The sequence below is a fragment of the Osmerus mordax genome, chromosome 6, assembly GCF_038355195.1.
Source record: "Osmerus mordax isolate fOsmMor3 chromosome 6, fOsmMor3.pri, whole genome shotgun sequence".
In the NCBI taxonomy this organism is placed as follows: Eukaryota; Metazoa; Chordata; class Actinopteri; order Osmeriformes; family Osmeridae; genus Osmerus; species Osmerus mordax.
In genome coordinates, this window is record NC_090055.1 from 287,934 (window position 1) to 348,004 (window position 60,071).

General features: G+C 46.9%; 2 protein-coding genes across 6 annotated transcripts; both read left to right on the forward strand.

Annotated features, from left to right (window-relative positions):
* The first annotated feature begins 15,918 nt into the window (after nucleotides 1–15,918).
* On the forward strand, nucleotides 15,919–41,773 carry nr4a3 (nuclear receptor subfamily 4, group A, member 3). Of its 2 annotated transcripts, XM_067237603.1 has the most exons (9): nucleotides 15,919–16,206; nucleotides 19,085–19,255; nucleotides 20,155–20,236; nucleotides 23,324–24,153; nucleotides 30,046–30,175; nucleotides 31,022–31,185; nucleotides 31,939–32,138; nucleotides 37,845–38,023; nucleotides 40,483–41,773. In XM_067237603.1, the coding sequence occupies exons 3-9, from the start codon at nucleotides 20,173–20,175 to the stop codon at nucleotides 40,740–40,742; spliced, it is 1,827 nt and encodes a 608-aa protein (XP_067093704.1). In that variant the 5' UTR covers nucleotides 15,919–16,206; nucleotides 19,085–19,255; nucleotides 20,155–20,172; the 3' UTR covers nucleotides 40,743–41,773. The 2 variants fall into 2 exon arrangements, with proteins under 2 accessions (XP_067093704.1, XP_067093705.1); XM_067237604.1 differs by lacking the exon at nucleotides 20,155–20,236.
* Nucleotides 41,774–47,715: 5,942 nt separating this feature from the next.
* Nucleotides 47,716–56,964, forward strand: stx17 (syntaxin 17). Of its 4 annotated transcripts, none has more exons than XM_067238820.1 (7): nucleotides 47,716–47,844; nucleotides 48,408–48,712; nucleotides 48,797–48,862; nucleotides 51,561–51,878; nucleotides 52,169–52,219; nucleotides 53,475–53,561; nucleotides 56,503–56,964. In XM_067238820.1, the coding sequence occupies exons 2-7, from the start codon at nucleotides 48,590–48,592 to the stop codon at nucleotides 56,782–56,784; spliced, it is 927 nt and encodes a 308-aa protein (XP_067094921.1). In that variant the 5' UTR covers nucleotides 47,716–47,844; nucleotides 48,408–48,589; the 3' UTR covers nucleotides 56,785–56,964. The 4 variants fall into 4 exon arrangements, with proteins under 4 accessions (XP_067094921.1, XP_067094923.1, XP_067094922.1 ...); XM_067238822.1 differs by having other exon boundaries at nucleotides 52,178–52,219; XM_067238821.1 differs by having other exon boundaries at nucleotides 51,564–51,878.
* The last annotated feature ends 3,107 nt before the right edge of the window (nucleotides 56,965–60,071 follow it).

The window sequence follows — 60,071 nt, forward strand, 5'->3', positions numbered from 1 at the left end:
CCAGGCACCAGGGCCGGCTGTGTGTCCAGGCACCAGGGCCGGCTGTGTGTCCAGGCACCAGGGCCTGCTGTGTGTCCAGGCACCAGGGCCGGCTGTGTGTCCAGGCACCAGGGCCGGCTGTGTGTCCAGGCACCAGGGCCGGTTGTGTGTCCAGGCACCAGGGCCGGTTGTGTGTCCAGGCACCAGGGCCTGCTGGGTGTCCAGGCACCAGGGCCTGCTGTGTGTCCAGGCACCAGGGCCGGCTGTGTGTACACAGGACTGGAGAGGACAGGCAGAGCAGGGGAAAGTGGCTCTTACATAAATACACTCATATCAACTCCTGACTTTGCACACCTATTTTGAATCATTAACTTTTAAACTATCTATTTTAATGCATCCTTCCTTCTTCTGTTTCTTTGTGGTGTGTGTGAGTGGTGTTGATGCGTGGGAGAGAGTTACGTGTTTTGGCTTTCAACGTAGCTGTTGATGGTTTGAGTTGTTATGACGATGATAGGATGACTCCACCAGCATGAAGACCATGACTGGACAAACGCACACACACAGACAAACACACGCACGCACACACACAAACACACAAACAAACACAAGCATGCACTCACAAACACAAACACTTATGAATGTGTAAATTGGGAAGGGAAGATACATGTTTTGTCCAAATCTCCAAAAAACTAATGATCTTCCCTTGTCACACAAATCCAAGAACTCTTTCCTACAAGGTCAAGTTAAAAACAAACTGCCTACACAGAGGTCAGCAGAAACCAGCTTTCACCTTTCCCTTCAGACAGAACAGCTGCCTGTGGCCCCTCCCACACACCTCGAAAGCTAAGAAGCACCCTCGGCCAATTACATACACGCCACGCCTGTGACATCACGACTGACATCACAGCTAAGCAGGAACAGCTGTCCAGCTATGGTCCGCACCACCGTGGAGTTAAGCAACAACTGAGCTTGTGTCTGCAGAGGCAGGCTGGGCTAGTGTGGTCAGAGTGGGAGGGATGAGTCACAGGGTCATTCTGAAGTTACATTCCTCCCCGGAGAGAGAGAGAGAGAGAGAGAGAGAGAGAGAGAGAGAGAGAGAGAGAGAGAGAGAGAGAGAGGCAGGAGGCAGACAGAGAGGGAGGGTGTAGGGAAAAAGAGTGGGGGAAGAGAGGAGGAAGAAAGTCAGAGGAAAAAATAAAAAAAGAGGGATAAGAAACCGAGGGAGAGGGAGGGAGATAACGTCCTGTTTCTTATGTTCTGAGATTCTGTTTCAGTTTTGTGGAAGTTAGAGAACAAGATTGCGTTTAGAGAGACAGATAGAGGCTGCGACATATGGAACAAGACGTGTAGAGCAACACTTGATACAGCTCTGGAGTGGTCTGTTGAGAGGAGCGAGTCTGCCTCTCTCCCAGCATGCATGGAAACCCTTCTCAGGCCAGGGACTTCCCACAATGCAAATGATTTGTAGCCCCTCCCCCTTTACGCCAGGCCCATCTTCTCCAACCCCCCACCCCCACCCCCACCTGCAGGGCACGTTTCCCAGAGTGCAGTGGGGTAGTGGAGCATTTCCATGGCTTTGGCCAGGAGAGAACTTCCACAACGTCATAGATACGCATAGCTCCACACACACACACAGCCTCAAAAGCCAATAGTTATGATGATTATGTAACTCATAAGCCATTCGGGTTAAGTGGAGAATGACATTGAACAATTCTTTCTCTTTCACACATACACACACACAGACACGTACAACCCCCCCTACACACACACACACACTCACACACACTTACACTCACACACACTTACACAAAGGGTCATGCAGCAGTCATGAACAGTGCTGATGTGTTGAACAGTGCTGATGTGATGAACAGTGCTGATGTCATGAACAGTGCTGATGTGATGAACAGTGCTGATGTCATGAACAGTGCTGATGTCATGAACAGTGCTGATGTCATGAACAGTGCTGATGTGTTGAACAGTGCTGATGTCATGAACAGTGCTGATGTCATGAACAGTGCTGATGTGATGTGGCTGCTGCTTACCTTAGCCAGTCTGTTTCTGTTGTGAAACTGGTGACTGTAGAATGGTAAATCCTGAACACTGTAGATACATCCTGAACACTGTAGGTATATACTGAACACTGTAGGTACATCCTGAACACTGAAGGTACATCCTAAACACTGTAGGTACATCCTAAACACTGTAGGTATATCCTAAACACTGTAGGTACATCCTGAACACTGTAGGTACATCCTAAACACTGTAGGTACATCCTAAACACCGTAACCCTCACCTGACGATGGGAGAAGACACTTTGGGGTTGCAACCTGTGTGTTTCTAGATGAAGTTAAGACTTCCTGCCTCAGTGTGTCTTAATAAAAGGGTTTCTTCTTTTACATAATTGTCTTAGGTTAGCATAGGTTTATAAGGTTAGTATAGGTTATTTCAGCTACTAGTTGCACTGTCAGCAATATTGCACTATTGTACTTCACTTGTCTTAGGTTAGTATAGATTTATAAGGTTAGTATAGGATATTATGTGTATTATGTGTATTTAGAGGTTTAGTATATTGTATTGAATATTGTATATTATTGTATATTAGGAGGTTTACTATATGTTAGCTTATCATAGATGTAATTTATGTTCTGTGTACTTATATGTTATGGTATGCCAGGTTGCTTTGCGTTGTCTTGTCTTAAGAATTTCAGTGCCCAGTCTGACCTTGTGTTGTTCCGTGCATCTGACAAAATAAGACTTAAGAACTTAAACTAATTCAAGCAGCTGCACTTCCAGTAATTTGCCTGTCTGAAGAAAAACAATGAAGAAAGTGCAATGGTAGAAAATGCAAACCCCACCCCCCTACAGACAAGCCCAAGCTAGCTTCTCAGTTCTGGGATTGGCATTAAATGTCAAACTCATTCATGTCTGAATTTGGCACAATTTAGCTGTGTAATCTTTGTTTTCACACTTAATGTTCATGGACACATAGGTAAATTACTTAACCTAACCCTGCTCACCCCAACCATGACCCTGCTCACCCCAACCATGACCCTGCTCACCCCAACCATGACCCTGCTCACCCCAACCATGACCCTGCTCACCCCAACCATGACCCTGCTCACCCCAACCATGACCCTGCTCACCCCAACCATGACCCTGCTCACCCCAACCATGACCCTGCTCACCCCAACCATGACCCTGCTCACCCCAACCTAACCCTGCTCACCCCAACCATGACCCTGCTCACCCCAACCATGACCCTGCTCACCCCAACCATGACCCTGCTCACCCCAACCTAACCCTGCTCACCCCAACCATGACCCTGCTCACCCCAACCATGACCCTGCTCACCCCAACCTAACCCTGCTCACCCCAACCATGACCCTGCTCACCCCAACCATGACCCTGCTCACCCCAACCATGACCCTGCTCACCCCAACCATGACCCTGCTCACCCAAACCATGACCCTGCTCACCCCAACCATGACCCTGCTCACCCCAACCATGACCCTGCTCACCCCAACCATGACCCTGCTCACCCCAACCATGACCCTGCTCACCCCAACCATGACCCTGCTCACCCCAACCATGACCCTGCTCACCCCAACCATGACCCTGCTCACCCCAACCATGACCCTGCTCACCCCAACCATGACCCTGCTCACCCCAACCATGACCCTGCTCACCCCAACCATGACCCTGCTCACCCCAACCATGACCCTGCTCACCCCAACCATGACCCTGCTCACCCCAACCATGACCCTGCTCACCCCAACCTAACCCTGCTCACCCCAACCATGACCCTGCTCACCCCAACCATGACCCTGCTCACCCCAACCTAACCCTGCTCACCCCAACCATGACCCTGCTCACCCCAACCATGACCCTGCTCACCCCAACCATGACCCTGCTCACCCCAACCTAACCCTGCTCACCCCAACCATGACCCTGCTCACCCCAACCATGACCCTGCTCACCCCAACCTAACCCTGCTCACCCCAACCATGACCCTGCTCACCCCAACCATGACCCTGCTCACCCCAACCATGACCCTGCTCACCCAAACCATGACCCTGCTCACCCCAACCATGACCCTGCTCACCCCAACCATGACCCTGCTCACCCCAACCATGACCCTGCTCACCCCAACCATGACCCTGCTCACCCCAACCATGACCCTGCTCACCCCAACCATGACCCTGCTCACCCCAACCATGACCCTGCTCACCCCAACCATGACCCTGCTCACCCCAACCATGACCCTGCTCACCCCAACCATGACCCTGCTCACCCCAACCATGACCCTGCTCACCCCAACCATGACCCTGCTCACCCCAACCATGACCCTGCTCACCCCAACCATGACCCTGCTCACCCCAACCATGACCCTGCTCACCCCAACCATGACCCTGCTCACCCCAACCATGACCCTGCTCACCCCAACCATGACCCTGCTCACCCCAACCATGACCCTGCTCACCCCAACCATGACCCTGCTCACCTTTATTTCCGAATCCACGCTGGGTCTGCTAGCTCTTAGCCCCTAATGAAGGTTTCTATCACACCAGCCAACGAAAAGTCCAAACATTCAGAAACATTACTGACCAAACATTTAGATAACAGAGCCATGCCTGGCCTGATGCTGCATGTGCCTCACATCCGGTGAGTAAGAAGATTATTCAACACAGGGTCGGAGGGAGGGTCTAGGGTTAGGGTCGGAGGGAGGGTCTGCACACTAATGCTTTCACTGCCCAATGTGCGTCTCCCTCTTACTCGCTCTCTCTCTCTCTGCTCCACAACAGGGATCTCCCTGTTCTGCATGCTTTTGTGTTCTGATTCTTTTTTCAGAGGAAGCCCATGTGAGCACAGAGAGAGAACATGCAAACTCCACACAGACAGGCGCTGGCGATAACTTACCAAAGCACAGAATATGAGGGAATCGAACCCATGGCCTTCTTGATGTGAGGCGTGCAAGGCACCATAGTTTCCATCACCATTACATCAAATACTCATTGCATAAGAGATATGACACCCAAGCCAGACACCCACATAGTTGAATGAGCACACCTGCCACTCAGGTATGCAGTTAGGCAGCTACTCATCAGGACAACCCTGTTTAAATCTCTTTTATTAATCTGGCTTTTGTATCTCGTCAAAGGGAATCTCTCCGGCACATTCTGACTCACCACATGCTGTGGGGCTTCGGGGAAGAGGTTACAGGTCTGAGAACCCATGTTCCCACCTGGGCACCGACTGGAGCCTTGGTATCGAGCGTGAGAATGCCCTTGTGGTAAATGTCAGTTTTGATAGAGCATGCATCACACTGTTGATACGATGAGTCAGAGACATGCTGTAGGTCAACTTGTTGGTGAGACAGCGACATCCACCAGGCAGAGACCATAGTGGCTCGTGGACGTTTGAAGGCCAGTAGGGTGAGTTGCTAGTGTGACTCTGAGCAGACCTGGTCTACTCCACACACCACAGAAGAAGAGCAGACAAAAAGCTTGTACACTAGGCCTCCCCTGAACACACACCACAGAAGAAGAAGCTTGTCCACTAGGCCTCCCCTGCACACACACCACAGAAGAAGAGCTGTGCTAGCTTGTCCACTAGGCCTCCCCTGCACACACACCACAGAAGAAGAGCTGTGCTAGCTTGTCCACTAGGCCTCCCCTGCACACACACCACAGAAGAAGAGCTGTGCTAGCTTGTCCACTAGGCCTCCCCTGCACACACACCACAGAAGAAGAGCTGTGCTAGCTTGTCCACTAGGCCTCCCCTGCACACACACCACAGAAGAAGAGCTGTGCTAGCTTGTCCACTAGGCCTCCCCTGCACACACACCACAGAAGAAGAGCTGTGCTAGCTTGTCCACTAGGCCTCCCCTGCACACACACCACAGCAACGTGCGATCCTGACACGTGTCCACCTGCTCTTTTCCCACTCAATCAGGGTGCAAGTAAGGTTGTGTGTTTTCGTGAATGCAGCATCACATGTTATCAGGTTGACCTGCCTTAAGATCAGTCTTGCATACACTACAGATTCCTTTCATGATCACATATCCAAACACCTACACAGTTACACACACACATGCACAGACACACCTAAAACAACTTGCCGTACAAGTTCATGTTTTTCCGGCTGCAAGTGTGAAGTTGAATGAAATCACTCAACACTGATATATAAAAGGCAACATAAAATGAAAGACTTGACAAGGAATAATGAATCTGTCCTGACGAGACACGCAACCACCTATCAATCTTTCTATCTTTCTCTTTGCATATATATCTAGCTCTCTACTGAACACTCCTTTATAAAGCAGTTTCATAGGATGGTCTTTCATAGGGGATGATACATCTGCCACGCATAAACACACACACACACACACACACACATGAACTCTCTTTCATACCCAAACACAAACCCAATTGCTTATTCTCTCCCTCTCTCCCTCTCTCTCTCTCTCTCTCTCTCTATCTCTCTCTCTCTCACAGACACACACACACACACACACACATATACCAGAGAGTACATTAGGCATGTAACCCAATTCATATATCAATTTACACCGCCACTAAGTAGCAGCTCATTCAGTGTCGTCACATGAGGACAGACCAGCGAGAGCCTATCCTCGTCGTGCTGCATCATTAGCCAACACCAGTCTATTACAATTAAAAACAAAACAAAACACTGAGTTTTGGTTTTTGAAAAGCCTCAAAAGAAAAGACTTGATGTATGACATGGTACAGCATACAGTGCTGTTACGGTACGAAAGCTATGCGCTGTTTGTGCCCCAGTAGAGGTAAGATTTTGGCGTTTTAAAGTACATGGTAGGCTTTAAGATGATAGCTTATAATTAATATTATATGCCATAACACACAATAAAAAGCATTACAACAACAACAAAAAACTACAGGAAGTACGGACCGACCCTGCAAGTCTCCCCAGTCTCCAGAGAGAACACGAGAAAACTTGATCACACCAGGCTACATTGATGATTATGCAAATAACTCCTCTGCTTAGTTTGCTGTCTCTGACATGACAGAACACATAACCTCATTGAAACTGTCCTTTAGACAAGTGCGGAAGGGGATGGTTAATCCTTAATTCCACATTCTTATGACAGTGTACATTACTGGTACCAATGAGCAAGACGTTTGCATATTTGCTACTCTGAGCACCAACGTCAGAATGAGACAGGTTTGCTTTAGGATCCCTGAGCCAGAGTAAACTAGAGAGGGGCCCATAGAGTAAACTAGAGAGGGTACCATACAGTAAACTAGAGAGGCTACCATAGAGTAAACTAGAGAGGGTACCATAGAGTAAACTAGAGAGGGCACCATAGAGTAAACTAGAGAGGGCACCATAGAGTAAACTAGAGAGGGTACCATACAGTAAACTAGAGAGGGTACCATACAGTAAACTAGAGAGGCTACCATAGAGTAAACTAGAGAGGGGCCCATAGAGTAAACTAGAGAGGCTACCATAGAGTAAACTAGAGAGGGCCCATAGAGTAAACTAGAGAGGGGCCCATAGAGTAAACTAGAGAGGGCACCATAGAGTAAACTAGAGAGGGGCCCATAGAGTAAACTAGAGAGGGAACCATAGAGTAAACTAGAGAGGGGCCCATAGTGTAAACTAGAGAGGGTACCATAGAGCAAACTAGAGAGGGCCCATAGAGTAAACTAGAGAGGGTACCATAGAGTAAACTAGAAAGTGCCCATAGAGTAAACTAGAGAGGGTACCATAGAGTAAACTAGAGAGGCTACCATAGAGTAAACTAGAGAGGGTACCATAGAGTAAACTAGAGAGGGGCCATTTCTGGGGAAATTGTTAGGTGTGCTTGCATCGGTTGCAGATAGGTCCATTTTTTTACTGAGATTTCTGTACATTTTAAATAAGTATGCTTTTTTATGAAGATTGCATAGATTCAAAACCTAACCTATATTATGACTTAAACTTCCCTTCAAATGTTTTTCCTTCTAGTGATATTGTTAAAGGAGACATGACATGCTGTTTTGGATGCTTTTATATAGGCCTTAGTGGTCCCCTAATACTGTATCAGAAGTCTCTTTCCCGAAATTCAGCCTTGGTGCAGAATTACAGACACTATAGCAGTCCCACAAGGAGCTTTCCTCAGAACGCGCTGTTTTGGTGTCTGTAGCTTTAAATGCTAACGAGGAGTGGAGGGGCGGCACCATGCGCTAATGTTTACAATGAATGTATCGCAATGGCTGGAGCCCCGTTGCTGTAAGATGCCTCGAATTTGCCAATTCTCATCTGATAACCCTGGTTTGCAGAGGTACACACTCAGTCATTTCAATGAGGGGAAAGGCAGATATCGCACGCGCCATAACACCAACAGCAGAACGGTTATCCAAATAACAAAGTGTACAACACTCACTTTACAGCATGTGTATTCACACACATACTTGATGCTATCTACCTTTCCATTAGCGACAGTAACTCAGCTTTTAGCTGCAGAGCTAATGTTACAGCCACATTCTAAGGGTAGCAAGCTAGGTAACCATATACAGTAAAGCTACAAAATGATATAGCGTTAGTTAACTTAGGTTAGTAGCTGGACAAAGGAGAGTTAGTACTGATCCAGAATTTTATTTCAGCACGGCCAGTTTTGTATTAGCTCAAGTTGAGGAAACAGTAGTGGCTGAAGTGTTTGGCACAGACATACAAAACAAATGCTCCTACAACAGAAGTTGTGTAGGCGCATTTCCAGAGAAAATAAAATTAAGATACTGGGTCTTCAGTGGCTCGGATGAAGGAACTGTAAAAAGATTTTTGTTTTCCTTTGTACATCCAAACTGAGCAAATGTAATGCTTCGTTCGTTTGCAAGCCATGATGTCTCTCGAGGATAAAAACACTTGCACGGTCGAAGCTCAGTTTCTTATGGGCGGGCCAGATTTTCTGGGCGGGCAAAGCAGAGAGAGGGGAGGTAACCTTCGTGATTTTCAAACAGAGCAATTGAGCCTTAATTTTCTCAAAGGCGGAGAAGAACACCTGGGCTTGGTTTACTCCTATCGAAAATTCTAGCCACTGGGGGACCAAAGGCAGGCTAGGGGAACTCATATTAATGTTAAATAACCTCCTAAAGTGAAGTTTTCATGTCATGTCACCTTTAAGCATTTACTCGTATTGCATTCATTAACTAGAGAGGGTACAATTTCTGGGGAAATTGTAGGGTGTGCTTGCTTGCGTCGGTTGCACAGGGGTCCGTTTTTGAATGACATTTTTACAACTGATATTTCTGTATATTTTATATAAAAATGAATACTTATTATTTATAAAGATTACATAGATTTAAAAGCATTTGTTTTTTCTGCTCATTTACAACTGAAAATACGAGTGAAGTGTAGAATGAAATAGATGTCTTCTCATTTCCCCTGCAAGAGGCAGCCTCAACGTTGAATCAAAACGAATAAATTTAGCAGACCGGTGTAAAAATGTACCTAATCTCTATGACTTAAACGTCATCTTAAGTTTTTCCCTTCTCATGATATTTTCAGGCATTTAGCCTACTCATTGCATTCATTCATTAATAAAGAACCCCCTTTGGAGATTATTCTACGACGTTACCCGGCAGTAGAAGATGGAATCGCGATTCAAACAGTACCATGTGCTAACTGAAAATATGCCCCCCAAAACGTAAATAAGCTTGACATTTATTTAGTGGAAAATCGCTCATTCATAAAAAGCTCACTGGTAGCGATCATTGTCAGTAACAATGCAAAATGCGATATAGCCCTGTGTGGAGAAGCTGCCCCGGTAAATTGTACTACTACGGTACAGTACTAGACTACTGCTGTGTTCGTCTTGGTAGCGATTGGATTTAACTTTCCGTTGTACGGTTTAAGCTGAAATTAATTTACATTTAGTCATTTTTTTTAGCAGACGCTCTTATCCAGAGCGACTTACAGTGAATACAGGGACATTCCCCCGAGGCAAGCAGGGTGAAGTGCCTTGCCCAAGGACACAACGTCATTTGGCATGACCGGGAATCGAACTGGCAACCTTCGGATTACTAGCCCGATTCCCTCACCGCTCAGCCACCTGACTCCCCTAATTATTTTCATGAACAGATTGACAACGTTTAGGCTGTGGCAATGAAGTTCAGGTTAGTAGTTAGACTTTTGATTTAAGTAAGGGGAGTGCCGAACATGTTCTGTCGCCGTTTGACTTCCTAAACAGATGTTTTTGTAGTGTGTCTCACGTAAGCTACAGTGTTGCAGTGAGCTACACTGGTTTGAAACCACAGGTAATGGTAATTTCACCAACAAATCGTTTACTAATGTCAGAATAAACCCTACAACGAAAATGTATATGTGAGGAATGTTTATTTTAACGATTGAAAACAGATAACGCTACATCATAGACCACTGTAGTATGTGTTGCCTGGGCAACACAGGCTAATGTCATGATGCTAATACTTCAGTGAAATAGTAGACTACTGTTTCCGAAAGTAGATGTACTTCCTTAATAATATCAGCTTATACTGTACATTACACATGACAATTGTGTGTCATATCACAAAGTAAAATGAGTAAATAGTTATCACCCTGGCCTCTTTGCTTGTGGCGTTCCTGCAGCTGCCTTGCAGTAAAGCTATAGTTAGCCTAGCTATCCCCCAAGTTAACAGATGCGAAACGAATGTTCTGCTACAGGTAGTCACGCGTGTTTTCGTGACGTTAGTGACGTAGTGACGTTAGTAACGTCAGTGACTGTGGCTAGCAAATTAGCCACCGTTAGCTTCACTTTTCACCACAAAAACGCAATTTCTACTTAAACCATGCAACGGAACGTAAATAAAAATACAACCAACGCAATCGCTACCAAGACGAACCTTTTGACACCGCCGTTGTGTATGTAGTCCAAATATTGACTGATCCTTAGGGGGGCGAAAATAAATAATAATAATAAATAAATAAATATATATGTGAGAGAACAAAGGTTGTGCTCTCGCAGAAGGCTTGAGCACACCCAATAAAGAACCCCCTTTGAAACAAGTTGATTCTAACTACATTGTCACTGGCAGTATCTTAGCTGGAATCACAATTCAAAAAGTACCATCTGCAAACTGTAAATAAGCTTGAAATGTATTTCTGGAAAACTGGCTAATATAACACGTTTACTAAAGGTGATCATTATGTGTCAATAACAACGTACCTGTCTGAAGACTAGGGGGTCATGTGACCGGCTATCCACGCTGTAAGTAGGGAAAACCGCCTTGCGCTTATCTACTCCAATCGTTCGGATATAGGGTTAGGGTTATGACTAAATGTAAATGTAATATATATAAGAGAAAATATAGGTTGTGCCTTGCGACAAGCAAGCAAACCCAATAAACAAAACTGCTCTGATACACAATAACAAACATTCAAAACATTTTTAAACTCTTGCAGAGATCATTCTTCATCACAGTTTTAACTGGCTGTGCTATTCAAACTATATTTCAGTTGTTACCTGCAACATCACTGTTTCTACAGAAACAGGAATCATGTCAGTAGTGATGGACAGCATCACAAAGTTTAAGGGAATATGATTTGATGGATGGTTAAGTCAAAAAGTAACAGCTCTTGCCAGTTCACATGCACTCATTGTATGCAAATTCTTCAGAGAGAGAGAGAGAGAGAGAGAGAGAGAGAGAGAGAGAGAGAGAGCACAGACAGAGAGGGAGCAGAGTCCCGCAGGGATGATAGAAGTGGGACACTGCACCCACCTGTCAATTTCATAAACCTGTACATAATAACACTTAATTACAGTGCAGGCCACACCTAAACATCTCTTCCACAGCTGTAGTAAATATGTAATGCAGACACACACACACAGAAGTTAGCCAGATCATGAAGGGTGTAATCCCTGTGGTGAGAGAAATACGTACATCTGTAATAGAGACAAGCAAGTAAAGATCTCTCACCCACACACACATATGTACCCATATTCGGTGTGTGTGTTTGTGTGTGTGCCTGTCCTGTCTGTGAGCAGTGGTGTGATAAGGCCTGGGATGGCTTGTGTTACTTCAGAAGGGCAGTCCCTGAAGGGACCCCCTGGTGTGGCTTACTCTCTCTCTGTGTGTACTGTATGTGTAGGTGTGTGTGTGTGTACTGTGTGTGTGTGTGTACTGTATGTGTAGGTGTGTGTGTGTGTACTGTGTGTGTGTGTGTACTGTATGTGTAGGTGTGTGTGTGTGTACTGTATGTGTGTGTGTACTGTATGTGTGTGTGTGAGAGAGAGAGAAGGAGAAGAGGAGAATCCAACCATTCAGCGTTCTGCCCTCACTCCAGTGACCCCAGTGACCCCCCCCCTCTTGCTCTGACGTACAGTTAGAGCAGATCTAGTGACACAGAGATAAAAGCCTTCCTGTGTCTCTCTTGTACTCTCTGGTTCTCCCCTCTCTAATGTCACCAGAGCACAGAGAGCTAGAGGTTTGTCTGTAGCTTTCAAACTGACGATCCTTCTGAACTTCCTGTCCATGGTTAGCTGATATGTAGAAAAACCCTCAGCACTTTCTAGACTGCTACTCCACGTGCCCTGTCATACACACACACACACACACACCAAAGACTTTGACCATAAACTGGTACAACACCCACAGCCTCTCAGTCTGCCTACAAAACTTCCTTTGAAGCAAAACTGTGTTTGTGTTTGATCGATGGTAAGCAGCCTCTGGCTATATAACATATAGAAGCTATATAACATATGTGACAAACACAAACCTGCTGCTGAGTAGTTACACCTCAAATACCTCCTGACTACTTTCATGTAGTCATTATACAGTAATACTGTACACACACCAACCTCTAACACACTTTTTCCCACTCTCACAAAACTGCCCACGCAGAACTGGTGTTTCAGACAGTGTTAGATGTGGGAATACCTTGCTCTTCAAGGGTTGGGCATTCACTGTAAATGTTCCATAAAAATGTGGGCGGCTTACTTTTCAGGTGAATGTATGTGTGTGTGTGTGTGTGTGTTGCTTGAGTGTGTGTGTTTGCCTGAGTGTGTGTTTGCCTGTGTATGTGCATATGGAGGCAGACTCACACACCTGTGTCTCACTGGTGTACACACAGGGAGACAGGGATTACATCTCACACTCACAGCCCTGTCATCACACCTGAAATGTAATCCCTAATCTCTTCCGTTTGTCTGTTGAAATAAGAGAGCAGGTTAATCTGGCCTGTATTATACCGAGAGACCCTGTCACGTCACTATAGGTAGGTCAGAGCAGGGTATATGGTCACACTGACACACACACAGTAATCAGATGGATTCATGGTGTTTGTGTGTGTATGTGTGTGGGGGGGGGTGCATTTGTTATATGTCTGATCAAGTAGAAGCAACTTTGGAAGTTTGTATTTTTCCTAAACCATATAAGGAAGGAAGGAAGGAAACGGAGGATGCATATCAGGAGGCTAGATTGGAGTGGGGGGGGAGGGGGAATTCTTTGATAGAACAGAGCCAGTAGCAGTTAGATGCAGTGGTGTATTGGAACCTTAATCTAAGTCTAACATTCTACCTTTCGGTATGATCGTAAGAGTTTCCCACAATCCAAAATAAAACATGCAAAAGTGATCTTCCAGATCAACTGTCAACTGTCACTTTAAAACGAAACCCGCAACCTTTTAAATGATTTAGACAGGCACAGTGACATACTGTGAGATGTTCTGAGCATTTCAGGATCAGTTCACTGGTCACACTTGTCATATCTTTGACTAGGTTTCCAGAAACTCGACACCTCTCAGTATTATTTACCATGGGTGATCTATAGACTTAGGTGTGTCTAGAGGGAAACATACAGAGTGGCCAGGTGGCTGTGGTCCCTGGTAACCCTGGTAACCCTAACCCTAAATCTCATACAGGGAGACGGTGTGGAGTCCCACGTGCACTTATGGGACGTTTCTTGGACTTCACTGTGGTCACAAATCACCACATCATGTGTGCAAAAAGTGCGTAAGAAAACATCATGCTCATTCGGCATGTATATGTCAGCATGCGGGTGGGCAAAAGTAGGACTTGTCATGTAGCATCAGTAGCTACTGTGACCAATCACAGTAGCTACCTGTCTACACAGGTAGACCCTAACCCAATCACGAACGGCGATAAAAAACGTCATCGTGTAGGACCTACTCTGACACCAGGTGGCACCGATAGGGCTTTTCCCGCTTGCACACCGAGACTCAGAGAGCAGGAATGCAGGTGCCTACAAGAGGGATTCCCCGTCCGTGGGAGCCCCGATGCTGTTTAGTAGTCACTCTGTCCCGCACGTCAAACCGTAAGCACAGTGATGAAAGCAGGTGATTTCGCAACACTAAATTCGATCCCAGTGATTGACAGTAGGCTGTTTACAAAACGCTAAATAGGTGTCCTTGCTAATGCGTATGTAAACTTGCATGCGCACTGGTGTGAAACCGGGCTACCAAATGGAGAGCTATCACGTTTACAAACCTGATTTGATCTTTCTGATGCTGCTTCGGTTCTAGTGTTATATTCCCCTTTCTTCCAAACGTGTTGCTGGTTGAAAATAGACCTTCTAACTGGACTGTAGTCGAGTGCTCACTGTGGACGTCTGAGTCTCCATAGCGCGCGACATGACTCTTAGTGACAATAATCCTCTACTAAAGCAAGCCAGACAACATCAGCTGACTGTAAAACGATCTCATGAACAGTTTACTTTACATTTAATTTCGTTAGCAGACTTTGTAGCAGATTTTCCAGCTACAAATCGTAGTAGCCTGTTCAGGGATATCGTTTGGTTGTCCTTTGCCAAGTGAATACGATGAGACGCTTTACGCTAAAAATACCTGTCTACGACTATATTTGGCTTGGCTAGATCACAATCGCCTCTCTAAAATAGTCAGGCCCGCCCCGGTACAATGAATGGGACCTCGGCAATCTCACACAGCCGCGTCTCCCTGTGCTAAAATTAGAAACACCGCCTGCGTCAATCACGAGCCTCAGTGCGTCAAGTCCTGGGCCCGCCTCTGGGAGCAGATCATTGGCTACAATTAGAACGTGGCTGAGATGTACACGTCTCGGGATTGGTTGTCGTTGATTTACAAGTTCTCAGTGGCTCGTGCTCTGCCTTTTTATTTTTGAGGTTTCTGTCAACGCCGCATCGTTTCTTGAAAGGCTGTCCTCGTAGCGGGCTGGGTTAGGGGGCTCCTTTAATTTTCAGTACTTGCTCAGATGAGGCGTAATCTACTGTGGCCAACAAACCACCAAGCTGCATTTCAAATGATTGACATTTAATAATGTAATATTTTGTAGAATTCAAGCTTGTGTGTTGGATACGATTTGAGAAGTAAAAATAAAAAAGACCATAGGAAAGTGTGTCTATTAATAGCCTACTTAGCCTATGTCAATTTGCTTTCTTAAATATACACAGGTTCTTATGGAGAGAAGTATTCAGGATTTTGAGACGTGCACCTGTTGATAAAGCATGCTCGTTGTTGTTGTTGTTTTTGCATTTATTTCGCAATGACTACTGGTAAAACACTATTGTGATAACATGTATTTTAGAAATACACAGATATAACAAATCTGTATACATGTCGAGGCCGTTTTCATCCATCTATGGAACCTCAACTTTCAATAGCCTGTCTGTTATACAGTGAGCTTGCCTATGGAGTCATTTTGTCCAACAATCGTAAAATCAACTTGCTTTCAGCCGCCCCCTCCTCTCCCCCCCCCCCCCCCCCCCCCCCCCCTCTCTCTCTCTCTCTCTGTCCCTCCCTCTCTGTTTCTGGCACTGTGTGTGGGGCTTATGTGTCCGGTAGCCTACTGTACGGCGAGAGGGAGCTACAGTTGGTGACGTCACCTCTCCCATTACGTCACATTGACGTAGCGCATACCAGGCGCTCTATGTGGAGGCAGACTCACATAAATGCTCTATTAGACTTTCTCCCTCAGACCGCGCACATAAACAAACCCGCGTTACAACTTAGACAAGCATCATTACTGACACAGTCACGGACGGACGGAACACAATTCTAGCACACAGGACTTTATTTTACCCAACTTTAGATTAGTTTAGATTACTTAAAAGAAAAAGAAAACAACATAGTTTCCTTCCGCGGCATACTCCTTTGTTATTATAATAAGTGATATGTTTTATATTAGTCGTTTTTGATAACAATACTGGGACCCTTCACATGTGACTTTATATGCGAGGTTATTATCATATGTAAAGACGGAACCGCTACAGCAAACAAGTAAGTACAAGCCTTTGCTTCTGAGAATGAATGGGTTTTCTTTTATACTCTAAGGAGAACATTATGCCAACAGAAAAACGTCAATTCCTGTGATTTGTTTGTGAATGTGTCCTTACGTTTTTTGAATTGTTGTTTGTTTGTTTGTTTAAATCGTTGTTCCTAACTTCCTCGTGCATGGTAACCTGTTGCTTCTGCGAGCCCGGCTCAGGGGAGTGTGTGTCGGTGTAGGCTGGTCTGTGTGTGGCTTTAGTGTCTCCGGGGGTAGATGGAGCCGAATTTGAATTTAATTTGCCCAAGGAAAGGTGTCATATTCTTTCTGGTTGTCATGGTAATGTTATGCGTTTCACCCATACAAAGAAGAGGGGTCAGAACAGCGAGAAATCCTTCAAGCCCGCGACTGAGAACAGAGAAGCTTTTTGGGATGTTACTTTTTCTGCAGGCGTTTTATTAGCAAAGGTTTTATATCATTTAAATGAATGGAATAGTGTATGTGTGTTCACGTGTGTGTGTGTGTGTGTGAGAGAGAGAGAGAGAGAGAGAGAGAGAGAGAGAGAGAGAGAGTGAGAGGGAGAGAGAGAGAGAGGTACAGTGATGTAGCCTGACACAAAAATAAACAAAACATTGTCTGAAATGCTTGCTGAAATGTTTGAATTGTAGTGTTGAGACTACCCTCTATTGACCCTCTATTAGTTTCATAACTTTTAGAGGTTATCCTAAGAGTTTAATTTCCCAAACAAGTAGATTTTCCCAGAATTATTTGTTTTAATATATCTACCACAACCTGCATCTTTTCAGGTAATATTTGGGCACGAATTGTGGTTGTAAAAACGTTGGTCATTGTTTTATAAACAGGCGACACATGTATAGATCAATGGAGGGCAAGATGCATGTCCCGAGACCAACTGTAAATGTCAGCTGTCATCCTGGCAAACCCACAAGGACTAAGAACTGGACTTCCCAGTCTGCTGAAAAATAAATCAGTTTTTCACTGATTTAAACCAAACCCCTACTGTTTAGCACTCAACTTGCCCGAGGTTAAGTTTTGTGCAAATTGTCTTAAAAGGGTGTATTTTATCAGCCCAAACATGCCTTGGCTAGCCTAACATACAGGCCTACCTAGGACTGAGTCAAATGACATTACAAGTTTTAAAGACCTTATCCTGCCTGATCGTTTCTCATTCTCTCTCTCTTTCTCGTTTCTGTCCCTTTCTCTGTGTGTGGGGGTTTGCGTGTGTGATGACAGTTCTTACTCTGACAGTCTCGCTCTCAAGGCTAATTTACTGTACTTATATATTTCTCTCGCTCTTTTTATCTCTCTTCTTTTCTTTTTCTGTTTGCTGGAAGCCTCGCGCTGTCTGGCTTATTGGCGCGGGGGGCTACCGGCGCTCCAGGGCGCGTGCTTTACCGCTCCCTCACCGTTCTCTAGGTTACCGGTGTGCGAGACCCCAATGTACCGGCACCCACCGGTCGGCAGGAAAGAGACAGATACAGAGAAATAAAGAGTAGACCATGGACCCCTGTGTTTTGACATGAACATAAACGGGTTCTATAATATGTCACGATAAACAGACACATCGGGTAACCTTCAGTGCATGCTATGTAGGTCCTGGACAACGTCGAAATAGCCAAGAAAAACATGAACATGTTAAGAATGAGCTCCAAGGCAAATGTATAATCGACATTTCCTCTAGTACTTGATGCGCTTGCTGTCGAAGACGAGTGAGTCAAAAGAGAAGACGCCACGGTCAAGTCAGGCAATAATTGATTTTCAAAGTAAACGTCTTCCAACATGAAGTCAGATGACTAGTTGTTATTTAGTTTTACTCTGATCTTCCGGCGACAGTCTGAAAGCAGTTGGCAGAAGTAGCCTATCAATTGTAGTAATTGTGTCTTAAACTCGGATTTGAAAACAGATCAACCATCCAAGACAAGTTGGGGACAGAGTCAGGCGACTGATTTCATCTGGGGTGAAACAGGGTCCTAGGGAAGAGAATCCTGGTGACGGTGGAGGTAAGCAATAGAGCTGTGAGGAGGGCAGGGAGACGGAGATCCCGTCTTGTCTTTTGGGGTCATGAGCAGCAGAAAGGGGGCGCTCGGAGCTTTGAAATTCCCTTATGCGCTGCAGCAGCGAGGTGCGCGAGACCCAAACTGTGCTTTGTGGCTTTATGGCGCTTTGGGAAATCGGATGGGTGTCATTCTGGATATTCAGTACCGGACTCGAATGCCTGATATAAAGTACCACAAGGTTAAATCAAGAACATTTTAAATGTTTCTGAATATTTATTTATGACCACAAAATTACTGCCCAATAAACCAATTGATTCGTTTGGTTGTCAATCGTTCCCCAAAGAGCGCCTTTCCAAAAGTCTAAATTATATTAAGCCTATTTTGTTGCGCATAACAACGCTGTAACGCTATAACAATAGCTTTCCACTCAATAGGCTAGACTATTTAATTCCATGATATTTTTTGATGTAATCTTATGGGGAAGGCCTATGTAGCCTATTTGAATTTAATGTAGAATTGTGCATTATTATTGTAGGTTAGTGCCGTTAAAAAGGTCGGCGTGGGGCATTTGCTACATGTGCTGCTATATTTTAGTCAGTTTAACTAGTTTTTCCTTTCATTTTCTGTTCCAGAAACTGAGAACATACAAGTTTGATCCTCGGCTTAATTACAACGCCTCTCCTCTGTGCAATATCTCTTTATTAAAATAAGTTTGATCGTGTAAGATTGTGGTATAGATCGTGTAAACTGGTGGTATAATCTATAATATTTTAGGTTTATTTACAATACTCCACTTTGTTTCCGTCTGAGTCATTCCGGGACTCCGCATGCCTGTGGTTTGATGTCCGTGACCCGTTTGTCTTTTCCCTAGACCGTGGTTCGGAAGAGCGCGCGCTGCCGAGCTCAGAGCCCCAGCGACCGGACAGTTCCTCCATCGATCCAGCTGAGACCTGCTCTCTCCAGGAGCGCTGTCCACGCCATAGCCGTGCAAGCCCCCATCACCGGATACCCAGCACCATTCAGCGCGAAGCTTTCTCACCAGGTATGCTCGTGCCCCGCAGCCCATCTCCTCTTCTGATATCAGTCTCTTGGTGCTCTGACTCTTTAGCTCGCGCCCTCCTTATCCACACTTTTTTTTATCCAGCAGACTATAAATACATTTTAATATCACCGTTATATGCTATATTTCTTAAATAAGATAAACTTAACAAACAAATATTTTTGTCTCTGATTTGAAATACCATTATAGCGTTTGTGTCTGTGTGCTCGTGTGTGCGCCTGTTTCTGTCAACAGGCGCCGATATAGGCCTGTAGTAGCGACTTTAAATGTCTATCTAGATGTGGCCTCTGTTAACTGAAATAGATAAAAGTCACATTGAGTAGCCTACAAAAGCAGGACAAGAAATCAAATAAATGCAATCTGTAGCCTAGATATCGATCCGCCAAATTACTCAATGAGATTAAATGTCTTCAAACCATTGAGACAAAAATAAATTACCCAAATGAAGCATGTGGTTGTTTTTCTCCGATTTTCAAAGAGGTTAAATGTGATGTATTGACACGTGGCAGTCTCTAACTTGCGGTGAGACGTGACCACAGTTATATTAAATATATTATATATATATATATATATATATACCTATATATATGCGTTCACCTGCATTTTGTATCTCTAACTAACCCTTCTCTTGAAACCACCAAATGGTGTGTTAAATGGCGCATTGTCCAAAAGCCACAGTCATAGAGTGAATGATTCTCCCTCTGTCACTGCACTTTGTGTGTGTGTGTGTGAGAGAGAGAGACAGAAAGATTGAATTTAACATATATGATTTTGTTTTTGGAGTCCATTGAATAAAAAAGAAATTATTTACTATTCATTGATAAGAGCTTGATTAGCAGAATGTTTGTTCTTATGTCTGCACATCATGTTTTGTTTGCTAGATCTATGGCATTCTGACAATGAACAAACGCGCTCAGTTATTGGAACAGCTGCAGTTTGTCCAGTTGAAATGTTCATCTCGAGGTTAGAGACTGTCCCTTCCTGTCTGTCCACCATAGTCTCTGATTCTGCCTGCTGTCCTCTGTCCTCCCACCAACTTTCAATCTCTTTCACACACACACACACGCACAGACACACACACACACACACACATACACACACACGTACACATGCACACAAACACACACACACATACACACGCACGCACACACACACACACGTGCACACACACACACGTACAGACACACCCAAAAACACATACACACACGTACACTTCCATACATTTAGATACAGCATGAACACTTAGTCTTCACTGGTGTGCTGCTGGATGGTCAATAGAACCTACCTGTCTGTGCTAGAGAAAGCCCTGCTCTGTAGATGGGTGTCTGTGTGCATGTACACAGAATGCCCAAGTTCAGCTATGTTTGTATGTACACTTACAGTTCAAGCTGACCTACGTCAAAGGAGGAGTGTTTGGGTATATATATATATATATCAGCCAGATTGGGTTTACATTATAACATGCAGTATCTATCTTTCAGTCAAATACTATACCCAGGTGAGATCAATACAAACACACACTTGTGTTAAAACACACGCAAACACACCTTGTTCATCACACACTGAGATTAAGTTCCTTCACACTTTGGTTATGACTCAGGATGAATGAGTGTCATTATTAAATAACGTTGTCCTTGTTCAGTCACATGTCAGAGAAGAGTTTCTGAATTTAGTGCAGGTTTTTTAAATCCTGGTTGGGAGCAATTTAAAGAGAGAAAAGTTAGACATTTGAAGTTCAGTGTTATTGGCCAATGAGCTGCTGCTCTGGAGCCCACGTGCATCACGCTCACCTTTCTGTCTTGGGTTTTCTGTCACCCTGTCTGTGTGCTGCTCGGATGCCTCTGAAGTGGCGAAATGACGTCCTGTGACGCGCGTGCATGTGTGTTTTCCGCGTAGGTGGTAGAAGAGCTGCCTGGTCATTCGCAAGGCCGTCATAGAAATAAAACCGAGATGATGACGTTATAAAACCAAGCCGATGACGTTAAAGTGCGTCCGGCTTTACTCGCCCACCAGAGTTCCAGATTCGGTGGATGAATAGAACGCCCGCGACCCATTTCCTGATTTTTTAAACTTAACTGTCGCTTGACCCCGTGTCCGGCAAACACGGGGCGAACTTGGCAAATCACCGTGACATGTAGGTTAGTGTCCTTGATAAAGATCTTTCTGCAGTCTTTGAATAACTGTAGAGACCTTGCCCTTAGGTAGACATAGTCATCAGATATGATTTGATTGTCTTTGGAACTACTTTTAATGAACGCCTCACTCCCCTTACTCAGTCTTTATCATGGGATAATTATATATTTTCTGTGACCAAGACATGCATGTCGCACAATTTTAATGGATTAAGTTGATTTGAGAAAGTAAGCACGCATATTTAATGACAAGTCCTGTAAAACAAATACCTTTGCTATTATGAAGTAGGCCTAACTATAGTATTTAATGTGTACACTTGCTTTCTCGTATTATTGTTTTTTGTTTATTATTGACCATGGACATCTTACAGAAACGCGAACTATAGCTGACGCGGCCTGTTGAGGACTGTTGCGTGAGCTATGTGGGTTTGTGTGTTTTTCGGAGAGGAAGCCGACTAGGTGAACGGCAGTGATATGGCCCATATTAGTCTACATTTATATGACGCGTGGGGAATGAGGGCGATTACGACAACGCACGCAGAGCGTCAATGGGAGCCGCGCTCTGTTGACAGTTCCCTGCTTGAGAGCGATGAGCAAACATCGCAAACCTTAGGTGCGGTGGCACTCACGATTGATTACACACACACACACGCACGCACCCACGCACGCACACATACAAATAGGTAACACAGCAAACCACTTCAGTCGCCATACTTTACAGGTGTGTGTTTGTTATGTAACGCTCCTGCTGCAAAGTTGGATGTAGCTTACATTTTTGAAGATTTCTGACAGAATTTAAAAAACACATTCACATAACTACTACAATAAAAAATAAAAATAAATATCTCCCGCCAATCAGTCATTTAATTTAGTATATGTCACTGCAGCCATGCTGTAAAAAAAAATCCCTTGATAGCTATTTGCAGTGTCCATGTGCTTGTGTGTGTCGTGAGTGTGTGCGTGCGTGCGTGAGTGTCTGTGTTTGACTGTGTGTGTGTCTGTGTGTGTTTGTTAACAAGGGTCCAACATCAGGCGGGAGTCCATCTGCCTCTCTTCAACAGCATCAGAAATAGGAATCACACACACAAACGCGCACGCACACTCACACACACAGCCACTTAGCCACACTTACACAACTAAGAAGTACAGTATAGTCCTTATTATTGTAGTATTGTCACAGTAAATCATGTAATTGTAAAACAAACACTAATTGGGGTGGAATCTCTGTCTAAATATTCACTGTTGTTTGACTGCACTGTTTGTGAGAATGAGGGGTGTGTGTGTGTGGCCATTTTATCAAATGATTTGAAGATAAAGTTTGAGCTTGAGGGACAAATAAGCAGACATTAACTGTAAATCAACAAGTAAATGTTCCAAACCCTCCCTTCACATGTTCAAAACCCTCCCTTCACATGTGACTGAACACAAGCCAGGTTTCCTCAGCACTGCAGTACACCAGCTGACTATTTATAAACGGTTTATAACCTGACACATGTCCTATCATAGACATGTTTGATTTAAGCACTCCGTAATTTTGAAACCTCCTGCACCTCCTGGTCCAGGGGTCACCTCATACTGAATGTGTTCTATGGTTATGGCTGTAGTTGTGCTTATTTATGGGTTGTTGAGTGGTGTTGTCTGACCCTACACCTGTGGTTACGGTCATTTCTGCCTCTCATCTGCCTTTCATCCTCACTAATTGGCTAAAAAGTGTTGGAGCTTGACACTAACAACTGACCAACAATGTGCTTGTCTGTCTAACAATTAATCAAATGTAAAAAAAGAAATTGTCAATTTTACTATATCCCCCCCCCTCTCTCCCCCCCCCCCTCTCTCTCTCCCCCCCCCCCCTCTCCCCCCCCCCCCCCTCTCTCTCTCCCCCCCCTCTCTCTCTCTCTCCACCCTCCTCTCTCCGTAGACATGCCCTGTGTGCAGGCTCAGTATGGGCCCGCACCTCCCGGCTCTGCCTACTCTGGCCAGTCCTTCGGTTACCCGGGCGACAGCTACAGCTCTGATCTCATGACCCCGGACTACACCAAGCTGGACCTGGGCGGGGGGGACATCTCAGCCGCAGCGACCACATCCCTGCCCAGCTTCAACGTGTTTGTGGAGGGCAGCTACGAGCCCAAGTCGTCCTGCCTGTACCAGACACCCTCCCACAGGCCAACCATCAAGAAAGAGGAGGATAGCTACCCCTCAGCCCCCACTCTGGAGTCCATGTCCTCCTCTTCCATGTACTTTAAACAGTCCCCCCCCTCCACCCCCACCACTCCCTCTCTGCCCCCGCAGCCAGGCTCTTCCTTCCTCTGGGAGGACCACTCCCTGGCCCCACCCAGCCACCCCCACCTGGAATCCCTGGGCTCTGGCCCCCTCAAGTCCCCCCGCTTCTCCCACTTCTACCAGCACTCGCCCCCACACAGCGGAGGCACCGTGGGGGGGTACGAGGGGCTGGGGGGTGGGCTTGCACGCTCCTCCTCCTCTTCCTCCTCCTCATCCTCCTCGGCTCCCCACCCCCATGGCCCGCCTCTGGAGCAACACATGTACCAGCTGCACCGCGGGGCCGGGGGCAGCAGCCTGGCCTTCCGCTCGCTGGCTCTGGGTCCCTGTGCCAACCTGCTGGGGGACAGCCTGCCCTCGCCCCCCCCACGGGGCCCCCCGGGGGAGGGCACCTGCGCTGTGTGTGGAGACAACGCTGCCTGCCAGCACTACGGGGTTCGTACCTGTGAGGGCTGCAAAGGCTTCTTCAAGGTAAACTCACCTGGCCACCTGGCACCTGCCCTCTCTGTGCCACTCTCTCCTCCCTGGTCTCTCACTCTGTCTCCTCTTTCCCCTCTCTCCCCTCCTTCTCTCCCCTCTCTCTCTCTCTCTCTCTCTCTCTCTCCCCTCCCTCTCTCCCCCCTCTCCCTCTCTCCTCTCTCCCCTCTCTCTCTCTCTCTCTCTCTCTCTCTCCTCTCTCCCCTCCCTCTCTCCCCTCCCTCTCTGCCTTCCCTCCCTCTCTCCCCCCCTCTCTCTCCTCTCTCCTCTCTCCCCTCTCTCTCTCTCTCTCTCTCTCTCTCTCTCCTCTCTCCCCTCCCTCTCTCCCCTCCCTCTCTGCCTTCCCTCCCTTCCCTCTCTCCCCTCCCTCTCTCTCTCTCTCTCTATCTCTATCTCTCTCTCCTCTCTCCCCTCCCTCCTCTCCTCATCGTCACCTCAGTTGGCACTTCATGAGCCCAGCTCAGGACCTATGGCTTGCCTTAGTGCCATGCAGCTCAGGACCTATGGCTTGCCTTAGTGCCATGCAGCTCAGGACCTGTGGCTGCTTTAGTGCTATAGTGCAGCTTATCTCCTCTATCAAAGCTGGAGCTCTCTCTGAGCTGCTGTCTGACTCTCACGTGTGTTCTGCAGGGTGGTAGGGATTCCTTTTCTCTGTCTCTCTTTCAGTCTCATTCTGTGTCTTTGTCTGCCTTTTCACTTTCTTTCTCTCGCTCTCTTTTTCTCTCTGTATCTCTTGCTCTCTCTCTCTCTTTCTCTCTGTCTTCACTGAGTGCTCTCTAAATCGTCTCAGAGGCGTTACCAAGGAACAAGGTGCCTGTGAGGGTCGTCTCCCACAGCGACCAACACAGCACAGTGTGTGTGTGTGTGTATGTGTGTGTGTTGCATGACTGCCGGGTTTGTTAAAAATATGTGTCCTCCCAGAGACAACCAAGGATTTGGTTGGCAACACACACACACACATGCATACTTTGTCAGATCGCAAAACAACATGAGAATATTGACTGTAATAGCCTGTCAATATTTTGGTTGATGTGAGTCATTTCTTCCCATCAAATATTAAATTACTTAGATGACTGTTCTCTCACATCCTATATTACGCATCCCACTCACACATACGTACACACATATACACACACATACGTACACAAGGAACCATTTAACGATGATACTGTTCTGATTCTGATTTTAGTCTGAGGCATTTTCAAAGTGTACAAATATTTTTTCAAACACTTAAGCGCAAAAGGTTTACAGTGATTTCACTCAGTATTATTATAGATTTGTATATATTTTTTGAATAATTTGCAGACTTCTGATTTGGTGCTCACTTAAACATGCCACAAAAAACAAGGATTTTTAAGTTGTATTAACAGACTTTCAACCAATCACATAATGCTTTTGTCATGTTATTTTTTTGAGTTCTGAATGTTCTCGTTATAGAGAGTTAGAAGGAGAAAATTAGCAAACGAATGCAGAAAAAGTGTGTGTGAGAGAGAGAGAGGGGGAGAGAGAGCGAGAGAGAGAGAGGGAGATGGAGGGAGAGAGAGAGAGAGAGAGAGAGAGAGAGAGAGAGAGAGAGAGAGAGGGAGAGAGGGAGGGAGAGAGGGAGAGGGAGAGAGGGAGAGAGGGAGAGAGGGAGAGAGAGAGAGAGAGAGAGAGAGAGAGAGAGAGAGAGAGAGAGAGAGGAAGAGCGCAAACACAGAGATAATTGAATAACGCCTCTGGTAGGTGGAAATGAATTATCCCTCTTTTCAATTAGTTTCACAATTTGTTTTTATTTAGTAATTAATGAAACAGCGTCTGGTGGCAGCAAGCTTCAGGCTGTGTGTTAGCTACACAAGTCAGCACACAGCCTGTCAGAGATCACTAACGTCTGCTACACACACACACACATAAACAGACTCTCTCACACTCCAATGCACATGAACATATACACGTACAGACACACACACACACAATTAAACGAACACATGCAAAAACATTCATACACATCCAGATTTTAATCAGTCATAGACCATTTGGACAATATTATTTGGATTTACTTGTTTACCATTGAATCGGTCAGGAAACTTTGAATGCTGGTATTTACCAAGTCTTCACCAGAACACAAAAAGTGTTATGTACTGTTCATTGCATTTTGTATCCAATTTTGAACTAATTATATCTAATCTAGTGCATGATTTCATAGTAGTGTAGTCAGTGTTATTAGGGATCCATTGTTATATAATTTGTCCAATCTGAAAAAATTTGCACTAATGCCAAATTAAAGTAATTTTCTCTTGAATAAGCATTAATTTGCTGTCAGTTAAATATAATATATTTTTTCCTCACAACGAACCTGGTAGGTACTGTAGAGTTTCCTATTAATATGTTAATGGCGACTATGGATTTTAGTTGTTCTGGAACATTAGTTCAAAATAAGAATTTGTTCAGGTAGGAGTTAATGTTTTTGTTGTACTATGTTCAATATCGTAGTCTTATGTTAGTGGACCCTAAATGGCCCCATAAATGACACATAATGTACCAACATAGATAGAGAGGGAAAGAGACAAAGGAAGATAGAGGGAGGGAGAGAGAGAGAGAGAGAGAGAGAGAGAGAGAGAAAGAGAGAGAGAGAGAGAGAGGAGAGAGAAAGAGAGAGAAATCAAGAGGCTGGATATAGAGAGAACGTAAAACTAACAGAACCAAGGAAGCATTACTCCTACTAGTCATTGAGGGGTGAATGGAACATGATCAATAACACACACACACGTATATAAATATACACACACATGCAGGCATGTGAACCCTTAAGCATGTTCCTGTACAGCAATCTCACTGTCCCCAACACCACCCCCATACATTGTAAGATAACTACATTATTAAAAAAAGAAATAAATGAATCATGAATAGATAAATAAATAAATGCTAATCTGCCCCAGCACTTTTAATTAGAGATGGACAGCAGTGGAGGAACAGTCATACTGCCTAGAGAGAGAGAGAGAGAGAGAGAGAGGGAGAGAGGGAGAGTGAGTGAGAGAGGCCACGATAAGTGGGGGAGGGGGGAGGAGGGTCCCCAAAGGCTTTCAATTTAAGCTTGGGCTATTAGCACATGTTACATGTCATGACTCTGCTTCAGCAAGCCTCAGCCCAACCTTTGAGAACACCCATGGTGTGTGTGTGTGTGTGTGTGTGTGTGTGTGTGTGTGTGTGTGTGTGTGTGTGTGTGTGTGTGAAACTCTGTGGACTCAGTCTGTACCTCCTTTCTCCCAGATTCTAGTCTACCCAACTAGCACAGTCAGCCCTGCCTAGTCCTGGGCCTAGTCCTGGTCCTAGTCCTGGTCCTAGTCCTGGTCCTAGTCCTGGGCCTAGTCCTAGTCTTGGGCCTAGTCCAGCCCAGATAGAACATTCAGCCTTTATTCAATTTCCACTTCTGAAAACCTAGTCTGGAGGTTGAACTTAGTCACCACATTTAGAATCATATTTCAAATGTAAATTGAATTAGGGCAGATGACAACATGATACAGTTTATTTCAGGAAGTCAACACTATGCTGTTATGCTTATTAATTGGTGCTAATTACCCAGAAATTTAAATTGAATTTTTATTAAATGCGTATACCTGCAGATATGGGGTTGTTTTAGGAAGGAAACACTGCAAATTAATGTGTTTGTTTTACATTTGATACATTGATTCATGTGCTCTCTCTACCTCTCACTCTCTCTCTATCTCTCACACACACCCACCAACACACAATAGCAGTTCAACAAACATATATTATATATCAATATGTTATATATATATATTATATATCAACATTTTGTTTTTAAAAACAGCCTGTGAGGCCAGGACCCTGAAGCCCCAATAAACAAACTGATCACGTGATCCTCATCTGCCCTCCTCATCTTATCAGTGTGTGTGTTTGTGTGTGTTTGTATTTGTGTGTGTTTGTGTGTGTGTGCACATGCCTCCTGCCTTCTGTATCAGGTCTATTGATGAGCATCAGCGATGAGTGAGTTAGGCTGCATTAGCTGTGATGCGTGGCGTCTGAGCTTTGACGCCAGTCACGCTGCACCCAAGACTGTTCTCTCTCCAGGTCCCAGACAACGTCCTCGCGCCGCCACAGCCAGAGGAACAGGACAGACTCATAAGAGCTCAGTTCATCAGAATCGGATCCATTTATCAGAGATCTAGGAAGCATACAGCCATGACTAGATCAGGCTTAGGGTCACACCCCTTCAGGGAGAGAAATCTACCAAATCAACATTCCTCAGAAGCAGTTCAGTATTGAGTTTAACAGCAACTCTTAAGGCAACACAGTAAATAACGGGGGAATTCTGTCGAGGCAGTTTTTAAAACGGGTAAAAATTTTCTGAAAAGGCGTTGAAAGTTTTGATAAGCATACCTGTGTTTGGTAGAAATGGAGACGTGTGGGAATTTAGAAATTTAAATTGGGTGTGCAAATGATCACAATAACGGACCAATAACGGATGTATGATATTTCAATGTATCTGTTTTGTTTTTATTGAATTATGTCTATGCAGGGGTAATTATGCTATCTTAGGTATCTTAATTGAATATTGATATTATTTTTTTCAATTTTTCAATCGAAACAAAACCCTAATACGATGATTTAGGTAATAGAAGCAAAGAAAGAATAGGCGCGTGTCCGTACGGACTGCGTCAGGATTGTGCGACTTCGCTCAGTGTGTTTAGTTTAGGCAAACCCTAAAGGATGCAATTCTCTACAACCAGGTTAGCTTTAGTTGGCTAATGACCATTACTAACTTATCCCCGCGCGCACGGGTCATTGACAATTTAAGAGATGAGAGCGAGACCGTCACAGCGATCAGGGGTGCCATGGCAACCTCTCTCATCCCGCGCTGGCCTCCATTACGCGCCAGTTCCGCCCTTACGCCGGAGCATATGGAATAATTGGTGTGTTATTGGTCTCCCGGGGGAATAGGCATGTGTGGCGCGAGGGGTTCCTAATTGGATTTATTTGTTTTGATGTGTTTTAGAGGCGTTAACGAACGAGACTCCCTAACTCCCCCTTTCGCTCGCTCTCTCTCTCAATCTCTCTCTCTTACACATCCACCCACACACACACTAAAAACGGTTCACTGGTGCGCATTCATGTGGTTCAATGAGTAACAAATGTTCACCCAGAACTGACCGTTTTTATGGACTTAAACTGCTCATAAGTCTCAGGACGTCTTGATGTTAGAGCAAATGTGATTCCTAAATAGTTTTACAGGCCGCATTTGCAACTCGTTTGTGTATTTGATGTGTAGTCCGGCTCAGCTGTGTCAGTCAGCGGTTAGGTGCAGAGCCTCAGTTTTCAGCGCGCGCACAGCGGATAGACATCTCAATACAGGCTTCTGTTGTGTCTTCTTCACAAGGGGAGCGCACCCGGCCCAGCGCGGCCCGTTTCTGATTTCATTTTAATAAGGTCAGTAATAATCGCGCGAGCCAGCCGAGTAGAAAACAGTTCCCGCGGGGCCCATTGAGAGGCGCGATGCGCGAGGCCCCGGAGGTGCCACGAGCTGACCCGCGAGCTTCACAAACAATCTGATCATGCAGCTTTGCGGCCGCTGTCTCTTGTCTCGCGGGACCCGGCTCGGCACGCCAGGCGCTCAGCCCCATTGTCAGCGGTGGCGCTAATAAAATTGTCCCTCCTGCAGGCGAGGCATGTTAGGAAATTAATTTTATCTAATTATACTGATGTCACCGCCGCCTTTCAGAGCGTAATTAAAATTTGACCTGCGAGTTTCCGCTTTCTTTCTTCGCTGGAGAGAAAAAAACACGAATTGGATTAAGTAAATCAAGTGTTTTGGCGGCTGATTGTGTCTCTCCTCCGGTGTGTGTTCAGTTGCCTCGGCTGATATGGTTATTTGTGTGTCTCCCGCAGCGAACTGTGCAGAAGAATGCCAAGTATGTGTGTCTGGCCAGTAAAAACTGCCCGGTGGACAAGAGGAGACGTAACCGCTGCCAGTACTGTCGCTTCCAGAAGTGCCTCAGCGTTGGCATGGTGAAGGAAGGTAACTTAACGTCCACCACCACGCCATCACTCACATGTGTAGCTTATGTCCTGTACAACCCCCCACCCTCTTAATCAAGTCAATTTGACTGACCCCCTGATATCCATGGTGACAGCTTTGTGTATATCTGTAATCAGAGTCTGATTGGCCGGTAATGGCCTGGCCTATTGCACAGTCACACATGTGGTCCAATACAACACTCCACAAAGTCACTGATAGTTCAACTCATCCTCACTGGAGCTGATCCTCATTCATCACCCCAACACCACTGTTTACTGGTGGTGATGGGTGTGCTGGTCTGGGACCGTGCCTGGGTCTGGTGCTACACCCACTAGTGCTGGAGTTCACCAGTGCTGGAGTTCACCAGTGCTGGGGTTCACCAATGCTGGAGTTCACCAGTGCTGGAGTTCACCAGTGCTGGAGTTCACCAGTGCTGGGGTTCACCAATGCTGGAGTTCACCAGTGCTGGACCAGTGTCTGGGGGACAAGTTGTCTGAAGCAGTTACAGACTGCAACTCACTTAGTTGCTGCTGCTGTATTCAGTCCTATGACTGTCTCTCACTCTCTGCTCTCACACTAAGTGATTCACGGCTCAGAGACATGCACACTCCACTGCCCTCTGCTGGTCACAGAGAGAGACAACTCAGGGAGATGGGATCTGAGATGTGGATCTGAGATGTGGATCTTTAGTATCTGTCTTCAGAGTGGATCACTCTAGTGGTTTCAGTGTTCACTCCTCTCCTGCCCTCCCTCTCTATCCCTGGGTCTCTCTCTCTCGTTTTCATTGTCTCTCTCTCTCTTGTCTGGTGTTGTATTCTGATCTCTCTTTCTCCTCTCTTTTCTCAGTGGTGCGCACTGACAACCTGAAGGGGCGTCGTGGCCGCCTGCCCTCCAAACCAAAGAGCCCCCTGCAGACTGAGTCGTCTCCCCCGTCCCCCCCCCTCAGCCTACTCTCCGCCCTGCTCAGGGCCTACTCCCACTGCACCCCCCGCGAGCTCGACTACAGCCAGGTACGGCTCACCCTTCCGCTCACAAGTCCACCACCGTGGTGCTCTGAGACCCAGGGAGCTGGAGAGGATGGAGTGTCTTTCTATCTAAACACATCTCTCTTTCTCTCTCTCTCTCTCTTTCTCTGTCTTTCTACCTGCCTTTCTCTCTCCGTATCTCTCCTCTCTCTCTCTTTCTCTGTCTATCTCTTCCTATCGCTTTCTCTTTCTCTCTCTGTTTCTCTCTCTCATGTTTGGGAATGCGTTAGACGTGTTTGTGTCTTCAGTGTTTTTCTGTTTTTGTTTTTTATTGATGTATTGTTGTGTTGTCTGGACCAAGTCCGTAATCATAATACATATCAGGGGGGACACATCCCCGCCAAATATTCAAATCTGGTAAAATTGTCCCCCCTAAAATATTGATATAAAAATATAAATGTGCTACGCTATGACAGGCAACCACGCACGCTGTCCGAAATTATCCTAAAAAAAATAATTTGTCCCCCCCAATGTTGACTCCATGGCTACGGCCTTGGTCTGGACCATACGGACCATAGTTTTAGGGTAAGGGTTATATATATGTGATACGGACCATAGTGTTAGGGTAAGGGTAAGGGTTATATATATGTGATACGGACCATAGTGTTAGGGTAAAGGTTATATATATGTGATATGGAGCATAGTGTATTGTCCAGTAATACAGGTGTGTTAAAACTCTCCTCTCTCTCTCTTTTTCTTTCTATCTCTTTCTCTCTCCCCTTTCTCCACTTCCCATAGTTCAGTGCGGCGGATCCTCCCTCCTCCTCGTCGGACGCCCAGCACATCCAGCTTTTCTATAGGCTTCTCACTGCCTCGATGGATACCACACGTTGTTGGGCTGACCGGCTTCCGGGATTCTCCGAGCTCAACCGCGACGACCAGAACCTGCTCATAGACTCCGCCTTCCTGGAGTTGTTCGTGCTGCGATTGGCCCACAGGTGATGTTGCCATGACTACGTGCTGATGATCTTGACGTGTTCATAACACTGTGGTGATGTCCGTGAGTGGTGGTGAGGTAGTGAGGTAGTGTGGTAGTGAGGTAGTGTGGTAGTGAGGTAGTGAGGTAGCGTGATAGTGAGGTAGTGTGGTAGTGAGGTAGTGTGGTAGTGAGGTAGTGTGGTAGTGAGGTAGTGAGGTAGTGTGGTGGTGAGGTAGTGCGGTAGTGTGATAGTGAGGTAGTGAGGTAGTGCGGTAGTGTGGTAGTGAGGTAGTGTGGTAGTGAGGTAGTGTGGTAGTGAGGTAGTGTGATAGTGAGGTAGTGAGGTAGTGTGGTAGTGTGGTGGTGAGGTAGTGTGGTAGTGAGGTAGTGAGGTAGTGTGGTAGTGTAGTAGTGAGGTAGTGTGATAGTGAGGTAGTGAGGTAGTGTGGTAGTGATGTAGTGTGATAGTGAGGTAGTGCGGTAGTGTGGTAGTGAGGTAGTGAGGTAGTGTGGTGGTGAGGTAGTGAGGTAGTGTGTTAGTGTGGTAGTGAGGTAGTGTGGTAGTGAGGTGGTGAGGTAGTGAGGTGGTGAGGTAGTGATGTAGTGATGTAGTGATGTAGTGTGATAGTGAGGTAGTGAGGTAGTGTGATAGTGAGGTAGTGAGGTAGTGATGTTGTGTGATAGTGAGGTAGTGAGGTAGTGTGGTAGTGAGGTAGTGTGATAGTGAGGTAGAGAGGGAGTGAGGTAGTGTCTGCGTGTGTATGAGTGTCCGCCCAGAGCAGTAGGAGTGAACTGACTAATCATCATATCAACAGGATTATGAATTATGAGTCCAACACCACGACAGTGGCAACACCCACAAACATCCGTCCCTTTTCTGTTATTAGTCCGTTATCTGACGCACAGTGATGGATGTGTGTGTGTGTTTGTGTGTTTGGGTTTGAGAGATGTGTTGGTTCAAGCATGATGCGGCAAGTAAAGTGACTGTAATATAAAATAATGAATGAACCCTGTGTGATGAGTCGTGATCCTAGAGAGATCATCATCATGTGATGTAGGGACTGCACCAAGCCCTTTAGCCCTTCTGTGTCTGCGTATAGGCAGTATATGTTTTCATTTGTGTTTGTGTGTATGAGAGGGAGAGCCACACAGAGAGAAAGAGAGAAGAGAAAGTGAAAAAAGAAAGAAAGAGAAAGAGATACAGAAAGAGAGAAAAGAGAGTGAAAGCGAGAGAGACACACGAAAGACAGTGAGTGAGCAGCCGTGGAGAGAGGGGATGGATACCTGCCAGGCTGTTGTCAGCAACCCCAGAGCCGTCTTGGCTGCCGGGTTGCCAAGGGTTACCAGGCTGACCCTCTAGGGCATGTGCTTGGGTAAATTTATGGGATGGAGAGGAGGGGCTACAAGCCATCGTCTAGGGAACCAACGCAGACACACATAAAACACTTGCAGACAAACACAGTGTGGTGTGGAACAACGTTCCCTGGTGCCCAGCCTGGAGCGCAGGTGCAGGGTGGGTAGGGGTGGGTGGTGGTAACTCAGCCCCACCAGGGGGCACCAGCCTGGGCTCCTGACTCACTTTAGGCTGGGGACTCACAAAGGCCTCTGTCCAACACACACACACACTCATGCACGCAAACACCCACCAAATCCCTCACCTCAGTATCAGCCAAACTCCCACAGCACTGGATAAGTCACATCAACACTCTCAGAGCAGTGTTCTACCTTCTGACTCTTCCTACACACAGACACATATACACACACATACACACACATACACACACACACACACCCACACACATACACACACATACACACACACACATACACACACGCACCTACACACACATACACACACACAGTCATACACACCCACACACTCACACCAGCACAGTGTCTGAAGTTGTGGCTTTGTTTTGACCCTCGGCTGAACTCTGATTCTTTTAGGTTAATGTGTATGTGTGTGTGTGTGTGTGTTTGGGCTGATGACAAAGTGTTTGTGTAACAAAGAGAGGGAGAGAGACATCCTGCATGTGAGTGTGTGTGTTCAGAGAGAGGGAGAGAGAGAGAGCCTGCATGTGAGTGTGTGTGTTTAGAGAGAGAGAGGGAGAGAGAGAGCCTGCATGTGAGTGTGTGTGTTCAGAGAGAGAGAGGGAGAGAGAGAGCCTGCATGTGAGTGTGTGTGTTCAGAGAGAGAGAGGGAGAGAGAGAGCCTGCATGTGAGTGTGTGTGTTCAGAGAGAGAGAGGGAGAGAGAGCCTGCATGTGAGTGTGTGTGTTCAGAGAGAGAGAGGGAGAGAGAGAGCCTGCATGTGAGTGTGTGTGTTCAGAGAGAGAGAGGGAGAGAGAGCCTGCATGTGAGTGTGTGTGTTCAGAGAGAGAGAGGGAGAGAGAGAGAGCCTGCATGTGAGTGTGTGTGTTCAGAGAGAGAGAGGGAGAGAGAGAGCCTGCATGTGAGTGTGTGTGTTCAGAGAGAGAGAGGGAGAGAGAGTGCAGCATATTTGCTTCGGCCGTCGAGGCTGGCATTGCAGTTTGTGCTCCGTTTTTAAACGGTTTCCGTGGTTATTGGTCGATTACTGTGGTGACGGTGTAGTCAAGGGAGAACGAAATGTTTGGCAGAAATCCAGCAGTGAGTGATGTTTGTTTCCATCTGTCCTTCCTGAGTGTATCCGTGTGAGTGTGTGTGTGTGGATGGGTGTGTGTGTGAGTAAGTCATCATCTCTTTGTAATGTCTGCTGGTGCTCGGGTGTTTACAGAGTTGCTGTTTCTCGACACTCGCACACTTTCATCCTTCCGTTCTGCCGTTTCTTCTCGAGACCCATCCCTCTCTCAATCTTTCTCTAGTGCCTTCTTCTTCTCCTCCATCCATCCCTTTCCTCCCCCTAGCTCTCCCTCTCCTCTCCTCCACCTAGCTCCCCCTCTCCCCCTCTCCTCTCCTCCCCCTAGCTCCCCCTCTCCTCTCCTGCCCCTAGCTCCCCCTCTCCTCTCCTCCCCCTAGCTCCCCCTCTCCTCTCCTCCCCCTAGCTCCCCCTCTCCTCTCCTCCCCCTAGCTCCTCCTCTCCTCCCCCTAGCTCTCCCCCTAGCTCCCCCTCTCCTCTCCTCCCCCTAGCTCCTCCTCTCCTCCCCCTAGCTCTCCCCCTAGCTCCCCCTCTCCTCTCCTCCCCCTAGCTCCTCCTCTCCTCCCCCTAGCTCTCCCCCTAGCTCCCCCTCTCCTCTCCTCCCCCTAGCTCTCCCTCTCCTCTCCTCCCCCTAGCTCCCCCTCTCCTCTCCTCCCCCTAGCTCCCCCTCTCCTCTCCTCCCCCTAGCTCCCCCTCTCCTCTCCTCCCCCTAGCTCCCCCTCTCCTCTCCTCCCCCTAGCTCCCCCTCTCCTCTCCTCCCCTCCAAACCTTCTGCCACTGGGACACCCTCTTTTCTCAACTAGCCTGTTCTGATTAAAAAAAAGAAGTGTAAATGTGTGTATGTGCGTGTGTGTGTGTGTGTGTGTGTGTGTGTGTGTTAAGAGGGGTTGTAGTCCCTCTTACGCTGTAATGAGGATAATTAGACACACAGTATTTCATCTCCCTCTCATAACTGCTAAACCAACAGAGAGCAAATGTTTGTACAAACTGTAATTTAAGGCTCCCCCTCTTCCCCCCCCCCCCCCCCCCCTCTCTCTCTCTCTCTCTCTCTCTCTCTCTCTCGCTTCCCCACTCTCACTCCATCATTTTCACTCACACTGTTCTATTTTTGAATGTCTCTCTCCCCCTCCTCTTCTCCCCCCTCCTCCTCTCCTCTCCTCCTGCCCTCCTCCTCTCCTGCCTTCCTCCTCTCCTGTCCTACTGCCCTCCTCCTCCTCTCCTCTCCTGCCTTACTCCTCTTCTCTCCTGCCCTCCTCCTCCTCTCCTCCTCTCCTGCCCTCCTCTCCTCTCCTGCCCTCCTCCTCCTCTCCTCCTCTTCTGCCCTCCTCCTCCTCTCCTCCCCTCCTCCTCTCCTCTCCTCTCCTCCTGCTCTACTGTCCCCCTCTCCTCTCCTGCCCTCCTGCTCCCCTCCTCTCCTCTCCTGCCCTACTGTCCTCCTCCTCCTCTTCTGCCTTACTCCTCTCCTGCCCTCCTCCTCCTCTCCTCCTCTCCTGCCCTACTGCCCTCCTCTCCTGTCCTCCTGCCCCCCTCCTCTCCTGCCCTCCTCTCCTCTCCTGCCCTCCTGCCCCCCTCCTCTCCTCTCCTGCCCTCCTCCTCTCCTGCCCTCCTCCTCTCCTCTCCTGCCCTCCTCTCCTCTCCTGCCCTCCTGCCCCCCTCCTCTCCTCTCCTGCCCTCCTCCTCTCCTCTCCTGCCCTCCTCTCCTCTCCTGCCCTGCTCCTCTCTCTTCTCTCCTGTGGTGGATCCATCAGCCTCAGATTTTTTATATGAAGGAAGCAGTGCTCGTCTGTCAATAATAAAGAACATGCATCCATCCCTCCCTCCTTCCTTCTATTTTCCTTTGTCTCTCTCTCTCCCCTCTTTCTCCCCCCTCCTCCTCTCCCTCTGTGGATAAGAGCCATGGCTGTGTATCGTGAGTAAATGATAGTTAAATTCATCTAAGAGGCTTTTTCATATCCTCATTAGGGGTCTGTGTTTCCACTGTGAACCACAGCCCAGGCACATTAAAGCTTTAACCCTTCACCTAAACACACACACATACACATACACACACACACACACACACACACACACACACACATACGCATTCACACACACATATACACACACATCCACACACACACTACACCAACACATGCATTAACGCATACACGCACACACACAGACATGCACACATCTATGCACACACACAGACATGCACACACACACACAGACATGCACACACACACACAGACAGACATGCACACACACACACACACACACACACACACACAGACATGCACACACACAATCGCAGAGCAGCAGCCATCTGTGATTTCTGAAACTGACTGAATAACTCCCAGAGGTTAGGAGCAGTAAAGAGCCCTCACAGGAGAGGGGCTTTCTTACTTTGTGGCGTCAACACAGCTTGACTCCTGTGGGATCTAGATGGGACCTACATTCAATCACACACACACACACACTACTGCTGCAGCTGCCGCACACACACCCCGGCCCTCTGCCCTAACCCTTCACCTTCCCCCACACCACCACAACGAAACAGGAATGTTTTAAAATGCTATAATTTGGAAAACGCAACGTTAATCAGCTGCATGCCTGCGTTTGATGTGCAGTGTGTGTTTAATGTGTTGTGTGAATGTGTGTGTCTGGTTATGTCTGTGTGTGTGTGTGTTTAATGTGTTGTGTGTGTGTCTGGGTGTGTGTCTGTGTGTGTGTGCTGCCACTGTTTCTCATTTTACTAATTGTTTACGTGCTCACTGTGAACCAATAATAGAGCCTGTTTCAGTCCAGATTCATCCTCCATCAGGACTTCCTGTCCTCTCTTCCTGTCTTCCTGTCCTCCTCTTCCTGTCCTCCTCTTCCTGTCCTCCTCTTCCTGTCCTCCTCTTCCTGTCCTCCTCTTCCTGTCCTCCTCTTCCTGTCCTCCTCTTCCTGTCCTCTTCCTGTCTTCCTCTTCTGTATTGTGGATTGAATTTGAAGCACACTGACATCCACTTGAATCCACAGATGTTACAACGGAAACAATTCCATCTATCTGGTATGTCCAGATTTAATCTATTATCTACATGTTTAACTAATTTGTCTCCCCCTCTTATTTCCTCCCTCTCTCAGGTCCATGTTGACGGAGGATAAGTTGGTGTTCTGTAACGGCTTGGTGCTGCACAGGTTCCAGTGCCTTCGTGGGTTTGGAGAGTGGTTGGACTCCATCAGAGACTTGTCCTCCCACCTCCAGAGCCTCAACCTGGATGGCTCGGCCTTCGCCTGCCTGGCGGCGCTGGTGCTGCTTACAGGTAGGAACCTCCACACGCCACCCTGGAGCTGGAGTCAACTTGGTTCCCTGCACATTCACACCGTGTTTACGTGCTCAGTGTATGTGTGCTGTCATAGACTGAGAATCACGTGGTGAAACGATCCGTTTGAGGCTCCTTAGCTTGGAATTGGACCATTCTGGGTCCACATCTGCTCCTGCAGTTGTCCTTGAACATACATACACACACACCTACACACACACATACACACTCGCACGGTCACACTCACACACCTTTGCCGTGTAGGTACACCTGATATCCATCTGCTGCACAGGCTGAACACCTGTCTGAACACCTGTCTCTTTTTAATCAGTTTGTAGTGTGAACAGAATGTGTGTGTACACGTGTGTGTGTGTCTGTGTGTGCGATACATGGTTGTTAATTGATTGACAGATGTTTACTGGTAAAAAAAAGGAGCAGACCAGAAATAGATCATCTCATATCATTCACCAATTGAGAAAATGTTCCCTTTTTTGACCACAGACTCAGAGGTTAGGTAATATTAAACATCCACTCCTCCCCATGCCTACACCTCACCTCCCTCCTTCCCCCCGTCCTCTCCTCCTGTCCCCTCCCCCCTCCTGACCCCCGTCCTCTCCTCCTGTCCCCTCCCCCCTCCTGACCCCCACTCCCTCCAACCCTCCCTGGGGAAGCACTTAACTCCGTGCCGGATCGACCGGCCCACCGTCGAGCCCGGCTCCAGAATGGCGTCCGCGCTGTTCTCAGTGGCATTCTGCCACCTCGGCACAGCACAGCACACACTGCCACCGTAGAACCGCCAGAGCCACACAGCCATCGACCGCGCCAGAGTGGCCTCTGCAGAAAGAAAGCCATCGATCCCTCCCCAGGACCTCTAGCTCTCACAGAGAGAGGAGGGATAGAGAGGCGTGAGAGAGAGAAAGAGAGAGCGAGCATAAGAGGCGTGAGAGAGAGAGAGAGAGAGAGAGCGAGCTTAAGAGGCGTGAGAGAGAAAGCGAGCATAAGAGGCGTGAAAGCTGAAGTGAAAGGGGAGGATGTAGAGACCCCAGACATAGAACAGACAAAAGAGTCACATAAACAAACAATAAATAAGCTCGGTGATAATAGGCGCCTCAAACCGAGAGTTTCAACCCCTGTAGCACATACACACGTCCCAACACACCATGCAAACACACATCTTATACCCACACACCATGCAAACACACACACATCTTATACCCATACACCATGCAAACACACACACATCTTATACCCACACACCATGCAAACACACACACATCTTATACCCATACACCATGCAAACACACACACATCTTATACCTACACACCATGCAAACACACACACATCTTATACCCACACACCATGCAAACACACACACATCTTATACCCACACACCATGCAAACACACACACATCTTATACCCATACACCATGCAAACACACACACATCTTGACACACACACTCTTCAAACACACACATCTTACATACACACACACACACACACACTCAGAAATGCCTTCGGTTGCCATGACAGCAGGAGTCTCGTGTTTGTTTCACGCTAATGAAATAAAACTTCTAAATGTGAAATTAGAAAAAAGTCCTGCTGGATAAGGAGCAAAGAACACATACATTATCACATCTCTGTCTTTCATACACACTCCTTTGGTGTGTGCATGGTGCGTTTGTGTGTGTGCATGGGTGCGTGTGTGTGCGTGTGTGACGGCTGAACACCCTGTACTAAACACAATGAGTTAGTGTGACATTAGTGACCCTCACCACAGTCTGCTGAGGGGGCCAGCAGGGTTGCTATGGGCAGCTGAGTGTGTATGTTTGTGTGTCTAATCTCATTGGCTGCTCACAGTCCAGAATAATCAGCTAATTGTTGAGCACTTGTGTTTATGTCAACCTCTTAAAAGAGATTGAATATTTGTGTTTGTGTGTGTGGTCTTTGTATGAGAGCATGTGAATGTGTTTATTTGTGCCTGTCTGTGTGAGAGTGTATGTGTGTGCAGGACTGTGTATGTTTATGTGTTTGTGCAGGTCTGTGTGTGGGTGTGTGACTACATAGGTCTTATTGGGTTAAGGTGTTTATTGATCTGAAGTGAGCGAGAGAGGTTAAAGCCTGTTCAGAACACAAGCCATACAAACTAATGAGACGGAATTCAATATAAAATAAGATGTAGTTAAGATGCTATTTCAGCCCTGCTAGCTGGGCTAGCATTAGTGGTTGTCGGTGTGTTTTTTGTATCTCTGTCTGCCTGTATCTTTTTTTCTGTTTGTGAACATCTCTCTTTTTACTTTCTTTTTGTCTCTCTCTTTCTCTCTCCCCCTCTCTCTCCTTCTCTCTCTCTCTCTCTCTCTCTCTCTCTCTCTCTCTCTCTCTCTCTCTCCCTCTCTCTCCCTCTCTCTCCTTCTCCCTCTCTCTCTCTCTCTCTCTCTCTCTCTCTCTCTATATCTACAGAGCAGGTGCCTGGTCTGAAGGACTCCAAGCGTGTTGAGGAGCTGCAGAATAAGGTAGTCTGTTGCCTTAGAGACCACCTGGGCTTTGGCCCCTCCTCTTCATCTAAAGCCACACCCCCTCTCAGTCGGGTGCTGGGCTTGAAGGCGGAGCTTCGCTCCCAGAGGACCCAGGGCCTCCAGCGCATCTTCTACCTGAAGCTGGAGGATCTTGTCCCGCCCCCTCCCCTTATTGACAGGTTCTTGGACACTTTGCCATACTGACGCTGGCTGCTCTGCCACCACCTGTAAACACACACGTCCTGTTTGAGCCTTGTTGCCAGGAGCGCACAGACGTCTCCAGACCTCTGACCTGCACAGAGCCAGGACAGCCAAACAGAACGCTTTCACACGAAAGGGCAACCAATCAAAGACGCTTTTCACTCAAAAGGACAACCTATCAGATTGCTTTTCACACAGACTTAATAAAATGCTTTACCATTTCTTTTTTTATTTTATCCTTTGATTTTAGTTTTTTATTTGAGGGAGGACATCTGAGGAAGAAAAAAAAGATAAAACTGAAAAGTTACAAAAAAAATCTCCCTCTCCTCCCTGTGTTGAGTCTCATTTCACTTTGAGCAAGATGACAGCGTTTGTGAAGCCAGTGTGTGGCTGAGCGCTGGCCTGCTTCTCTGCTCTGTGGACCAGGACGGCCGGCGGGGGCTGGACCACACAGCTGCGCTGCACAGCCCAGCACCCGCTGGGTCCTACACTCTCTCCTGTATGCAGGAAGGAAGGGGCTGTTTTCTTATTGAATTGTATTGTCAGCAAATGGCCACGTTCAGCATGAACACGTTAAAAACACAGCAGTACACGATGTGTGTATGTGAGCGTAGACACACGATGGAATCTTCTACAGAACACATGAAACCACAGAATAAACACGTTGGAGTGATTAAAGCTCTGGTATCTAAGTGCAATTTATTAAGTGCTGTCTTATTAAACAAGGAGAAAGGTTTAATTTCAAACTCTAAATTATTTAAATACTAAGAATGGAACTCAGAGAGACATAGTCTACCCAGAGAGACAGTCTGCACAGAGACACACAGTCTGCTCAGAGTGACACAGTCTGCCCAGAGAGACAATCTGCCCAGAGAGACAGTCTTCCCAGAGAGACAGTCTGCCCAGAGAGACAGTCTGCCCAGAGAGACAGTCTGCCCAGAGAGACAGTCTGCCCAGAGAGAGACAGTCTTTCCAGAGAGAGACAGTCTGCCCAGAGAGAGACAGTCTGCCCAGAGAGAGACAGTATTCTCACAGAGACAGTCTGCCCAGAGAGAGACAGTCTGCCCAGAGAGAGACAGTCTGCCCAGAGAGAGACAGTCGGCCCAGAGAGAGACAGTCTGCCCAGAGAGAGACAGTCTGCCCAGAGAGAGACAGTATTCTCACAGAGACAGTCTGCCCAGAGAGAGACAGTCTGCCCAGGTGTCCCAGACTTGAACCTGCTGTCGGGTTTTTTGTCTTTAAGTCATTTTTAAATCAAGGTTTGAGTAGAACTACGGAAGAATGAACGCGAGCATAATTTGGCTTTTAAAGCATCTGAGACGAGCATGAGAGGAGGAAGAGGAGGAAGAGGAGGCAGGGAGCTCAACACCAGAAGAAGACAGGCAAAACATTCCGCAGTCATGCTCTTTTTCTATGTTTATATAGCAGAGGTTGTGTGAGGGTGTGGAGGACGAGGTAGTGTGAGGGCATGGGGTGTTGTAAGATGGACTATGCTGTCATGGCCTCCTTCTCTAACAGTCCTGTCTCTTAGTGGCTCCAGGCCTTCACCACACACTAACACACTCACAGCAGCAGTTTCAAGTAAGACTTAAGCAAATTCTAGAGTTATAAATAAATATAAATATATATATATATACAAAACTAATATTTTGAAGTGTTTTTAGATTTTTCAAATATTGTGGTACAAGTTGTGCATTGTTTTTTGAAGAATAGAAACAAAAAGAAAAACAAATATTTTTCTTTAAAAAAAATATTTTTCATTGTCTTCTTTGGTTTGAATTTCCTGAATTTTTCTTTCTCTTTGGTTCACTGGAGTTTCTGTTCAGCACTTTGAAATCATAAACTAGTTCTGATTATACTGACTGTGTCTGGTATTTTTCTTCTTCTTCTGCCTGATGTGAGCCTGCGGGACTGGATGTCTGTGCGGGGGTTTGCCTGTGCTGCTGTATATGCCTGAAGTGTACGTATGTGCATGTGTGTGAGAGAGAGTGTGGGGGTTGGGGGGGCAGCCACTTGACAGGTAGAGGGCCTCCTCTCCTCCCTGGGGAGCCCAGGCTCTCTGACAGAGGAGGTGAGGATTAAGAGGGTGAGGATTGAAGACGGAGGGATGAGGAGGCAGGAAAGGGCCGCCTCATGTTAGCGTGAGGCCCAGATCAGCTTCCAGCCTCCTTAAACACAATCGATCGCCATGGTGACATTTCACAGCACATGCCAACCATACTGTCACCGCCATCACTCACTCTCTCTCTCTCTATCTCTCTCTATCACATACACACACCCGACCGTCTACAGCCCACAAGCTTACCTGTCTGTGAGTGTGTATGTGTGTGTGAGTACATGTGTGTGTGTGTGTGTGTGAGAAAGCATAATGTCCCTGTATCTCATCACCAGACGAGCTCTCTGACAGGAGACAAGGTGACAAGGTGTGGAACTGATCAGATCCCAGGTGAAAGGACAAGCACAAGGATTGTATTGTCAGATTATTTGAATGTGTTTGTGTGCGTGTGTGTAAGAGAGAGAGAGAGATAGAGAGAAAGAGTGTTAATCCTCTATTTCTGGTGACAGCGTTGAGTGACAAGTAACATAACACCAACACACAGTAGAGAGCTCTATTTGAAGAGTGACACACACACACACAGACTCACACACACACACTCACTCATATACACACACACACAGAAAGGAGCTGTCAGTCTTTCCCACTCGATCGATTAGTGCTGACAGATAGCAGATACCCCCAGAGTCTTAATTAGAGCTCTCATTTGAACACACACACACATAAGCACACATACACACATGAACACACAGACACAAAAACACATAGACACTACTTGGCAGGTGGCAGCACAGATTTATAATTATCTTTGGTGGAACAGTAAGTGGATATGTTACTTTTGTAAATACAACAATTACAGAACAGAAATAGAGCAGTACAAGGCAAGCTTTAGATGTAAAAAAAAAAATGACATAGAGTTCAAACAGAGGAAGGATGAGTGAAAACAGACTGTATCTGAGACTGGTTAGGGTTAGGACTGGTTTCATATTGAGGACGACTCCCCACGTCCGCTCCTCCTCTCCTGCTGAGGAGCACGTCCTGGATTAGGCACCTTGTCCTCACGCTGCATATGCACACACACACACACACACACACACACTGCACATACACACACGCTGCATGTGCACACATACCCACACATATCTGAGACGTGGACCCACATCCAAAAACATGCATGTTGTTTGAGTGTTATGTGGGTGTTCAGACTTTCATGTCTGTTCTGCTCCTCCTCCTCAGTCTGTGGCCAACCTCTGGGAGTCCCCTTCTGGGTGACACACACACACACACACACACACAGCAGAACCATCTAGGGAGCTCCCCTGTGAGACTGGGGTTTGAGGTTCAAACTGGGCTCTGAGAGACACTGTTCAAACTGGGCTGTGAGACACTGTGTTCTCACCATCCAGGGCATGAGCGAGTGCGGGGGTTAAATGTTAAAGGTAAAAGGTGAAAAGGTGTTGGGCCCTGGGAGAGACAAAGAGAAAGGCGGGGCATATAGATTTCTTTCCATCAGCACAATTCTCATCTCACAGAAGAAACGGGGGAGGCTTGGCTAACCCCAATATCATCAACACACTCACTCCAACACACAAACACACACACACACACACACACAGTACTGCTGAGAGACAAGCTCACACCCACACAAACACACACATAGACAAACACACACATACACACACAATCATACACACACAATCATACACACACATAAACACAAAGGCTATGAGGACGGTTAGTCCCTGCTATATGGTCTCGGTTTCCATCCCTCTAATCAGGGCTCTCAAGACTCACGCATTTCAACCATTTCTCACGCTGAGAGCTAAGGGATAACTTGTCCCGCTATATACAATTAATGGACGAGGCGCAGATTTCTTCGAAGTTGATAGTTGTCGAGAGAGAGAGGGAGAGAGAGAAAGAAAGATTCAAACTGTCCTCTCATGGTCGATGTTATTTTGCTTGATAGGATCGATGTTGTGTATTCATGCAGTCAATATAGGGATATTACTTGGCAGATGCACGTTCAATGGTTGCTTTTAGAAAGAAAAGGAAATAAAATCCAATCATGTATCCCTAGCTGTTAACAGTTGTGCATGTGCCTAATGTTCAATACTAATAAAGGTTATTGGGTGTGCTTTGCCTTCGGCAAGGGCACAACCTTTGTTCTCTCACATATATATTTATTGTGAGAATGCTGTTAAGCATTCTCACTATTGTTTTCCTGTTTCTCTTTATTGTTGGAATGCTGCTTCGGAAGTCCAAGTATTGTTCTTTGAATCTTTAATCAACTTATTATTTTTCTTCTATTTCTTCCGTGGCACCTTTCAGCGTCTTCAAATCTTCAGCTATTAAAACCGTTCAGCTATCAAAAAATTCAGCAGTTTCAGGCCATGGGTGCTATGACTTTTCAGCTTTGTACCTCTTATGCTTGAATTAATATAAATCAATATTCATAATATTTTTAACATGGGTTTCCAATGGAGTTTTCTTTCAAATCCTCTCAAACTTCTTTAACTTCCAAATCCTTCTTCTTCCTCAATCTTTCAGCTAGAGCCACCATTTAAACTTTAAAATTTTGACAAAACCCTACACTATTTTTAAATAATTCAGCCTTAATCTATTCAACTTTTTTCAATATCACTGATTATGTTTCATGACTTTTTCAAGCCGTTTCTGAGATTTACATGGGTGTGTACGTGAAACCCTAGAGTGCAGACTGAAACGCTTAGAGTGGAGGCCTGAGCTTCGGATGTTGTTGAAAAGATATTTCTAGTTTGCCAGCATTGCCACAATTTTTGCTCTTCATGCTTCATTTTTGGATCAATAGATAGCTAATTTTGTGCTGGTCGTAGACAGTTGTCTGTTGAATCCAACAGACGTACACATTTGTTCAGAGCCCCACGAAAGCGAGACAAAGCCCAACTCTCGCCCCATAGAGACCAATGCAAATCTGGTGACAAAATCGTCGAGAAAGCAAAAAGAACAAGATTTGGAAACTGCCAAGAGTTGTATTTCTGACCGCACAGTCATATAAAGGATATCTATGGTTTCGGCAGAGTTTGGGTCTCGGAAAATATCCTTATTTTTTGGATTGGACGTATAGTTTTGCGTCTAGGTTAACTTGTTTGAGGTGTGGATTCTAGCTACATTTCTGTTATTGGGTGTGCTCAAGCCTTCGGCGAGAGCACAACCTTTGTTCTCTCACATATATATTTATTTCTTTATTATTATTATTATTTATTTTCGCCCCCCTAAGGATCAGTCAATATTTGGACTACATACACAACGGCGGTGTCAAAAGGTTCGTCTTGGTAGCGATTGCGTTGGTTGTATTTTTATTTACGTTCCGTTGCATGGTTTAAGTAGAAATTGCGTTTTTGTGGTGAAAAGTGAAGCTAACGGTGGCTAATTTGCTAGCCACAGTCACTGACGTTACTAACGTCACTACGTCACTAACGTCACGAAAACACGCGTGACTACCTGTAGCAGAACATTCGTTTCACATCTGTTAACTTGAGGGATAGCTAGGCTAACTATAGCTTTACTGCAAGGAAGCTGCAGGAACGCCACAAGCAAAGAGGCCAGGGTGATAACTATTTACTCATTTTACTTTGTGATGTGAAACACAATTATGAAATGTAATGTACAATATTAGCTGATATTATTAAGGAAGTAGGCCCACATCTACCTTTGGAAACGGTAGTCTACTATTTCACTGAAGCATTAGCATCATGACATTAGCCTCTGTTGCCCGGGCAACACATACTACAGTGGTCTATGATGCATCTGTTTTCAATCTTTAAAATAAACATTCCTCACAAATACATTTTCGTTGTAGGATTTATTATGACATTACATTACAAGTAAACGATTTGTGGGTGAAATTATCATTACCTGTGGTTTCAAACCAGTGTTGCTCACTGCAATGCTGTAGCCACGCGAGACACTACAAAAACATCTACACAGCTGTAGGAAGTTAAACGGCGACAGAACATGTTCGGCATTCCCCTTACTTAAATCAAAAGTCTATCTAACTACTAACCTGAACTTCATTGCCACAGCCTAAACGTTGTCAATCTGTTCATGAAAATAATTAATTTCAGCCTAAACTGTACAACGGAACGTTAAATCCAATTCAACCAACGCAATCGCTACCAAGACGAACACAGCAGTAGTCTACTAGTACTGTACCGTAGTAGTACAATTTACCGGGGCAGCTTCTCCACACAGGGCTATATCGCATTTTGCGTTGTTACTGACAATGATCGCTACCAGTGAGCTTTTTATGAATGAGCGATTTTCCACTAAATAAATGTCAAGCTTATTTACGTTTTGGGGGGCATATTTTCAGTTAGCAGATGGTACTGTTTGAATCGCGATTCCATCTTCTACTGCCGGGTAACGTCGTAGAATAATCTTCAAAGGGGGTTCTTTATTAATGAATGAATGCAATGAGTAGGCTACATGCCTGAAAATATCACGAGAAGGGAAAAACTTAAAATGACGTTTAAGTCATAGAGATTAGGTCCATTTTTACACCGGTCTGACAAATTTATTCGTTTTGATTCAACGATGAGGCTGCCTCTTGCAGGGGAAATGAGAAGACATCTATTTCATTCTACACTTCACTCGTATTTTCAGTTGTAAATGAGCAGCAAAAAAAAATGCTTTTAAATCTATTTAATCTTTATAAATAATAAGTATGCATTTTCATATAAAATATACAGAAATCAGTTGTAAAAATGTCATTCAAAAACGGACCCCTGTGCAACCGACGCAAGCAAGCACACCCTACAATTTCCCCAGAAATTGTACCCTCTCTAGTTTAATTTTGTATTCTCAAAATGTTCACTAGAACTAAGCGGGTCGTCCGGACAGGAAACGGCCATAAAGTTTCAACTCTGGTTTTAGGTCGGAAATAATTCTTCTGTGCACAAGAAGTTGTTTACAAACAGAAAGTTAAGACGATACTGTAGCTTGACACATTTTAATGAATACCGTTAACCCACCGTTTTGTCGACTTATTGTATACCATCGACAGCTTTTACGGTATGTTTAAATAGCTTGATAGCTGTTTGTGTTATCTGTAGCCTATATTGCCTGAAACGATCGGTAGATGGTTGACTGCTTGTACTGTATGTAACCAATGATTGTAGTTAGCTTGTGCTAACTAAACTCGGACAATCCGTGACTACCTTTGCTAACAAACTGTTTACTATGTGGTTGTATTGAAACGAAATACTTGGTCAACATTGACTAGCTAAACATTTACATTTAGTCAGACGCTCTTATCCAGAGCGACTTACTGTAAGTACAGGGACATTCTCCCCGAGGCAAGTAGGGTGAAGTGCCTTGCCCAAGGACACAACGTCATTTTGCACGGCCGGGAATCGAACTGACAACCTTCAGATTACTAGCCCGATTCCCTAACCGCTCAGCCACCTGACTCCCTGACACTCCCTAAACACTTTTGTTTTGAAACAAGATAGCTTGTTAGCTGGCTAAATTCATTGTACGTTATTTGAAACTATGGCTATATTAGCTAGAATACGTTTAGTTGTATATGAGTAAGTGTGCCTAAGGGATGTGTGATTTATTCTTGTGATCCGCAGCTACCAAGAGACAGTGTGCGTGCTGTGAGGGAGGTGCTGGGGACACAGTCAGGGTGAGGCTGGTGTGACAGCAGCCAGTCAGGGTGAGGCTGTTGTGACAGCAGCCAGTCAGGGTGAGGCTGGTGTGAGCAGCCAGTCAGGGTGAGGCTGGTGTGACAGCAGCCTGCCTGCCAGCTGGAGACATGGCAGAGGAGGGGAGCAAGCTTACTCTAAGGCGCCTGGAGGCGCCCATCCACAAGTTCACTAAAGTAGCCCTCCCCACCGACCTGGAGAGGCTGGAGAAGCACCACAGCAACATCCAGAAGGTGGGAGCTACTCACATGTGTCACATACGTAGGTGTGATGTTCAGAGTCACACTCACATTGAGCTGGCCGCTGTTTCTTGTCAGTTTCAGCGATGCCAACAGTGGGATCGTCTGCATCAGGAGCACATCAATGCCAGCCGCACTGTACAGGTAAACACACACACACACACACTGCCAGCTGCACTGTACAGGTAAACACACACACACACACACTGCCAGCCGCACTGTACAGGTAAACACACACACACACTGCCAGCCGCACTGTACAGGTAAACACACAGATACACTGCCAGCCGCACTGTACAGGTAAACACACACACACAGATACACTGCCAGCCGCACTGTACAGGTAAACACACACACACAGATACACACACACAGTCCTCTATGCATTAAGCGTGTACAGCGGCTGGTTTGTGTGTCTCTGCGTATGTTGAAGGGGTGTGTGTTGCGTGTTGGTGTGGTGTGTGTGTGTGTTGAGGGGCTATGTTGGTGTGTGTTAGTGTGTGTGTGTGTTGGTGTGTGTTCACAGGAAAGTCACCATGTCTCTGAAGGTGAAAACGCCACCACCTCTTACACACACACACACATCCTGGCACTCCTATCCTTTCACCACCACCCTGTACTACCCCATGGGAGGGTCAGAGTGCTTTCCCATGTCTGAGAGAGTGTGTGTGTGTCTGAGAAAGAGTGTGTGTGAGTAAGGACAAAAGAAGGACAAGTGAGTAAGGACAAAAGAAGGCAGAAGGACATGCTGGCTGAAAGTGTGTGTGTGACCCTCTGTAAGGAAGCTGAGGAGGGGTGATAATGCAGAGGAGGGTGATAATGCAGAGGAGGGGTGATGATGCAGAGGAGGGGTGATGATGCAGAGGAGGGGTGATGATGCAGAGGAGGGGTGATAATGCAGAGGAGGGGTGATGATGCAGAGGAGGGGTGATGATGCAGAGGAGGGGTGATAATGCAGAGGAGGGGTGATGATGCAGAGGAGGGGTGATAATGCTGAAGAGGGGTGATGATGCTGAAGAGGGGTGATGATGCAGAGGAGGGGTGATGATGCAGAGGAGGGGTGATAATGCTGAAGAGGGGTGATGATGCTGAGGAGGGGTGATGATGCTGAAGAGGGGTGATAATGCTGAAGATGGGTGATGATGCTGAGGAGGGGTGATGATGCTGAAGATGGGTGATGATGCTGAAGATGGGTGATGATGCTGAGGAGGGGTGATGATGCTGAAGAGGGGTGATGATGCTGAGGAGGGGTGATGATGCTGAGGAGGGGTGATGATGCTGAAGAGGGGTGATGATGCTGAGGAGGGGTGATGATGCTGAAGAGGGGTGATGATGCTGAGGAGGGGTGATGATGCTGAAGAGGGGTGATAATGCTGAAGATGGGTGATGATGCTGAGGAGGGGTGATGATGCTGAAGAGGGGTGATGATGCAGAGCATCAGCCTGCAGCCAGCAGGACCTGCAGGGGGTTTAGTTGGGGGTCTAGTAGAGAGAGAGGCCCCCTGCCACCCTGGCAGTGTCAGCAAGCTGGAAACAGATGCCAATGTCTCTCCCCCACTGTCAGAGTGACAGCTCAGCCTAACCACAGGCCTGAGAGGAGGAGGGGGTTTGTTTTGTGTTTGTTTTAGGTAACCTATGCAAACAGGTAATTAGCGTGTTGACAGTTGTGCATCTCTCTGAGGGCTAACTGGCTCAGTGCTAATCCAGTCGTGTGTCCCTGTGTGTGTGTACGTGTGTGTGTGTCTGTACGTGTGTGTTTATGTTTATTCATCATGTCTAATTAGTGAGGGAGCGGGGTTCTGTATTGGCTGTCTGTTAACCCCCTGACCTCAGGTGTACTCTGCCCTGAAGCCTGATGGGATAGAAGTAATCCTCCCAGTCGTGCTCACATGTTCAGGGTTAAAAAGCCTTGTTATCATAATGTGTAACCCTAACCCTCCTTCCTGCTCTGAACATTCCTCCTCTTTGTTTTGCCTCGATTTACTCTCTATATTCTCTCTCTCTTTCTATTTCTCTCTATACTCTCTGTCTCTATTATCTCTCTCTGTTTCTATATTCTCTCTCTGTCTCTATATTCTCTCTCTGTCTCTATATTCTCTCTCTGTCTCTCTATTTCTCTCTATACTCTCTCTCTGTCTCTATATTCTCTCTCTGTCTCTCTATTTCTCTCTATACTCTCTCTCTGTCTCTATATTCTCTCTCTGTCTCTATACTCTCTCTGTCTCTCTATACTCTCTCTCTGTCTCTATATTCTCTCTCTGTCTCTCTATTTCTCTCTATACTCTCTCTCTGTCTCTATATTCTCTCTATGTCTCTATACTCTCTCTGTCTCTATATTCTCTCTCTGTCTCTATATTCTCTCTCTGTCTCTATACTCTCTGTCTCTATATTCTCTCTCTGTCTCTATATTCTCTCTCTGTCTCTATACTCTCTCTGTCTCTATACTCTATCTGTCTCTATACTCTCTCTCTCTGTCTCTATACTCTATCTGTCTCTATACTCTCTCTCTCTGTCTCTATATTCTCTGTCTGTCTCTATACTCTCTCTCTTTCTCTATATTCTCTCTCTGTCTCTATACTCTCTGTCTCTATACTCTCTCTGTCTCTATATTCTCTCTCTGTCTCTATACTCTGTCTGTCTCTATACTCTCTCTGTCTCTATACTCTCTGTCTCTATACTCTCTGTCTCTATACTCTCTCTGTCTCTATACTCTCTCTGTCTCTATACTCTCTGTCTCTATACTCTCTCGGTCTCTATATTCTCTCTCGGTCTCTATATTCTCTCTCGGTCTCTATATTCTCTTTGTGTCTCTATACTCTCTCTCTCTGCCCCCTCCTCTGCAGCAGCTCCGGGCCAACATCAGAGAGATGGAGAAGCTGTGTGGGCGTGTCCGTCCTGAAGATGGCCCCGCCCTGGAGAGGCTGGTCCAGCCAATCAGAGACCGGGCATCAGCTTCAGCACGCGATTTTCTGCTTTTGCATTCAATCCCCACACCTCCACCTGTCCCCCTCCGCCCCGCCCACACCTCCACCTGTCCACCAGGCCGTTCTCATGATGATGATGATCTGTACCATCCTCCACCTGCCACTCAAACCCAGCTCCGCCTTCCAGAGATCCCTGCTGACCAGAGTGCTGCTGAGTCCTGGGACACTCTAGAGGGGGTGGGTGTGTGTGTGTGTGCGTGCGGGCATTTGTGTCTGTCAAATATTAACATGAATGATAAATAGTTGGACAAGAAATGTTTTGTTTCGTGTTAAAGAGCCCTCAGGGAAAGAAGTGTTATGTTCCTGTTAGTGTTACGGGTGAAAAAGGGAACTGTGTCTCTGTTCAAGAGTTTACCAGGGAGAGGAAGTCCCTCACCAAGCCAGGAGGCAGCTGTGTACCATGTTAGAGCGTAAACAGTCTACAGTGCAACCTGATCAGATTCATTTCAATTGTTTGTGTCTGTCAGGACCTGCAGCAGCTTCGTGGTCTGGTGACAGAGTTCTCTCTACTGGTGCATGTAAGTTTACCCATTCTGCTCAACCTATACCTGTGTGTGTGTGTGGGGGGCTGTGTGTTGCCTGGTGAGGCTGCTCCAGGGTGGGGGGGGGCTGTGTGTTGCCTGGTGAGGCTGCTCCAGGGTGGGGGGGGGAGCTGCTCTGCTCTACTGGGGGAAGGTGGAGTAGGAGGAGGGAGGGAGACGGAGTGCGCAGGGGAAACGAGGAACAGGCCGTACGGTGAGGCAGGTGGAGAACAGACGGTTCATATTATCGCTCTCCTCCGGGAGGAAGATGGAGGAGACAGAAATAGCAAAATGGGAGAGAGAAGGTGTGGTAGTAAAGGAGAGAGAGAGAAGGTGTGGTAGTAAAGGAGAGAGAGAGAGAGAAGGTGTAGTAAAGGAGAGAGAGAGAGCAGGTGTGGACAATGATGTAGGGTTGGGAGAAAGCAGAGAGATGTTTTTAGTGCTTGCAGTCTCTCTGGGGTGACTGGTGTCCTTGAGGGACCAATACTCAAGCTCTCAGCCACTGTGTAAACACTCTTCTGTGTATGGGGGGTCCCTGGTGATTCTAGAGAGCAGCTGAACTGCAGACTGTGTTGGACAGGGGGAAGGAGAGATGCCCAGCTCAACCCACCAGTATTGTCTGATTGTAGACCCTAGACCTCCCTAAACCCTCTCCTCCTGGTGTCTAACCTGCAGGAACAGGAGGATGAGGAGGGAGGGGAGAAGGAGCAGATAGGAAAGAAAGGGCAGAAGAGCTAGGAATGGAAAGGAGAAAAAGTGAAAGGAGGTGTAGATGGGAGAGGAGCAGGAGGGAGGAGGAGGGAGGAGGAGGGAGGAGCAGGAGGAGGAGGGAGGAGCAGGAGGAGGGAGGAGGAGGAGGGAGGAGCAGGAGGAGGGAGGAGGAGGAGCAGGAGGAGGGAGGAGCAGGAGGAGGAGGAGGGAGGAGCAGGAGAAGGGAGGGTCTGTTGTCTGGTTAAGCTGACTGTCCACTGCACAGAGAGATGTAGACACACAGAAAGACACAGCTGCCACTCTGAATATTTCATGAGCTGCTCACAATATTGCCCCCCTCCCTCCCTCTCCTCACTAATCCTCCTTGAACCTACCTAGAGCCTCTCCATCCCCCTCACCACCCGCAGGGTCACACACACACATACACACACCCTCCCTAATCTGATGGTCTGTGTTGAGCCAGGAGCAGGATCTAGACTGGCAGATCTATCTGGGCGCTGGTGTGTGTGTGTCTCCAGTGTATATAACCGCTGTCTTTCAGTCCCAGCAGGAGAAGATTGACAGTATAGAAGACAACGTCAACACAGCAGTTGCCAGTGTGGAGGAGGGAACCAGGAGTCTAGGGAAGGTGTGTCTGTCTGTCTACCTGCCTCTCTACCCGTCTGTCTACCTGTCTGTCTAGCTGTCTGTCTGTCTGCCTGTCTACCTACCTGTCTGTCTGTCTACCTGCCTGTCTACCTGTCTCTCTACCTGTCTGTCTGTCTACCTGCCTCTCTACCTGTCTGTCTGTCTACCTGCCTCTGTACCTGTCTGTCTGTCTACCTGCCTCTCTACCTGTCTGTCTGTCTACCTGCCTGTCAACCTGTGTGTCTGCTTGTGTTTCTGTCTGTTCGTGTGTGTGAGTGTGCGTGTGTGTGCGTGCCTGTGTGTGTGCGTGTGTCTGTGTGTGCCTGTGTGTGTGCGTGTGAGTGTGCGTGTGTGTGTGTGTGCGTGCGTGTGTGTGCGTGCCTGTGTGTGTGCGTGTGTGAGTGTGCGTGCATGTGTGTGCGTGTGTGAGTGTGCGTGCGTGTGTGTGCGTGTGTGAGTGTGCGTGTGTGCGTGCCTGTGTGTGCGTGCGTGTGTGTGTGTGCGTGCCTGTGTGTGTGTGTGTGCGTGCGTGTGCGTGTGTGAGTGTGCGTGCGTGTGTGTGCGTGCCTGTGTGTGTGTGCGTGCCTGTGTGTGCGTGCGTGTGTGTGTGCCTGTGTGTGTGCCTGTGTGTGTGTGTGTGTGCCTGTGTGTGTGTGTGTGCCTGTGTGTGTGCGTGCCTGTGTGTGCGTGCGTGTGTGTGTGCCTGAGTGTGTGTGCGTGCCTGTGTGTGTGCGTGCCTGTGTGTGTGTGCGTGCCTGTGTGCGTGCGTGCGTGTGTGCGTGCGTGCGTGTGTGCGCGCGCGTGCGTGTGCGCGCGCGTGCGTGTGTGCATGCGTGTGCGTGTGCTTGTTGTTTGGGAGATCGATGGCACTTTGCCTCCCAGCCTCCACAGCATTTGTCCCTATTGATCCGCTGGAAAACGGAGGAAAGCTGCAATTAAGGAAATAGAGAGGGGAGGAGGAGGTAAGGAGGGAGAGTGACAGAGAGGGGAGGAGGAGGTTAAGAGGGAGAGTGACAGAGAGGGTAGCGATGAGAGGGCTGGAGAGAAGGGCTGATGTAGTGTAGCAGGAGGGAGGAATGAAGGGGAGGGCTGAAGGACTGTTTAATAGCCCTTCAGGAGCAGCGTTCAGAATCCTGCTGTCAGCTCAATACAGCCTCTCTCTTTCCTCCTCACCCTCTCTGTATCTCTCTCTCCTCCCCATCCTCTCTCTCTATTCCTCACCCTCTCTCTATCTTTCCTCTATCTCTTTCCCCTCTCCTCCCCTTCTCTCTCCACCCTCTCTCTCTCCTCCTCGCACTCTATCTCTTTCTCTTCTCCTCCCCCTCTCTCCACCCTTTCTCTTTCTTTCTATCTCTCCCCCATGCTCTCTTTCTCAAACACACAAAGACTTGAACTTAGAGAGACAGCTCAATGATACATGTTATGAGAAAGATGTTTTCTGTGGCCTGTAGATTCAGGCACTATTTCTTGCTTGTGTGGAAAATTCTAGAGGAAGTCATCTGGGCATATACGTCCTGTACCTCTGTTAGGGTTATTTCCTGTCCCTGGCTCCTGTCCCCAGGAGAGGACACCTGCTGTAGGACATATACACACACATAAACATGTCTGTTTCTGTCTATCACTGTCTCTCTTTCTGTCTTTATCACTTTTTTCTGTGTCCCTCTCTCCATTCCTCTCTCTGTCTATCTCTGTTTCTCCCTCGATCTATCTCCATCTTCTCTCTCTCTCTCTCTCTCTCCCTCTCTCCCTCTCTCTCTCTCTATCCCTCTGTCTCTCTCTCCCTCTCTCTCCCCCCCCCCCCCCCCCCCTCTCTCTCCCTCTGTCTCTCCCTCCCTCAGTGGTGTGGTAGCAGTATTGTTTCAGCTCGGGTATGTCATCTGTCGTCAGGTCAGGCAATTTTACTCACACACACACTCTCTCTCTCACACACACACACACACACACACACACACACACTCTCTCTTTCACACACACTCACACGCCACCAGAATTACAGACCTCACTACCCTGAGCTTATGAAAGGTGATTTACCTGAGCTGCTGCGGGGTGGAAGGGGAATATGAGCTGGATTAAATCAACATTTCAGTGTTAATCAACTCTGTGTGCGTATGAGTGTGCGTAAGGGTGGTGTGTGTGTGTACGTGTGGTGTGTGCGTGTAAGGGTGGTGTGTGTGTGTGTAAGGGTGGATGGTCAGAGGAGTCAGTCATTAATTACCAGAGCATCTTCCTCTCTGAAGATAGCAGCAGTAATAACACAAAGTACATCTCTAGGATTTTTTTTAATAAATGATGATAATTAAACTGCAAAAGCTTTGATGCAGGTTTGGGTTGTGAGTCCACACGTGTTTATATGTATGTGTGTGTGTGTGTGATCATGAAAGCAAAGAGACATCTGAACACTCTTATCATAAAGAGTTTGTTTTAGACCTCAAAGGTTTCAACACCAAAGAGGTGCATGTGTGTGCATGTGTGCACGTGTGTGTGAACTATGCATGTCTGTGTTCACTGTCAACTATTCAATATGAATAAATGTTTCAGTTTGCCCTCTGTTCTCTTCAGTCATGTTAAAGCCCCTGTCCTGCTTTAACCCTTGTGCTGCCTTCGGGTCACATGACCCAAAGGTTCATAACGAACCATCGTTGTGTTTACCCAATTTTACCCAATACAAAAACAAATAAAAATCATTTTCTTTTAACCTTCGCAATGTGGAGGGTCTGAGACAGCCCGACGGTTAAAAGAAAATGCTTCACTTTGTTTTTGTATGCGGTAAAGTTGTCACAATACGACTGTGGGTCACAATGACTGATGGGTCAGAATGACCCGAAGAGAACACACGGGTTAAATGTGTGTCCTGCTCTGAGTGTGTGTCCTGCTCTGAGTGTGTGTCCTGCTCTGAGTGTGTGTCCTGCTCTGAGTGTGTGTCCTGCTCTGGGTTTGTGCAGGCTGTGGGGTACAGCCTGGCTGTGTTGCCGGTGGCAGGCGCCGTGCTGGGGGGCGTGCTGGCTGGTCCGCTGGGCCTCCTGGCCGGCTTCAAGGCGGCGGGGGTGGCGGCCGCTCTGGGGGGCGGGGCTCTGGGCTTCGCTGGGGGCAACCTGGTCCAGAAGAGCCGGAACACCCGTCTGGAGAGCCGGATGAAGCAGCTGACAGCACAGCCGGACACGCCCTCAGACGCTCTGGCGACCCCAGACCCCGCCCTCCATCTGTCCAATCACAGGCTGAGCTGAGGAGTGTCCTCTCACCTTGCTCCTCCAGACTGGCCAATCACAGGCTAAGCTGAGGAGTGTCCTCTCACCTTGCTACTCCAGACTGGCCAATCAGCTAACAGACTGACACTCCTCTTTAATATGCCATTTTATCAAGTTGCTCAATAAAGGTTGTTAAATGGACTGCATTTATATAGTACTTTTCTACCTTAGTGGCACTCGAAGTGGTTTACATTTTTTGCCTCTTATTCACCCATTCACACTCCCACTCAAACACATGCAATACCCCGAGCCACAGAAGACCCTCTCTACCCCGAGCCACAGAGGACCCTCTCTACCCCGAGCCACAGAGGACCCTCTCTACCGCGAGCCCCAGAAGACCCTCTCTACCCCGAGCCACAGAGGACCCTCTCTACCCCGAGCCACAGAGGACCCTCTCTACCCCGAGCCACAGAGGACCCTCTCTACCCCGAGCCACAGACGTACTTTGTTCTGACGTACAATGAGGGCCTGGGCTGGTCTTGCCCCATAGAGACTGGAGAGGAGAGACCAGGCTCTGGTCTACCCCTGAAACACTACAAAAGACACTCTCCCAGAGACCTGATTACCAACCCCAGACCCAGAGAGCCACACTGGTCTTGTCTCTCTCAGCTTCATGACTAAATCAGTTTATTTTAGGTGGAAAATGATTGTGAATAGAGTGTAGTAACTGTCACTTTAGACATCATTTGGCTCTATATATTGTTAGGATGTTATTTTGACTGTAGGTGGGTGCATACAATAGAAGTAGGATACACTACAGTGAGATTACAGTACACTTCTGGGTTTTTCTGCTTTGAAACAGATCCAAATGAAATACATAAGCCTCCTCTTTCTTTCTCCCACACACCTGTCCTCCTGCTTGGTGTTAGGGTTAGCTAACCCTAACCCTCTCCCAGCAGACACCTGTGTGTATCAGCTTAACCCTTGTGCTGCCTTCGGGTCACATGACCCAAAGGTTCATAACGAACCATCGTTGTGTTTACCCAATTTTACCCAATACAAAAACAAATAAAAATAATTTTTTAACCATTCCAATGTGGGGGGTCTGAGACAGCCCGACAGTTAAAAGAAAATGCTTCACTTTGTTTTTGTATGAGGTAAATTTGTCGCAATACGACGGTGGGTCACAATGACTGATGGGTCAGAATGACCCGAAGATAACACACGGGTTAATGCAGAGGACACAGCCTTCACATGAACCATCATGCTCATTCTCTGGTAATACTAGTGACGCTTGTGTCTCACAACGGGAGCTCGCTGGCTATCTTTATATTTTAGAGGAAGGTACTGTACAATGCTGTGACGTTAAGTATGTAAACTTGAGATATAAATGCCTAAACTAAATTGCATTTTATCCCTTCAGGTGCCCCCACAGATCACCTGAGGACCTGCCAGTCTATGCAAATCTGCCTGCCATGCTCCTGTCCCCAACTTAACTATCTTGTAGGAATGTTCTTATATGTAGGGATGTCCTCTCATGTAGGGATGTCCTCTCATGTAGGGATGTTCTCATGTAGGGATGTCCTCATGTAGGGATGTTCTCATGTAGAAATGTTCTCATGTAGGGATGTCCTCATGTAGGGATGTTCTCATGTAGGGATGTCCTCATGTAGGGATGTTCTCATGTAGGGATGTCCTCATGTAGGGATGTCCTCATGTAGGGATGTTCTCATGTAGGGATGTCCTCATGTAGGGATGTTCTCATGTAGGGATGTCCTCATGTAGGGATGTCCTCATGTAGGGATGTTCTCATGTAGGGATGTCCTCATGTAGGGATGTTCTCATGTAGGGATGTCCTCATGTAGGGATGTCCTCATGTAGGGATGTTCTCATGTAGGGATGTCCTCATGTAGGAATGTTCTCATGTAGGGATGTCCTCATGTAGGGATGTTTTCATGTAGGGATGTCCTCATGTAGGGATGTTTTCATGTAGGGATGTTTTCATGTAGGAATGTCCTCATGTAGGGATGTCCTCATGTAGGGATGTCCTCATGTAGGAATGTTCTCATGTAGGGATGTCCTCATGTAGGGATGTTTTCATGTAGGGATGTCCTCATGTAGGGATGTTTTCATGTAGGGATGTTCTCATGTAGGGATGTCCTCATGTAGGGATGTCCTCATGTAGGAATGTCCTCATGTAGGGATGTTTTCATGTAGGGATGTTTTCATGTAGGAATGTCCTCATGTAGGGATGTCCTCATGTAGGAATGTCCTCATGTAGGGATGTTCTCATGTAGGAATGTCCTCATGTAGGGATGTCCTCATGTAGGAATGTTCTCATGTAGGAATGTTCTCATGTAGGAATGTTCTCATGTAGGAATGTTCAATGACAATCATGAATGAAAAGAAAAGAAACTGGACAGGATCCTGTAAAATGGTTTTATTCTTTGTTTTGCTTTCTGTCCCTCTGAGATGACTGATCTAGAAATGACACTTCCTTACCCCCACCCTGTTAGTAAGCTGATATGAAACCTTTCAGGCGTCTGCTTAGCCTGAGGAAAGACAGTCGCTGTGTCCCAATACTTTCCTCTACTAAGGTTTCTAAAAAAACTACATAACAAGAGAAGCAGAAGTGCCATGTGGGCCCCTGCTGTCCCCCTCCCACTGCTGTCCCCCTCCCCCTGCTGTCCCCCTCCCACTGCTGTCCCACTGCTGTCCCCCTCCCACTGCTGTCCCACTGCTGTCCCCCTCCCACTGCTGTCCCACTGCTGTCCCCCTCCCACTGCTGTCCCACTGCTGTCCCCCTCCCACTGCTGTCCCCCTGCTGTCCCCCTCCCCCTGCTGTCCCACTGCTGTCCCCCTCCCACTGCTGTCCCCCTCCCACTGCTGTCCCCTTCCCACTGCTGTCCCCCTCCCCCTGCTGTCCCCCTCCCCCTGGGCTTGGAGCCTACAGGAGGAGGGGATGTAGGAGGGGAAACAGGTTAGAGGTATTGGTACACTGCCCAGACCACAGAGGGATTCTGACCACTGCAGGAATCTTATCTATCTTACTCTAGCTGTGTCTGACCAAAGATGATGATGAGACCAGGGGTACCTGGACAAGAAGCAGGAGTGAGGAAACATTATGTTTTATCAGTTGGAGTTCAGTGATGTTCACTTCAAGGCGATATTTCCCCCTGAAACAGGAGGAGTGTTCTGTAAGGCAGAACAAGGACACGTTTCCATCTATCAACATTTAGTATCAGGAAGAGGAGGGGTGCATCTTAACACCACGGCATGGTTCCCTAGTCTCTTCCAATCCCGTACCTCAGAGTTTGTCATTTCTC

Excerpts from the sequence above, each read along its gene's own strand:
- nr4a3 (XM_067237603.1), top strand. The coding sequence starts at position 20,173 with ATGAACAAACGCGCTCAGTTATTGGAACAGCTGCAGTTTGTCCAGTTG. Across the intron at positions 30,176-31,021 it reads CGTTGGCATGGTGAAGGAAG|TGGTGCGCACTGACAACCTG; the intron begins GTAACTTAACGT and ends CTCTTTTCTCAG. Across the intron at positions 32,139-37,844 it reads GTGCTGCGATTGGCCCACAG|GTCCATGTTGACGGAGGATA; the intron begins GTGATGTTGCCA and ends TCCCTCTCTCAG.
- stx17 (XM_067238820.1), top strand. The coding sequence starts at position 48,590 with ATGGCAGAGGAGGGGAGCAAGCTTACTCTAAGGCGCCTGGAGGCGCCC. Across the intron at positions 48,713-48,796 it reads ACCACAGCAACATCCAGAAG|TTTCAGCGATGCCAACAGTG; the intron begins GTGGGAGCTACT and ends GTTTCTTGTCAG. Across the intron at positions 52,220-53,474 it reads AGTTCTCTCTACTGGTGCAT|TCCCAGCAGGAGAAGATTGA; the intron begins GTAAGTTTACCC and ends GCTGTCTTTCAG.